Genomic DNA, 72089 nt, shown 5'->3' on the forward strand with positions numbered 1-72089 from the left:
AACAAAGCAAAAAGCAAGAAAGGAAATGAATGAAGAAATTACTCTTGTTAGAATGGCTGTTAGTGTGAGTGGTGCAATGTATCAAACAGTTAGTGGGTTAGTGAACTAAATTGTAAACAACTAAGAAGAAAAAAAAGACACAACAAACGGGCCAGGGAAAAAGGGAAGAAAATAGCTAAAACTGAAAGTAAATCACTCAGATGGAATTAAACAAAACAAAAGAAAATTGCTCAATCTAGTTATCTTCCAACTTAATCATTGTCGATACAAAATCAATCCCCGGCAACGGCGCCATAAACTTGATGCACGAAAACTTGTCTCTCAACAAATTTTCCTTCGGCAAGTATACCGAATAGTCGTCAAGTAAAAACTCACAATAGAGTGAGGTCAAATCCCACAGGGATTGATTGGTCAAGCAACTTTAATTAGAGGAATGTTCTAGTTGAGCTGAGCAGAAATTGAGTTGAGAAATTGCAGAAAATTAAATGGCGGGAAAGCGAATAACAAAAAATGTAAGTGCTGGAAATAAATGGCGGAATGTAAATTGCAGAAAGTAAATTGCAGAATCTTAAATGGGGATTTGGGGAGATAAGCATAAAAGTAAATGGCAGAAGGTAAAGAGAATGGGTAAGATCAGAAATGGGGGATTCATTGGGCTTAGGAGATGTTGCATTCTCCGGATCAAGTTCATTCTCATCTCTTCCTCAATCAATGCATTCATTGATCTCTTTGGCAATCTTAAGTGATTGGATCCCAATTCCTTGGCAACCCAATCTCTCTAAGCTTGAACAATTGCCCAGTTCCTTGATTTAATTGCTCATGGGAAGAGATGAAGTATGGTAATTAATTATACCACATGTATTTCCAAATCAAAGTGTTGGTAGGATTATATGTCACTATATCCATCCAAACCCCAATTTGGTCCAACATGAGAAAGCAATTCTAGCATGATCTCCTCATTCCTTTTCCAAGGCTCAGAGGAGATCCAATTATGGAGAGTTTCTTTTCCAAGACAACTAACCAATTGATTTAAGATCGAAAGCTTTCTAGTAAATGAAGAGAAAAGAAAGAAGAAGAAGAATGAAAACTATAATTGATCCATCAAATTACAATAGAGCTCCCTAACCCAATGAAGAAGGGTTTAGTTGTTCATAGCTCTAGAAATGGAAGATGATAGAGAAGAGTGCATTCTGAAATTAAACTAGAAGTTACAGAGAAAGCAAAATATACAAAGAAGTTCCCCAAAATTATAATCCTCTTTTTAATTCAAAACTATCCCTATATATACTACTCTTCTGATCTTCTAGTTAGCTCTTCAAGTCTTGGATATGGGCCCTTGATCTTTAGTTGAAGCAGTTACAGTCTTCAGTGGGCTCAGCTTTGCTTGCAGAAAGAATGTGAGTTAGGCATGGTAGGACGTTAGTTAGGACGTTAGTGGCGTTAACGTTAAGTGTGAACTTGGGTTCGAAAGCGTTAGTGACGATAACTTTGTCACTAACGTTCCAAACCAGTTGATCCACGTTAACTTCAACGTTAGTGGTACTAACGTGACCACTAACGTAGCCTCTTAGCCCTTCGCAAGCGTTATTGGCACTTACTTTTACCAATAACGCTGCTCCTTGTCCCTCTTTCCCACGTTAATGATCCACGTTAGTGTAACTAACATGGCCCTTAACGTGGGCATGCCAAAACTCAAGGGCATTAGTGACACTTACCTTTGTCATAATGCTTCAAATGCCCCTTTCTTCCATGTTAGTGCTTCACGTTAATAGCATTAACGTGACCACTAACGTGGGTGTTCTTGCCATCTCCAACGTTAGTGACAAATGTTAGTGTCACTAACGTTGGCATATCATCCCATGCTCCACATTACCATTCACGTTAGTGGTCTTAATGTGACCACTAACGTAGGCAATCTTGGCCTGATCCAGCGTTAGTGACAAAGGTGAGTGTCACTAACGTTGGCGATCTCTTCTTATTCCACGTTAGAGTTCACGTTAATTAGATTAACGTGACTCTTAACGTGGCTATGTGTGGCCTTTTGGAATGTTAGTGGTGTTTACTTTTACCACTAACGTTGGAACTTTTTTTCCTTCCACGTTAGTTCCCACGTTAATGTAACTAACGTAGCAACTAACGTGGGTTATGATGGCTTTCGAAGGCGTTATTGGTGGTAACTTTACCACTAACGTTGCAAGCTTGCTCCCATTCCACGTTAGTGGTCACGTTAGTGGGACTAACGTGGCTGCTAACATGGCTCTTCTTTGCTTCCTTTGTCCTGAAATCAAACAAATAAGGTTGATGACCGGATAATTTATACGCTTTTTGGCATTGTTTTTAGTATGTTTTTAGTATATTTTAGTTAGTTTTTATTATGTTTTTATTAGTTTTTAAATAAAAATCACTCTTCTAGACTTTACTATGAGTTTGTGTATTTTTCTGTGATTTCAGGTATTTTCTGGCTGAAATTGAGGGTCCTGAGCAAAAATCTGATTCAGAGGCTGAAAAAGGACTGCAGATGCTATTGGATTCTGACCTCCCTACATTCAAAGTGGATTTTCTGGAGCTACAAAAACCCAATTGGCAAGCTCTCAATTTCGTTGAAAAGTAGACATCCTGGGCTTTTCAGCAATATATAATAGTCTATACTTTGCCTGAGATTTGATGGCCCAAACAGGGGTTCCAAGTCAGCTTAAGAATTCTGGCGTCAAAACGCCAGAACTGGCACAAAAGCTGGAGTTAAACGCCCAAACTGGTACAAAAGCTGGCGTTTAACTCCAAGAAAAGTCTCTACACATGGAAGCTTCAATGCTCAGCCCAAGCACACACCAAGTGGGCCCGAAAGAAGATTTCTGCATTAATTACTTATTTCTATAAACCCTAGGCTACTAGTTCTCCATAAATAGGACCTTTTACTATTGTATTAGAGCAATCTCTGGACGTTTAGTCCTTAGATCATGGGGCTAGCCTCACCGCCATCCCTAGACCTTGTTCTTATGTATTTTCAACGGTGGAGTTTCTACTCACCATAGATTAAGGTGTGGAGCTCTGCTGTTCTTCATGAATTAATACAAGTACTATTGTTTTTCTATTCAACTCAAGTCTATTTCTTCTCCAAGATATTCATTCGCACCCAAGAACATGATGAATGTGATGATTATGTGACACTCATCACCATTCTCACCTATGAACGCGTGCCTGACAACCACTTCCGTTCTACATGCAAACAAGCTTGAATGCGTATCTCTTGGGTTTCTAATCTGAGATTGGAACCTTCGTGGTATAGGCTAGAATTATTGGCGGCCATTCCTGAGATCCAGAACACCTAAACCTTGTCTGTGGTATTCTGAGTAGGATCTGGGAAGGGATGACTGTGACGAGATTCAAACTCGCGAGTGTTGGGCGTGTGACAGACGCAAAAGGATCAATAGATCCTATTCCAACATGATCGAGAACCGACAGATGATTAGCCGTGTGGTGACAGCGTGCGTAGAACATTTTCACTGAGAGGACGGGAAATAGCCATTGTTGATGATCACAATTTCGTGCACCAAAGGTGCATCAAAGCTTTGTTTCAAGTCATGAGTTAATGCATCATCCATTTTATCATTCAATTCATGCATAATTCTCATGAAATCATGTAAAGTTCACAATGTTAGCTTGAATCAAGATGTAAGTGTATATTCACCCAAAACTTGGTTATTTACTGAGAAAATGCATGAAACTACCCTAAAATAGTAAAGAAAAAGATTAGTGAAACTGGCCAAGATGCCCTGGCATCAGCGCACGAGTGGATGACGCGTACGCGTGACCTTGGGAATCATAGAGACAACAATTCATTCACATAATTTTAGGTTTTAGATATAGTTTTCTAGAGAGAGAGGCTCTCTCCTCTCTCTAGGTTTTAGGGTTCTTAGGTTTAATTCTTCCCAATTTCATATTTCTATCTTAGTTTAATTAGTTTCTCTTCTACTTTTATTTGTCTTAGCATTCTAGTCTATTTAATTCCACTGTTGACTACTTTATGTTGCCAATTTATTTTATGAAATCTCATGTTAGATTTGATCTTCCATTTAATGCAATTTGAGGTATTTCATATTTATTGCTCCTTCTATTATTTGTTAGTCATTGATGTGTGAAATTGGTTGTTTGGAATTAATATTCCTTGCTAGTTTTCTATGTTTTTATGTTATGCCTTACAAGTGTTTGATAAAATGCTTGATTGGATTTTAGTGTAGATTTCTCTTCTTTTGGCTTTGGTTGAGTAATTGGAGACTCTTGAGTTATCAAACTCCTTTGTTGATTGATAATTGAAATTTGCTAGTTGATTTGGATCCCTCTAAAGCTAGTCTTTCCTTAGGAATTGACTAGGACTTGAGGAATCAAATTGATTTATCCACTTGACTTTCCTTCATAGTTAGAGGTTAACTAAGTGGGAGTAATGGACAATTCTCATCAAAATTGATAAGGATAACTAGGATATGACTTCTAATTTTCATACCTTGCCAAGAGTTTTCTTAGTTATTAATTTAATTTCTTGCCATTTTATTTCCTTGTTCCTTATTTCAAAAACCCAAAAAGATACTTTTCCACAACAATAATAAACTACACTTCCCTGTAATTCCTTGAGAGACGACCCGAGGTTTAAATACTTCGGTTTATTTTATTTTGGTTGCTTTAGTGACAAACAAATTTTTGTATGAAAGGATTCTTTGTTAGTTTAGACACTATACTAGCAACGAGAATTTATTGTGAATTCTTTACCATCAAAAAATTCGTTCATCAATGCACGTCGGGGGACAGTCCAATGGTTTAGCAAACTGGACTTGTCGGGTTGGCTGTATAACCGACAGATGAGCTCATTAGCCATAAGACAGGCATGCATCATGTGCATATTACTTGAATTACTTTTTTGTGCTCTAACTGGGTTTGCCTAAGTGCATTTACTATGTTAAGTGTATATTTGCTACCTGTAGTACTTGTAACCTTCTTGTGTTTGCTTTTATCTGTTTATTTGTCTGTGAAATGCTGACGGAGATGGAGGTATAGAGGAATGGCAGTATAGGACTTAGATTTAAGATTAAGTTAAGTTAGGTTTAGATACTCTTAGAAAACCACCTTTTATGGCTTCTGTTTAATACTTTAAGCTCTATAATCTGAGTGTCGGCATTCTAGGATTGCCTCTGGTATTCTCAGGACCTTATATATTATGTGTGTGGCACCTTTATCATACTGAGAACATCTAGTTCTCACCCCATACTATGTTGTTGTTTTTCAGATGCAGGTTGAGAGGCACCTCGTTAGGCGTCTTGACTCCTAAAGCGAAGTCGTTATCAGGTTATTTTGGTTGTATAGTGATGTATATATATGTACTTAGCTTTCTCTCTGCATAACTTATTCCTTTTGATCCTCTTAGAGGCTTATAGAGACGCAAGATTTTATTTATGCACACCTGGGTTTTGGATATGTATATACACTACAAAAAAAGGCCTATGGTCACGGTAAAAAACCTTGACCATAGCTAGTAAAAGGGTGACCATAGATCTATGGTCACAGTTTTGGACCTATGGTCACGGTTTTTTACCGTGGCCTATTTTCTTGTGGCCATAGGTCTATGGTCACGGTTTCAATTTTCAAAATCTGACAGTTTAGGCCACGTTTTTTTACCATGACCATAGGTTAATCTATAGTCATGCGTAAAAATCGTGACCATAGCCTCTATGGTCACCCCTCTTTAAAACTGTGACCATAGCCTTATCTATGGTTACGGTTTTCACCGTGACCATAGCCTCTATGGTCACCCCACCTCAAAACCGTGACCATAGCCTTATCTATGGTCACCCCACCTCAAAACCGTTACCATAGCATTATCTATGGTCACGGTAAAAAACCGTGACCATAGGTTATCTATGGTCACCCCTCCTTAAAACCGTGACCATAGGTTATCTATGGTCACCTTATTTTAAAAACGGTGACTATAGCCTGTTGTTGTTTATGGGATTTATTTTTTTAAAATTATAATCACATCCCAAAATGATGATAATCACAAAATAAATCTAAAAATAAGAAACACAAGAAATCTAAATCATAAAAGTTTCATTATAAGATAGATATGTTTAATTTTTACTCTTAATAACACAAATCAAAATAGATTGTACTTTATCCAATTATATGTAATACCTCAAAAAGTACAGAACACATCAAAATATTACATTTACATAACTAAGGTCATTGTAAGATTCATCCCATGTCATATATGTATGGAACATATTTTCTTCATCACATCATGTCTTCCTGCTAGCAAAATAAATAAACATGTTAGAATAGAGCAAAAATGCTTTTCATGATGCAGTACATATGCAGCAAACTAAGGCTATAAGATAAACTATGCTTATTTAGTTTCTTGCTTTTGGATCTTTGCAAGTTATACTTGCTGCAGTAACTCATTGAGTTTCTTCATTGGTCAAAATAAATAAATAATAAAAAAGAACTCATTTCCGTTATTAATATAGGGGGAAGATAAAATAAAGGAGTTTTAAACCTTTTTCTTACTTGATTTTGCGTTCAGTTAGCAAGTAAGCTGCTGAAATAAGGTTTTCATATATGACTAATTTGTGTATTGAAACTAAGTTACTAGTAGTATAAGTGAACAAATTAAGAAACATAAGCAATATGATTTTAATTGAAGAACATAGAAATTAGAAGGTGAATGAAAATTCTTGAATGAATTTTTTCAACACTTAAACATAACATCTACACTTTCCAAGAAAAAAAATGCATGACTTGTGAGATATCCACGTACGTCACAAATTGAGAGGCCAAGCAATTGTTTTCACTATGAACGGCCTAGTCTTGTCTTGTGCATATGTTTGTTTCAGTTTTGCAGCCAGTTTCCATGTATAAATATAAATTATTCACAATCCTAAAACCTTAACTTTAACTTAAATTCATGATATATCATTTACCAAAAGCATACTATTAATTTAACTACTAATTTTGAACAGTACTTACTTCCATATCCTTTAATACATGGTTCGATCCAAGTGAAGGAGGAATGCTTCGCCGCACATCATTTGGTGCACTACTCGCGTCAGGCAGAGATTGTTGGGTGGCTTCTATCATTACTTGCACTTGTTCTGCACTCATACCAGGATTGACTTGTTGCAACACCGTTTTAATCAAGTTCGTTAAACCATCCAACTTGGAAGTTAAGCTATTTTGATTTTTCTCCATAGTTGAAACCACTTCATTATGTTGTTGTTGCATTTGTCGGATTTTCTTATCCTTTTTAAGAGAGGATTTTGTGACTGATCGACCATAAAAACGAACTCTACCATGTCTCTCCTTTCCGAAAACTGTTTGAACTACTTCATCATCATTGTATCTTGATTGTTTCAAATTTTGAAGATGATCCTATTACACACAAATAGAATCAAAATAAGTGCATGCAACCAAATGCTTTAGAATAAAAAAATAGCTAACACATTTCTTGTTTGGTGTACTTTTCTAAGAAACTAGACAACTTACAATCGTCTCTTTTGTTCCCGAATTAGTCTCTCCCTTTTTGTTTGTACGAGTTACAACAAACATCTCAGATTGTGATGGATCTTCATTGTCCTCCTTCTTTGCACGCTACAAAGAAACCACCAACATGTGACTAAGTAAACACATATAACATGAAAGATGCAAAAATACTTAAATAAAAAGCACAAAAAAAATACCAATTCAGCGCGTACTAATTCAAAACTAACTGGACCATTCGATGATTCCATTTTTGCTTGGATCTGTTTTCACGATTTTTGTCAGAAATAACCTACATTTTGTTGCAATATAAAATTACATAGAGTTAGTTAAATACACGATACCATCACTAAATCCAAGAGAGTTGTGAAAATAACTTACTTTGATGATACTGTGCCTCCAAAATTGAACTAATTTTCGAAAATGCAGTTCAGGTACAGTCATTGGACGATTTTTCATCATCTCTCTGAATGAGTTGTACGGTGTATAGTGATATTTTTTATGCGTTTCTTAAATTGCTTCCATGCCTCTCCAATGGTATCTATCACCCAAGGCTCAGCATCACTAGGAATGTTATATTTACACTACGAATAAACAACAGAATTATGTTATTTTACCATACATACTAAGCCTATTTGTAAAGAATTTAAAAAGGAGAATGATCAATTCACCTTTGCATAATCCAACATTGAAGTTTTAGTCTCACTGGACACAGCTTGCCAATTAGTATATAATAACGTGACCAAATTAGAGTTTCTTGCAAGTGTACCCAAGAACCGACTAAACAATTGAACATGTGTCTTTGTTGGGCCTATGGGTTTGCCGTTGTACCATCTTAACTCTATCTGTGTCTCCATAGCATGAATATGTGAGTTGGGTGGGACCACGAACTTTTTTCTTTTTGGTACCTATTTCCAATGTCATTACTAGAGAATATTAAGAAGAATACTAATCTAATGCATAAAAGATTAATCTACTAAATACAAGAGTTAGGTTGGCATCTTTCACTATTTGCTATTGAAAAAAGGGATAAAGGCATTACCGAGTTGACTGTCACTACTATCACCAATACTTGGATTGTGATCATGATAATCATATTCATATTCTTCATCATTTTCATCTAATGATATCCTATATTTTTCAAAGAATTCATCTAAAGTCATAGCTGGGATGAGAGACTCAATATTATGTTCTTCTTCGTTGGTATCTTCTTGATTCGATTCCTTCATCGACATCTTCTTATTGGTCGGCTTCTTGCTTTGACCATCAGCATCATTGGTATTCATCTTGGCTTTATTATCTTCCACCTTTGATTTCTTCATTGGCACCTTCTTCATAGACGGCTTCTTCCCACTTTGACCCTCATGTTCATTGGCTTTCATCTTGACTAGATGATTTTCTTCGTTGGAATTCTTTGTTGGCATCTTGATTTGATCATCACCGTCTTTGATGTTTGTTATCTTCTTGGTTGCCAATTTACTTTGACCTTCATCGTCAACTCTTGTCAACTACTTTTTTAGGATCTTGCCCTTTTTCCTTGTTTCATGTTTACTATTATCCCCACATGCAGCTAAAACATGTTCCCTTTTGATTTGAAATTGTTTTAGCAATGCATAAGCACTCGTGAATTGAATTTTTTCTGAAGTTTTTACTGGACTCTTCATCTTCAAGGGACTTCTTTGTGACTCTATTTGTGATAGGGTCCTTAATATTTTTCTTTTGGAATTTCCTTCATTGTTCATCCTGTATAAAAAAAAAAAAAAAGCCAAATAAAGCATCAACATAATTCATTTGTAGCAAACATAAAAAAAAAAAAAGAAGAAAACTGTGATGCAGCAACAGCAAATCAAATTCCCGATTTATCATTGATCCAATTCCTAGTTATCATTTTTTTTAATAAAGACATGGTCATATGCAGTGATCATACGGTAGGCACATAATAAAGTAATCATACATTAAGATTTCATGATATATATATATATATATATATATATATATATATATATATATATATATATATATATATATATATATATATATATATATCAACTATTGAGATTACCATATTAATAATAAAAATATTAAAATTAATAATAAATAGAGTATTAAAAAGTACTGTCAATATAATAATAAAATCTAATATACCAATAATGAACTAAATATTAATACTCGCTTGATGATGGAGTAATATGAACTTGTATTATAATTCAGAGGCTTGAACCAAAATAAAAAGGATGAAACTTTTAAATACAGGGATTGCAATGAAAGCTTAAAAGTGTTTATGTTTCAGAGTATGAGAGGATGTGTGTAGAATTGTGGATGATCAACAACCCCCTCCCCCACCCCTTTTATAGTAGGCTAAGCCCTTTATTATTTTACATTTTAACCCTTGGTTTTGCTAATCTGTTTGCTCTTGCTGTGGGCGAATTCAGAAGTTCTGTCTCCGAGTTAATGTCTTCTTCTAGTTTTCCGTAAATCGGTAGCTGGTTTTGTTCTTTCTGCTGTGATTCTGTTGGAATCCTGCTGATGACTTTTGTTTCTTTCTGCATGAGATGCTTTTATTATTTTATGAGATCGTCTTGACACCTTCTCTGTCAACTTTGTATAGGTGTCTGTTTTCTGATTTCGGGACTCTTTTTTTTTTACTCTTCAAATGGATCTTGGGTATCTCATATGTACAGTCCTGGGCTGGACTGGACTTCTTCATCTTCGTCTGTTGGTTCTGCTTTTATTGCTTTTAAAGAATTATGGATCTCTTCTTCTGAGGTGGCCGCTGCAAGGGCCGCCATCATTTGTTTTTTATGGGCTAGAAAGCGAGTTTCTTTTTCAAATGATATTTTTTCGAATCCTGAACTGTGGCTTGCGGGTTCTCCTCTTTTTTGGGATATAGTCATCCAATTATCAATTGCTCTTTTACTAATTAGGTTCAGGTCAAATTTATTCCACCATTTCACTTTTATGTTTCTAATTAAATACTGTACAATTAGAGTATCTTCATATCCCGCGGAATCATATTCCCAGGTCATTATCCAGCATATTTCCATAGTGGGAATGAAGGAAATCAGCTTATATCCATCCAGAAATGATGTTTTATTTTTGAAATATTCATAAGACATACTAGCTTCTTTTGGAAAAATTGCTTCCATTGGTCCAAACTCTTGAAACCATATCTGGAACCATTTGGGAAACTGTAGAGAAATCCCTTTTCGGAACCATATGAACCAAGAGTGAGATTTGGAGAAAGATATAAGGTGTTCCACCAGGCATCTATATAATCATAATAGGAGTAGTACTGTGGTTCAAATTTTCTAGTAAAACTTTTACAATGAAAGGGAGGGTTTTCCCATTCTGATAATGTCATTACTTTCATAATCTTAATTTTTGAGAATATTGTATCTTTTGTGGTCTGGTCTTTATTATGAGTTAATTCAATTGATCCTATGTCTACTAGGATAAATTCATAAAAGGTTTGGGTTTTTTGGATGTTTGTTGGAGGATAGTGAAAAGTATTTGGAAAAACTGTTTTATAAAGGATTCTTCTATCCATCTTAAAACATTCTTTCTCTAAAGCCATTATTTTTAGAGGTATGGATTATTCATGATAAGGATATTCTTCAGATAATGGTTTAGTTTTAAATAAATCTGATGGCTACAATAATGTATATCTGTTAACTGTAAAGACCTCATATAAGCTTTTAGTTGATGCTGATGATTTTTCACTTTTAACAACCTATGACATCGTCAAGGGTTTGATAGATAATTGTTTAGCTTGTATTGGAGTTGCTGGTTGGTCAAGAGGTTGACCATAATCTTCACTTCTTGTTTGTTTCTTGCTCATTTTTACCTTGCAAAAATTCTCTTGTTAGAAAATCAGGTAATGCATTTGATTCTCCTTTAATATGCTCAATAGAAAAATCAAAGCATGATAATATAGCTTGCCATCTAGCAAATATTTGTTTAGAAACTAGATTTTTAACATCATTCTTTAATACACTAGGGGCTGCTTTGCAATCAGTTCTGATTAAGAAGGTTCTATTGAATAAGTCTTCTTGAAAACATGAAACACATAAGACAATGGCTAATATTTCTTTTTTAATAGTAGCATAATTTTTCTGGGCTGAATTCCATACACCCGAATGATATTTAACTATTTGTTCTTTTGAGGAGTTTGGAAGAACTTGTTTAAGTATTCCTCCATACCCTAAATCGGAGGCATCTGTTTCTACGATTAGACTTGCCTTAGGATCTGGTATACTCAAACAAGGAATTTCTTTTACTAAATATTTAATTTTTTGAACTATTTTAGACATGTCTTCTGTCCAAGGAGGGGGCTATTTTCTTAGCCTTTTATACAAAGGTTCACATAAAGTTCTTATTCCTGGTAGAAATTCAGCCACATAATTAAGACATCCTAAAAATCTTTGTAATTGTTTTTTGTCGATAATTTCATTCAGAAATTTTTCTGCAAATTCAACAGATCTCATAATCGAAGTAATTGTTCCTTAGAAAATTTCATATCCTAGAAACCTTACTTTTGTTATAAATATGTTCATTTTCTTTTCAGATAGGACAAGACCATTTTCTTTTATAATATTAATAAATTTTTCTAGGTGTTGAATATGCTGGTTTATTCCTTTAGAATATACAAGAACATCATCTAGGTAGACTATGGTAAAATCTACATATGCATAAAAAATATTATTCATAATTTCTTGAAATTCACTTGGTGCATTTTTTAATCCTTGGGGCATTACATTCCATTCATAATGTCCAAAGGGTAATAAAAAAGTTGTTTTATATCGATCTTCTTTTTTCACTGAGGTTTGGTAGTATCTGGATTTTAAATCAAATTTATAGAATATAGTAGCCTTACTTAGTCTTTTAATTAAGTCATTTTTATTTGGTAAGGGATATCTTATCCATTTTAAGGCTTTATTTAAAGGCTTATAATTAATTACTAACCTTAGAGCTCCTCTTTCAATTTCTGAAGCTTTCATTACATAGAACCTTGTGCAACTCCAAGGAGATTTTGATGGCCTGATTAGTCCTTTATCTAAGTATTCCTGGATTTCTTTTTTATAATATGTCAATAACTCTTTGTTCATTTGTATTAGTTTAGCTTTAGTGGGGATATCTTTTTCATTAAAGTCATCTTCATAGGGTAAAGATATTTCATGTAATTTTCTATGATGAAAAGCTTTTGGATTTAGGCTACATGATGGTGGCCCAAAGCGGGTTCAGAATTTTATCTCGAATTAAGAATGGCGTTGTAAGTATAGTTCCAAATCCAACAATTGACCAATATCAAATTTAAATCTAAAGATGTCATAATTCAAACCAATTAATAATCGGGAGTTTTAAATCCCGGGTCGTCTTCCCTAGGAGTTGCAATTAAATGTTATATTATTGGCTATAAGAGAGTATGGAGGTTGGGAGATTGCAATTGGCAAGAAACTAAAGTGCAAGAAGGTAACTTAGCATGCAAAGAATTAAAAGTCAAAGCAATTAAAGAAAGCAATAAAAGGGCAATTAAATGCTAAAAAGAGCTCTTGGCAAGGATTGGGTAATTTAGGATTCCTATCCTAGTTGTGGACTACAAACATGGTAATCCTGTGTGGATTAATCCCAATTAGTCAACCCTACATCGAGGATAAGTCAACTAGGCATAACTAATCTCAATCCCTAAGTCCTAAGTCAACACTAGTGGGTCACTTAGAGTCAAGGAAAACCAAATTAATTAACAACCCTCACACAATGTTGAATGGATATCCACCACTCAAGTTCACCCAAACACCCAAATTCCCTACCAAGAGTGTGAAAAACTAAGTAAAAACCCAACCAACCATTTTGTCAAACACTTGGTGGACATGTAAAGAAAGCATGGTAAAATGACAAGAAATAAAAAATACTACAACTACTAAGCAAGAAAAATAAAGATAGCAACTCAATAAAGCAATAAATGACATGAAACATAAAATTGTATTAAACGTAAATGAAAATAACAAGAGTGTACATAAAAATAAAAGACAAATAAAATGAGAAATTAACAAGATAAACAAGGAAATTAAGATAATAAAGTAAAGAAAGGTAGAATAAACTAGATCAAAACAAGAATTAAAAGTAGCAATTACAAGGAAATTAAACTAAAAACCCTAGGTTCTAAAGAGAATGGGGAGAGAAAATGAACTACATGACTAAAATCTAACCCTAATTGCTCCCCCCTTTCACATGGAAAGAGGGCCCCTTTGATATAGTGTGAATCAGCTTCAGAAAGTCCCAAAATTGGACTCTGGAGGCCCAGAAATCGCCCCCAACGATTTTCATTAAGTGAGTCACGCGCTGGGACTTGTGCGTACGCACACTCGCTGATTTTCTTCTTGTGCATACGCACAAGAGGTTGTGCGTACGCACACATGGCTGAGTAGTTCTTGTGCGTAACAGAAGGTTGTGCGTACGCACACTCCAATGTGTGCTTCTCCTTTGATTTCTTCATGTTTTCTCCCAATTCCATGCTTTCCTTCCACTCTTACCAAGCCATTTCAACCTATTACACCTGAAATCACTCATCAAAGCCATCAAGGTATCGAATGGGATAAAAGTGGGATAAAAGTGATTAAAATATGCACAATAGTTTCAGTTATTTTTTCATAGTATTTGGAAGGTATTAATCCTTCTTGGATACAATTTACATCTGCCCTGAGTCTATCATAGCTATAAACTCAAATTTCTCTATTCTGATTATTATGACTATAGAGGTATATCATTTTTGGTTAATTAATAATGATAATTTATTAATATAATTAATTGGATTTATAATTTCTTCTTCTTCTTCTTCTTCTTCTTCTTTTATTGATTCTAATTTTTCTTTTCCTTTTTGTAATCTTACTATGTTTTTGCCTTCTAATTTTAGTATTCTATAATCAAGAGATATATTTTGTTGTTTCAATTCAGAAATTTCGGATTTTTACATTTTTATCTCTTCTTGTAAATGTTTTAAAGAAGTTTCTTCTTTAGGTGTTCTAAACCTATTATATATTTCCTTAATTTCTACTGGCCTTATTTCTTCTTTAAATTTTTCTTCTTTCCTAATCAGATCATTTAATTAAAATAAGAATTCATCTTTTAAGGGAGAATCTCCTAATTTATCTATTATAGAAATTAGAGTGTTTGTTTGTTCCCTAGTTAAGGTATTGATTGACTTTTGAGTTCTCGTAATTACATTTAAGGATTTTACACAACTATCACAGTTACATATTCCTGGTCCCAGACACGAATCTTCCTCTATTTTAGAAGTCTCTAAAGAAGATGGTATATCTAATTGTTGAATAAAATTTTCCGAATCATCAGAAGAATATTATTTTTCCGTTTCGCTCTCTGATTCACTATCAATTAATATAGCTGCTAAAGCTTTTCTTACTTCTTCATTACTGATTTTGTTTATTTTTTCTTCTGTTTTGCAGTTATTGGCATAATGACCTGGTTTTTTACACTTCCAACAAACTATTTGTTTCTTATTACTTTTCTTTTGATTAGTCCACTTTTGTTTTTTCCTGTAATTTTCTCTTGGCTTATTTCCTGTTGTATAAGATTCTTTCGATTGATACCTGTACCTATTCCCAAAAGTTTTTGTATTTCTTTTCTTAATGACTCTATTTTGATTGTTAGGTTCTTTTTCAGTTGTAATGCCATATTGTTGACAAAAGTTTCCTAATTCTCGTTTATTGCTCATATTCTCTCTTCGCATTTTCTCTTGTAATCTAGTGTCAGTGCATATTTCTACTCTGGTTTGTACTACTATATTATGTATTTGGCCAAAAGTTAGGCCTTCATATGGTATTTGAGTACCAAATAAAGATTGTAGTTTTTGTAAAACCTTTTCTGAAAAGAGTTTGGGTAGGGCAACTATGAATCTTTCTTTCCAAAAAGGGGCTGCTACATCATCTCTCATCATAAATTTAGAAATAAAAACATCTTTATACCATCGATAGTTAGACATTGTCGGGCATCATAAGTTCATTAGTTGGGTTCATATTCTATCTTTAAAAATATTTGGGTCTCCTAGAAAGTTTCTTATAATTGTAAAAATTAAGGTTGTTTTGGCATCTTGTGATTGGTCTTCTGGTTTTATACTACTTAGGATTAATTCTCTTTATGGTATAGTTAAAAAGTTATCCCACCATCCTTTTAATTGTCCCATGAACCCTTGTGTGATCATGACTGCTGCTTTTCTATCAGTAGCTCGTTTTGCCTTATAAGCAGTTGCTGCCATAGTCATACTACACATTAGATCTAAAATAGCTTGTTCACTTAACCCATCTAAATTCCATTCTACTAATTCAGATCCGGTAAAACTATTTTGTACTAACTGTGTTCTTTCTTCAAGGCTTACATCAGCCAGGGTTGGTCTTGGATAATAATTTCTTAGTTTTGGATAATATTGATTCTTGTGTGTCATTTTGGATACTGATTTTGTATTTTCTTCAAGGCTTACATCATGAACACATTCACAATTGAGTTGAGTTAATCAAAAGGGTTCACAAACTTGCAAGACAAGCAATGATCAAATATGGACATATGGAAATGAGCCATTGAACCCTCATGGGATTTGTATATGCACTCTAGTCACTCAAGTGTTTGGGGTTAAACCACTCAAACCTCCTCTAATCATGCTTTCTAAAACTTTGTTCTTCATCTAACCAATCAACAATTATCAAGTGTACAAATGCAAACATCATGAGGTCTTTTCAAGGTTGTAATGGGGCTAAGGTAAGGGTGAGGATATATGTATAGTTAAGTGGGCTATAATATGAATCTTTGACTAACCAAAGCCTTCACCTAATATACACACACTCTATATATATGAAATTATTCCTAGCTACCCACAGTCTCACTTTTGTATATTTCACATACTCATGTATCAAATTTTCTTTAATTTCACCACATATGCATTGATCTTTTATTAAGCTTAACATTGGAGTAATTTTGTCCCCTATTTATTTATTTATTTATTTATTTATGCTGTGAAAAATTAATTTTTTTTCATTTTTTTTATGAACATGAAAGCAAACATAACATTTCAATGCATATGGTTTTTCTGGTTTCACATGAGTAGGCACCCAAATTCCCAATATTTAAATAAAGTGGAAATACAACACATTCCTATTAACCCAGGTTTCCCACAATTCCCCGCACTTAGTTAATGCACTATCTTAAGCTAACCAAAGATTCAAATCAGGTAACTAATTGTTTTTTCACTTAAGGCTAGTGATGTGGTAATATAAAGAACAAATGGGATTAAAAGGCTCAAAGTGGCAGACAAGGGTAATTAAAATGGTAGGCTATTTGGGGTAAGTGAGCTAATAGCAATTAATAGCCTCAATCATATGTATGCATGTAAATACACTAAACAATGGATATATAGAATGGAGAAAAGCAAATATTGTAATCATAGAGAAGAAAACACACAAGAATAAAATATTATGGTTAAATAATGTAACTATATAATTAAGCTCAAAAACTCACAGGTTGTGTGTTCTTAGCTCAAAACCATATTCCAATTATGTATATATATCGTGCAAGTTACAAAAAGTTTCAACTCAAATCAATGTGACTCTTAAATGCCTTTTCTAAGAAAAAGATACATTCCCTGAAAATTTCATCAATTGACCAACACTTATTATTATATGTATATATATACTAAATGAGATGTTGTGATTATGAAAAGCTAAAAGTTGTTAGTTTACTCCCTATTTTCAATCAAAACAAATTCTCATATGCAAAAGGGTAAACTAAGCTCAATAATCTATGTTTTTTCACATCACAACTAATAAACTAAAAGTGCAATTCAAGCTAAATATCTAAGATATATACATGCCCAAAGTGCAAAATGCAACAAAGTAAAGATAAACAGAAGTACAATAAAGCAAAAATGTGCAAGTACTAAAAGAAAAATAAAATAAAATAAAGCAAAATACAAAATAAAGCAAAATAGGATAAAAGTCTGAAATGGTTCACCAAAATATAATCTGCCAGAGACGGTGACCTCCCCACACTTAAAGCATAGCATCGTTCTCGATGCTCTCAGTCAAGCTGGGTGAGAAGGATCATTGCCTGCTGAAGGGTGTGCTGCTGGCTCTGTCGGTGGTGGCTGTATAGGTGCCGGTGGCTCTGTAGGCTGCTCAGGCTGAGTCTCCGCGTGCTGTGCTTGCTGCTGGCTCTCCTCCTGCTCATCCTTCTCCTCCTCAGAATGCTCCGAGGGTATGTCAGGCTCAGAGGGGATGTCAGTACGCCCCGACGTCACAATCAGCTTCAGATGTGAATAGCGTCGCTTGTTGCAACGCTCCAACTACTCATAATGCCGCTGATTGCGGTGCTCCATCTGATCAAGGTGCTCAAAAAGGCGGTGTACAAGATGGTAGACTGGCTGAGAGGCAGATGACGGTGCTGCAGAAGCAGGTGGTGCTGCAGGTGCTGCTGAGGATGTGGCTGCATCAGTAGAGGTAGTGATAGTAGGTGGTTTGTGGCCTAGAGGTCCAAACCGCTTGTCGTGCGGAATAATCTTCTTGCAGTCGGCAATCGGTGGTCTCTCATCCTCTGGCTCCCAAGGCACCTCAGCTCGACGAGCCATCTGGGTGATCAAATAAGGAAAAGGCAGGGTGCCTCTGACATGAACTCTAGACATGTACTTTTTGATGAACCGTGGAAGGTATAGGTCTTTTCCTTCCATGACGCACCAAATAAGGATGATCATGGTAGCTGGCACTTCTGACTCATGAGTACTAGGCATCACATAATTACTCAGTATCTGTTGCCACAGTCTAGCCTTATCATTGAGATAGATAATCTTGATACCTTGTGGAGTGATCTTTAACTTTCTCAAAGCCCATGGAACATTAGGATCAATGGCTACGGTATGCCTGACAGCATCCAAGTCAAAACTCATGAATCGAATAGACTCATCGGCCTTCTGATAACCATCTGTATCATCTATTTTAGGCTGGAAGTGGATGATATCCTCTATCGCCTCCTCAGTGACTAAAATCTGCTTTCCTCTAAGCTGCACTGCATCAAGGGTCATCCAAAAATAGTTAGAATAGAACTCACGGACCCAGGATGCATTTACTTCTGCCAGATCTCTTTCTAGAAATACCCACTTTCTCTGTTTGATCTGCTCTTCAGTGTACTTCTTTAATTCGGTTGGTATTTTGAGCGTCCTTTCCAAATAGAGGTGCCATGTGTCTCGAAAGACTAGAAACTTGAGTTCACAGTAAAGGTTGGAAAATTTGACTGGGTCATTCGCAGGCGCCAGTTGATCAGCTTTTTCTTTATTAGTAAAGTTCTTTTCGCGCCAAGATTCATCCAAGAGGATATCCGCTAGAGCAACAGATGACTGTCCTCGCTTCTTCTTACTGGAACTGGCCTTAGCCAGCCATTTCTTTTCGGATTAGACATCCTGAAAAATAGAAATCCTAGGATACAGATTAACAAATAAAGTAGAGGAAGGAAAAGCATGTAAGAAGCAAGCAGACAGGAAGCCAGAAACAAAAGGAGATTGAGACACACTCATGAGTTGACTTTAAGAAATGAACTCTTGGCATGCAAGAAAACATAATTCAGACAACAATCAGAACAAAAACCAAGAATTTCTGCAATAGTAGTGAGAAGCTTGTTTGTTAAGCAACAATAATTATCATGCCTTAAAAGGAACCTAAAAGGGTTAGTTTAAAACTAAAAGAAAAGTTAGAAAGTCAATGAAGTCAAGAGTTATAAAAATGGGTTAGAATTAGTGGCATGGTAATGTAGTTCCTAACTAAAAGAAGTTCAAAAGATGGAAGAACAAGCAAGCTCACCTTCAAGCATACAATGCAAATCCTTGATGATAAAACATGTAATGAAAGAAGCATCAAGAAGAATAAAATCATCAACAATGCATTTCAAGGTAAATAAGCAACAGCAAAGCAACAATTCAAGTCAAACTCATATGAAGTTCAATATTTGTCAAGTAGTATGAAGAACAAGAAAATTCATATGACTCAGGCACCATTAAGCAAAACAAAACAGCTGGCTATTTCCTAAAGTCAAGTAATCAATTTGGATATCCTATGAATTTATTAACAATTAAAAGCACCAAAACCATATATAAATTCACAAAGAATAAGCAATGAACAAATTAATGGCTGAACCATGGCACTAATGCAGCAAAAATTGGTCAACAAGGTTCTAATTGACACAGAATTTCGTCAATTAGTTCTTTGATTCCATCAATGACAAATGCACATGAGGGGGAGCCAAAATAAAGCCGGAGATGCTGACCGAATGAATTATGAATTGAACTCGGCCAAAATAAAGTGTACCAAGGTAAAAATAGTACCAAATTCAATGCACAATTTCGGCAGCATCCCGACAATAAATTGGGCATTTCCGAATTAAAACAAGCAGCAAAAACTCAGTTCATATGGATCCAAAGCAGTTCAGAAAAGAGCAGCACTCGTCATGTCATATGAACTCAGACAAGAACAATAATTTCAATCAGTAGTAACAGTTGCAGCTCGTGTGAAATTATAGCATTAAGTAAAACAACATCAAACAGCAATCAAACAGCATACCAGTAACATCAACAGCAAAGCTATTTTAAAATCATACAATTCAGACAACAGGAATAGAGCACTTATCAAACCTAAATCCACTAACCACATCCTAGCTACCTAACCACCTAGAATCAACTAATAACATGCATTTCGAATCTAATTAAACCAAGCAAAAATTAAACAAAGCTAACAAATGATCTAAACAGAATGATAAAGCAAGCAGGGGATGACAGGGGGGCCTGGATGGTGCAGTAACAGTGGAAGAAGTGAATTGAGGTGTGGAGCAAAGTAATGCTAGCTCGGAGGTGGCGGCCGCACGGCGGCACAGTGGTGTCTGTGGTAGTGCTTGGTGAAGGCAGGAAGGAAGAGAAGAGAAGAAGAAAGAAGAAGAAGAAAAAGAAAGGAGGGAGAGGGAGGGGGTAAACGGCGGCTCAGGGTTGCCGGAATGGAGCGGTGGTGCAACGTTGATGGTGGTGAGTGGGAAGGAAGCAATGGAGGGAAGAGGAGCAATTGGAACGTTGATGGAGAAGGGGTTGGGCAACGCGAATGGGTTAGGGTTCTCACGTCAGGGGTTAATGAAATCAAAACCACGCATACACGTGGGTCACGCCTGAGCGTGGATGAGGCAAAAATGCATCGATGCATACGCGTCATAGACGCAAACGCGTGAAGGGGGATAAATGAAGATGACGCGTACACGTGAAGCATGCGTACGCGTCAGCCAAAATTGTGCTAAACGCACAATTTCAATGTCATTTTTACGCAACCCTCTGTTTAGATTAAAGGGGGCAAGGTTTTCATGCGACGCGTGCGCGTCGCGCACGCCTACGCGTGGTATGCCAAAAAATAAAATTGACGCGTACACGTGGCTCGAGTTGTTCCTCTAGCACACTAGCCGCACGATTCCATCACAACTTTCTGTTCGTTGGATGGGAGAACCAAATTTGTATCGATGCCCACGCGTGGCCTACACGCACGCGTGGGTTACCCCTTTTTTTTATATATATGCAGAATGCAGGTGATGATGCAGAAATTATGAATGAACACTGATAGAAATAAAATAAAATAGAACAAAGAATAAAAATGAAAGATCATACCATGGTGGGTTGTCTCCCACCTAGCACTTTTAGTTAAAGTCCTTAAGTTGGACATTTGGTGAGCTCTTTGTCATGGTGGCTTGTGCTTGAACTCATCTTGAAACTTCGACCAACTCTTGGACTTCCAATAATCTTCATCATTCTCAAGTGAATTTACCAAGCCTTGGGGGAGTTCTTCACAAGCTTTGAGCTCCGAAAATTGATCCTCATATAGTCCCGGATCCCAAATCTTATTTCTACACCCGTCTTGAAGTGGATCACCATTGTCCCAAATGGGTGGCAAGCAGTCTGAATTCTCAATACAATACCAAACTCTTCTCTTAGATCCAACCAAATGTTCACTGGTATCACCCTTGCATCTAACTCTTGAAATATTAACCTTGATGGGCCTTGACTTGCAACTCCAACCGCTAAACATTCTTCTCTTACGCTTAATACCACAAAGCTTCCTAAGTTGACCATCGGTTTCAAGAATACCATACTCAAGTGGAACGGTAAAACGAATAGAGATGAGCCTTACCCACTCAAATGAAGGAGTAGATGGCCACCTAGGTAGAGAAGTCTCCAACGTTCTTGACAAAGCGTACTCAACTCCCGTCTAACCCTTGCGAAAGACTTCCACTTCCATATCATTTTCAGATTCAATCGATGAAGGATCTTCAGATTTAATGAGTTCATTTGGGGATGTGGGTTCATCACTAGGAAGACTTGGTTCATGATCATCTCCACCAAGGGAACTCGCTTCTTGATCTATTCCATCCAATTCTTCATAGGGAAGATGCCATGGAGGTTGTGCACTAGCCTCCTTGACATCAATTTCAATCTTCTTGGGGGAATACTCAACAATTCTAGATTCCCATGGAAGTTCAGCATCTCCTAAGTCTTCAACCACTTCTTCCTCTTCAACTATTATGGCTTCCTCCACTTTTTCCAATACAAAATCACGTTCCTCATTGTCCACTGGAGTTTCTAGTGTCTCTTTCATGTTACGCTCTTCTATTGATTCTCCGTATGTAGCCATAGGAGTTTCTTGAGTGCCCAAATGTTGGGAAGCTAATCGATTTACTACTTCATTCAAGGCAGCCGTGAATTCTAGTACTTCCCTTTTCATCTCTCTTTGCCCTTGAAGAAGAACACCAAGAGTGTCATGCATTGAAGATTGGGGTGGATACGAGGGCTCATTACTTGGAAGGAAAGGTTCATGATAAGAGGGTGGTTCATCATAATAAGGATACGGTGGTTCATCACTCTCCATCTTTTCCACTTGTTGCACAACACACTTCAATCCCTTATTTTCAAGTTGAGATTCCTTAGCCATGAGAGCTTTGCATGCTTTCCGGTTTTTCTCTCGCTCCATTTGATCAATAGTTGCTTGAAGTCGATCCATTACTTCTTTGAAATGATCCCGGGGCTCTTGTTCCGCTCAGATTGCATGGTTAGGATTATATGGCTCTAGGGTTGATGGATATGAACACGGTGTATATGAAGGTAGTGGTTCTTGGGAGTAACTGTGTTGGAATTGGGGTGGTTCTATATATGGTTCATATGGCTCATAAGGTGGTTGATATGGTGGATATGGGTTAGGATTATATGAGGATGTTTGGTAGTAGGGGGCTTGTGAGTGTGGTGGTTCAAAGCTATATTGAGGAGGGGGTTCATAGGCATATGGTGGTGGTTGTCGACAAGTACAGGAAGGACTACCACATCCATTAGATTGATATGGTGGAGCTTGTTGGTAACTACAAGGAGGTCCACCGTATCCATCATCTTGGTATGCACCCTGGAATGGCTCTTGACCATAGTAGTTTGGTGGAGGTTGGTTGTCACGAAATGGTCCACCATAACCATTGTCTTGGGATACATCGTAGAATGGTCGTTGCCCATGGCACATTGGAGGGGGTTGTTGCCAAGAGGGTTGATCAAATCCTTGTGCCTCCTCCCATCTTTGATTGTCCCGACCTCGATGCATGTTCTCATTATAGCTTCCATTCCCTACAACATAATTTGAACCAAACTCATAGCGAAAGGGGTGAGAATTCATGATAACAAATAAAAGCAAAAACTAATAAAAATAAGCAACTAAGTCCTGAAACTAACAAAAACTAACAAACAAGCAAAAAGCAAATATTTACAATAACCAATAATAAGGCACACGTTTGCAATTCTCCGGCAACGGCGCCATTTTGATGAATGGATTTTTGCTAGTAAAGAATTCATAATAAATTCTCGTTGCTAGTATACTTTCTAAACCAACAAAGAATCCTTTCATACAAAAATTTGTTTGTCACTAAAGCAAACCCAATAAAATTAAACCGAAGTATTTAAACCTCAGGTCATCTCTCAAGGAATTGCAGGGAGGTATGTTACTATTGGTTAAGGAAAAGTATCCTTTTAGATTTTTAAAATAAGTAACAAGAAAAGTAAATGGCAAGAAAATAAACTAATGGCTAAGAAAGGCTTTTGGCAAGGTATGAGAATTAGAAGTCCTATCCTAGTTATCCTTATCAATTGTGACATCAATTGTCCATTGCTCCCACTTAGTTAACCTCTAACTATGAAGAAAAGTCAAGTGGATAAATTAATTTGATTCCTCATGTCCTAGTCAACTCCTAAGGAAAGACTAGCTTTAGAGGGATCCAAATCAACTAGCAACTTTCAACTATCAATCAACAAAGGAGTTTGATAATTCAAGAGTCTCCAATTACTCAACCAAAGCCAAGAGGAGAAAAATCTAACTTAAAACCCTCCCAAGCATTTTATCAAATATTTGGAAGGCACAAAACAAAAGCATAGAAAAACAATAGAGAATGTAAAATCTAAAACCAACAATTGCAAAATCAATGATAACAAATAATAGAAGAAGCAATAAACATAAAATACCTCAAATTGCATAAAAAGGGAAATCAAATCTAACATGAGAATTCATAAACTAAAATAGCAACATAAAGAGATCAACAAGAGAAATAGATAAATTAAAATCCTAGAACAATTAAAAGTAGAAGAGAAACTAAATTAAAATAAGATAGAATTTAGAAATTTAAAAGGAATAAACTAAGAATCCTAAAACCTAGAGAGATGAGAGAGCCTCTCTCCCTAGAAAACTACATCTAAACCTCAATTATGTGAATGAGAAGTTGTGTCTGAATGAATGAATGATTTCTGGTGCGGAAATTCTAACCACAAACTAACCGGCAAGTGCACCGGGTCGTACCAAGTAATACCTCAGGTGAGTGAGGGTCGATCCCACGAGGATTGATGGACTAAGCAACAATGGTTAAGTGATTTACTTAGTTAGACAAACAGAAAATAGTGTTTGAGAGTTCAAAAGCATTAAACAGTAGATTCAGAAGATCAGAAGGCAGGCAAGTAAATAAGTTGAAAATAATATATGGAGAAATAGTTAAGGCTTCAGAGTTATCTATTTTCCAGATTGACTTTTCTTATTAATTTATTCTAATCATGCAAGATTTAATTCATGGCAAACTATATGTAACTAGACCCTAATTCCTTAGACCTTTCTAGTCTCCTCTAATTCTCATCAACTGCCAATTCCTTGGTCAATTAATTCCAATTAGATGGTGAAGTTTAATTCTAGTTACTATGCCAAAAAAACTCAAATTATCCAAATATAAAAGGATTATATGTCGCATATCCCGTTAAGTCCAGATAATTAGAAGTTTAGGAGAAATTGTTTTCAAGTTATACAAGAACTCAATTAGAAAGAGGGTCATACTTCCATTCCACCCAAATTCATAAGATAAATAACGAAAATAATTCTTAAATTATAAATCAATACATGAATTAAAATAAAGAAAACAATAGAATCAATCCAAACAAATAGACAGAGCTCCTAACATTAACAGTGGAGGTTTAGTTGCTCATGGTTCACAGTGGAAAACTAGGATTGTAAATTGGGCTGAGGTAGAATGAAAAGTTAACTAATTGGAATCCCCAGAAGGGAAGTTTCTTTTCCCTTTTATATCTAATCCTAATTAATTTAAAATCTATTTTCTAAAACTAAATAATATCTTTTCCGATTTTAAAATAAAAAAATTAAAGTTTAAATCAGAATTAATAGGAATCAGCGTTCTCTGCACTTCGCGCTTGTCACGCGTACGCGTCAGTCACGCGTACGTGTCAGTCACGCGTACGCGTCGATGGTCTTCTTCGCGTGTCACGCATACGCGTAAGGTACGCACACGCGTCACTGAGCAACTTTCCAAATTACGCGCACGCGTCAGGTACGCGCACACGTTGCATTGCAAATCTTCAAATCACGCGCACGTGTCAGGTACGCGCATGCGTCGCTCCTCGCTGTCATCTCCTTTAATTCTTTTGTTGCAGAAACTCCATCAAATCCAGCCGAATGCTACCTAAAATAAACAGAATTACACAAGACTCAAAGTAGCATCCATAGTGGCTAAAAGATAATTAATTCCTAATTAAACTCAACAATTTAAATGCAAATTCACTAGGAAAAGATAGAAAAGATGCTCACGCATCAATTCCCCCATTCTGCAGCCTCTATTCTGTGTTCTCGGGCTTGGAATTGGGCCAAAAAGGAGCCCAGAAATCGCTCCCAGCGCTTTTTGTAATTTCTGCACGTGGCACATGTCACGCGTATGCGTAGGTCACACGTACGCGTCGCTTGGCGAAAATCCTTGTCACGCGTACACGTACGCGTCGTCCACGCGTACGCATCGCTGCCAGCTTCTCGAAACTTCATTTTCTCGTGTTCCTTCCACTTTGTATGTTTCCTTTCCATTCTCTAAGCTATTCCTGCCCTATAAAGCCTGAAAACACTTAACACACAGATCACGGCATCGAATGGTAATAAAGGATAATTAAAATTGATAGTTTAAAGGCCTGGGAAACATGTTTTCAACTATATAACAGAATTAGGAAGGATTTGTAAAACCATACAGATTATATGAATAAGTGTGCAAAGAATTGGTAAAAACCACTCAATTTAGCACAACATAAACCATAAAATAGTGGTTTATCTGACTTCTAAAGCAAAAATTTGTAAAGGAAATGTATGCTTTTCAACCACCTTTTTCTTAGCAAAAAGAATATCTCAACAAGTTATATTAGGAAACCCCTTCACTCTACTATTATACCCTTTTACGGTAGATGTAGATGGTGTAACCACCTATTGTATACCAAATCAACCTATTCTATTCGAATTTATACAAAAACTAAAAAGGAAAGAATTAAATTTACTACAACAGATGGCTACTTCACAAATCAATATAAGAGAAAGAAAAAAGAAACAAGTTAGTTTCCTGAACCAAAAAATTGTATATAAGAAAATAGAACAACAATTAGAAAGTCAAAAAATTCAAACTCTAATAAAAGGGATAGAAGACAGGATAAAAAAGGACTTGTGTAGCCTAAATCCAAAAGCTTTTCATCATAGAAAATTACATGAAATATCTTTACCCTATGAAGATGACTTTAATGAAAAAGATATCCCCACTAAAGCCAAACCGATACAAATGAACAAAGAATTATTGACATATTGTAAAAAAGAAATCCAGGAATACTTAGATAAAGGACTAATCAGGCCATCAAAATCTCCTTGGAGTTGCACAAGGTTCTATGTAATGAAAGCTTCAGAAATCGAAAGAGGAGCTCCAAGGTTAGTAATTAACTATAAGCCTCTAAATAAAGCCTTAAAATGGATAAGATATCCCTTACCAAATAAAAATGACTTAATTAAAAGACTAAGTAAGGCTACTATATTCTCTAAATTTGATTTAAAATCCGGATACTACCAAATCTCAATGAAAGAAGAAGACCGATATAAAACAGCTTTTATATTACCCTTTGGACATTATGAATGGAATGTAATGCCCCAAGGATTAAAAAATGCACCAAGTGCATTTCAAAAAATTATGAATAATATTTTTTATGCATATGTAGATTTTACCATAGTCTACTGATGCCAAGGCATCATAGGCTAGTTTCACTAGCATTTTTCTGTTAGTTTTAGTTGTTTTATGCATTTTCTTGAGCTTAAAGTGACCAAAAATGGTAAATGTAGAACAAAGTAATGAACCATCCCAAACAATATGATTTTGATGCAAATTCCATGAGTTTTAGTTATATTACTTAAATGCTATGAATGAAAGATTTCTCATGGAATTTTGCAAGACTTTGATGCAATTGTTTGGATGATTTCAGGGAAGAAGAGGCTAAGCAAGGAAGCAACAAAATCAATAAAGGAAGCTTGAATATCACATGTGGAGTTTAAGTTCCAGTTTAAGCCTAAACTGGAGCTTAAACGCCAAAATCATGAAGGATAAGTAATGCTGGGATTGAAGTTTAACCTCCAGTTTGACCTCAAACTGGAGGTTAAACGCCAGAATGAAAAGCCTCACTTAAGGAGCACTCCACGTTTAACCTCCAGTTTGACCTCAAACTGGAGGTTAAATGCCAGAATGAGTATGCCACCCAGGGAGGAGTTCCACGTTTAACCTCCAGTTTGACCTCAAACTGGAGGTTAAACGCCAGAACCAGGAAGAGTACCAGGGGCCATTCCACGTTTAAGCTCCAGTTTGACTCAAACTGGAGCTTAAACGTGTTCGATAGTTTCTCCACTCCAGGGTTGCTCTCTCCAAGCTTCCACGTTTAAGCTCCAGTTTGACTCAAACTGGAGCTTAAACGTGTTCGACGTTTTCTTTCACTCCAGGGTTGCTCTCTCCACCTCCACGTTTAACCTCCAGTTTGACCCCAAACTGGAGGTTAAACGTGTTCGACACCTCCAGGGCCACCATTCCAAGCTTCCACGTTTAACCTCCAGTTTGACCTCAAACTGGAGGTTAAACGTGTTCGACCTCCAGTATGCCTCCACCCCTTTCCACGTTTAACCTCCAGTTTGACCTCAAACTGGAGGTTAAACGTGTTCGACCTCCAGGATGCCTCATTCCCTTTCCACGTTTAACCTCCAGTTTAACCTTAAACTGGAGGTTAAACGTGTTCGACTACATTACTCTCCAGGGCTACCTTCTTCCATTTCCACGTTTAAGCTTCAGTTTAACCTTAACTAAAGCTTAAACGTGCCTCTACAAATGGCCTCACTGGAAGTGTCTGGCGTTTAAGTTGCAGTTTAAGCTTAAACTACAACTTAAACGCCACTCTTGAAAAGGGTTTCTGGGCCAAAAATATTGTGATTTAAGTTAGTCTTTGAGCACAATTATTAACTTAAACTTACTTTGGTATGAAACCCAATTGAATATCATGGTTTATGGGATTGGGCCTGAAGGATTGATGAGTTTGAAATCTCAATTTATTGAGTCATGTGTCATTATTTGATTATCACTAAGTTGGCTCAATAAATGTTACAGGACTTGGATCAACAACCTCATCAAGATTATGGATCATAAACCCAAGGCAAAAGAAAAGCAAGGAGAGGCCTCAAAGCCCAAGAAGCACAACTGAAGCTCAATATAGAAAGTGTATAAATAGGATAGAAGTTAAGTTAGAGGGGACTTTTACTTTCACTTTTAGCTAGTTTCCTTTTCTTTGTAATTGAATTCAGAGCTATGATTCACTAAACCCCCTTTCATTGGGTTAGGGAGCTCTATTGTAATTCAATGAATCAATAATAGTTTATCTTCTTCTTCAATCTTTTCTCTTGAAATTTGTTAGAAAGCTTCTCGATCTAATTCCATTGAGTAGTTGTCTTGGGAAAGAGACTACTCATATTTGGAATCCTTCGGAGCCTTGGGAAAGGAATGGAGGATTCATGCTAGAGAAGCTTTCTCACAGTGGATTGGATTGGGGTTTGGATGGATATTGTGACATGTAATCCTACCAAATTGTGGTTCATGAAATTGTGTGGTATAATCAGTGATCAAGCATCATCTCTTCTTATGAACATTTAAACCAAGGGATTGGGAATTTGTTTGTTTTTAGAGAGCATTGGTGAGCCAAGGAATTGGGATCCAATCATATAAGATTGCCAAGCAAAATTTAATGAATACATTGGTTGAGGAAGAGATTTACATGTTTTGATTCGGAGATTTCAATATCTCCTAAACCCAATGAATTCCCCATTTCTGATTTCCACTTTCTCTTTACATTCTGCAATTTAATTCTTGCAATCATCCCCATTCCCTTTTAATTTCAGCAATTTACATTCTGCTCTTTAATTCATGCAATTTAAGATTCAGCCATTTAATTTTCTTGTCATTTACTTTTCCCGCCAATTTTACATTCCGCAATTATCATCTCAATTCTTGATTCCGCTCAACTAGAACACACTTCTAATCCGAATTGCTCACTCAACCAATCCTTGTGGGATTCGACCTCACTCTATTGTGAGTTTTTACTTGACGACGATAACCGGTGCACTTGCCGGAAGGAATTTTGCCGATCGTGCAATTTCCTAAATCGTAGCATAACTAGTTTATGTGCATCAAGTTTATGGCGCCGTTGCCGGGGATTGGTTTTCGATTGACAATTCTCAAATTGGAAGCTAACTAGATTGAGCAATTTTCTCTTGCTTTGTTAATTCTGTTCTAGATACTTGTTGAATTTTAATTTCTGCACTTTTACATGCTTTCCTTCTTTATGCCTTTAAATCCATGCAACTAACTCACTGACTCACTAACTGTTTGATTTAATTCCTCAATTGATCTAACCATACTCTTCCATTAACCAAGAGTATTTCACTTGTTTGTGTTTGAGCTGTGTTCTTGTATGACAGGTAGGAGAGGAGGGACATCAACTCCTCCATATACCGAACCGGAAAGAACCCTTCATAAACTTAGAAGGGAAGCAAGAGGGAAGAGAGTAGTGGGAGAAGAGGAATCTGAAGGAGAATCTGAGGACAACTTTGAGGAAGCTCTAGATCTCAACATGGATAGAGAAGTTCACAACCATGAGAGAGCTGATGGAAACAATGCCATTCCTGAGAGGAGGGTTCTTAGTTCATACATAAACCCAACCTCTGGGAATTGTGGTAGTAGCATCCAGAAACCACCCATTCAGGCCAACAATTTTGAGCTCAAGCCACAGCTAATATCATTGGTGGAAAATCATTGTTCCTTTGGAGGAAGTGCTAATGAAGACCCAAACCAACATCTCACAAAGTTCCTGAGAATTTGTGACACTGTGAAGTCCAATGGAGTCCAGGAAGATGCCTATAAACTGCTCTTGTTCCCATTTTCACTTAGGGACAAGGCAGCTAAGTGGCTGGAATCATTCCCAAGGGGGAGTCTAACCACATGGGATGAGGTGGAAGGCAAGTTTCTGGCACGTTTCTACCCTCCACAAAAGGTCAATAGGCTTCGATCTGAGGTCCAAACTTTTAGACAACAAGATGGTGAAACTCTCTACGAGGCATGGGAGAGATTCAAGGACTTGACAAGGAAATGCCCACCAAACATGTTCCATGATTGGGTGCAATTGCACATCTTCTATGATGGGCTCTCTTATGAATCAAGGAAGGCTGTAGACCATTCATCAGGAGGTTCATTGAACAAGAAAAAGACCGTGGAAGAAGCCATTGAAGTGATCGAGACAGTGGCTGAGAATGAGTACTACTATGCATCAGAAAGGCACAACACTAAGGGAGTCATGGAGCTGAACCATGTGGATACAATTCTAGCCCAAAACAAGGTGTTTGCCAAGCAACTAGCAGAGCTTACCAGGCAATTAGAAACAAAGCAAGTGGCTGCAATACACACACAAGATCAAGAGGAAGAAGGCATTGAAGGAGGTGATTGGGAAGAGGCCAATTATGTGGGAAACCAACAAAGGCAATCATATGATCCACACTCCAACACTTACAACCCAGGCTGGAGAAACCACCCAAACTTTGGGTGGGGAAACCAACAAACCCAACCACAAAACCACAAACCTTACAACCACAACCAACAAAACAATTCCTCATACCAAAACTCCAACCAAAGATCATACCAAGCCACACAAAACACTTACCCCCAATCATCATATCACGGCCAAAATAATCAACATACCCAACCTAATTCGAACCAACAATTTCAAGATCAATTAAACCGGATGGAAGGAATGCTTGCAACCATGAGCCAAGACATAATTGAATTGAAGGCTTTTAAGGAAGAAGTAAATTCTAACTTGCAAAACCAAGGAGCTGCCATCCAGAAGCTAGAAAATCAAATTTTGTATTTGACTAAGCAAGCCCCTGGGACAAGCAGTTCTCATGCTGCCAAGGCTATTGCAAGGGAGGAATGTAAGGCCATAACACTCAGAAGTGGAAAGAATCTAAAGGATATTTCAAGGGAAACCACAGAGGATGAAGCAAAGGAAAATGTGAAAGACAAAGAACAAGGACAATCTGTTACACCGTTTGCAACAAAAGAAAAAGAAAAAGAGGTCTTGAAGCCTTATACACCAAAAGCACCTTATCCTCAACGTTTGATGAAAAGTGAAAAGGATGGCCAATTCTCCAGGTTCTTGGAGATTTTCAAGAAGCTTCAAATCAACATTCCCTTTGCTGAGGCAATAGAGCAAATGCCACTCTATGCAAAATTCTTAAAAGAATTAATGACCAAGAAGAGAAGCTGGAGAAATGAGGAAACTGTGTTGTTAACTGAAGAATGCAGTGCCATCATTCAGCACAAATTGCCTCAGAAATTGAAGGACCCAGGCAGTTTCCAAATCCCCTGTATTATAGGAGAAGTCATGGTGGAGAAGGCCTTGTGTGATTTAGGGGCCAGCATCAATTTGATGTCGCTAACAATGATGAGAAGAATGAAGATTGAAGAAGCCAAACCAACAAGAATGGCCCTCCAATTGGCAGATCGAACTTTTAAATTCCCTCATGGGATAGTTGAGGATTTGTTGGTGAAAGTGGGAGAATTTATATTTCCTGCTGATTTTGTGGTGTTAGATATGGAGGAAGAAGCCAAAGCTTCAATAATTCTGGGAAGACCCTTCCTAGCTACTGCTGGAGCCATCATAGATGTACAAAAGGGTGAACTCACCCTTAGACTCCATGATGAGAAATTGGTGTTTAATGTATTCAAGGCAATGAGCTATCCATCAGAATCACTAAGGAAATGCATGAGGGTTGATGTAGTGGACATTGCAGTACAAGAAACTTTTGAGGAAACAATAAAGGAAGTGGCAGAGGAGGAGTTCACCAAGGATATTGAAGTTAGTGATATCAAGGATGATGACACAACTATGCTAAGCAGGCCAGAGAAAGTGAAAGAAGAAAAGGAAGCACCAAAACCTGAGCTCAAAGCATTGCCCCCTAATCTCAAGTATGCATACTTGGGTAGTGATGAGAGTCACCCTGTTATCATTAGCTCGGCCTTGAGCCAAGAACAAGAAGAAGAATTGATCAAGGTGCTGCAAACTCATCAAGATGCCATTGGATGGACCCTAGCTGATTTGAAGGGGATAAGTTCATCCATATGCATGCATAAAATCTTGTTAGAAGAAGATGCTAGACCCTCCATTCAAGCTCAAAGAAGATTGAATCCCGTCATGAAAGAAGTGGTACAAAAGGAAGTGAGGAAGTTATGGCAGGCAGGGGTAATCTACCCCATTTCTGATAGCCCATGGGTTAGTCCCATCCATGTAGTGCCCAAGAAAGGTGGCATAATTGTGGTTCCAAATGAGAAGAACGAACTCATACCCACAAGAACCGTTACTGGATGGAGGATGTGCATAGACTACAGGAAACTTAATGAAGCCACCAGAAAAGATCATTTCCCACTCCCATTCATGGATCAGATGCTTGAAAGGCTTGCCGGACATGCTTACTATTGCTTCTTGGATGGATATTCGGGCTACAACCAAATAGTAGTTGATCCTAGTGATCAAGAGAAAACATCATTTGTTTGTCCATATGGAGTTTTTGCTTATAGACGCATGCCCTTTGGGTTGTGCAATGCACCTGCCACTTTCCAAAGATGCATGCTGTCCATCTTTTCGGACATGATTGAAAAATTTATTGAGGTCTTCATGGACGATTTTTCTGTGTTTGGGGATTCTTTTCCCAGCTGCCTACACCACCTTGCCTTGGTGCTTAAGAGGTGCCAAGAGACTAACCTAGTATTAAACTGGGAAAAGTGTCATTTCATGGTCACAGAAGGAATAGTCCTTGGCCACAAAATCTCTAATAGAGGCATGGAGGTGGACAGAGCTAAGGTGGAAATCATTGAAAAACTACCTCCACCTAGTAATGTCAAGGCAGTTAGAAGCTTTTTGGGACACGCTGGTTTTTACAGAAGGTTTATTAGAGACTTTTCTAAAATAGCAAAACCTTTGAGTAACTTGCTCGTCTCTGATACACCCTTTGTATTTGATAAAAATTGCATGCTAGCCTATGATCTTTTGAAGCAAAAACTTTCCTCTGCACCTATCATTGCCCCACCTGATTGGAACTTACCTTTTGAACTGATGTGTGATGCATCAGACCTTGCTATTGGGGCCGTGTTAGGACAAAGGAAAAACAATTTGGTGCATGTGATTTATTATGCCAGTAAAGTCTTGAATGCTAACCAAAAGAATTACACAACCACTGAAAAAGAACTCTTGGCAATAGTCTTTGCATTTGACAAATTTAGATCTTATCTCATTGGATCTAAAGTCATTGTCTTCACTGATCATTCAGCTTTAAAATATTTACTTGCTAAACAAGAATCTAAACCAAGACTTATTAGATGGGTTCTTTTGTTGCAGGAATTTGACATTGAAATCAAAGACAAGAAGGGTGTAGAAAACAAGGTGGCAGATCATTTATCAAGGATACCATGTGAAGAAGGAAGCACACAAAGCACACATGTAAATGAGTGCTTTCCTGATGAACAACTCATGGTAATTCACAAAGCACCCTGGTTTGCAGACATAGCAAATTTCAAGGCCACTGGGAGTTTACCTTTGGAATTTAACAAACATCAAAGGAAGAAATTGGTAAATGATGCCAAATACTTCATCTGGGACGAACCATACTTGTTCAAAAAATGTTCCGATGGCATACTCAGAAGATGCATATCCAAGGAAGAAGGAAGGGAAGTTTTATGGGACTGCCATGGCTCCACTTATGGAGGGCACTTTGCAGGAGAAAGAACAGCAGCTAAGGTGTTGCAGTGTGGTTTTTATTGGCCCACTATCTTCAAAGATGCAAAAGAATTAGTGAAGCACTGCCATGAATGCCAGAAAGCTGGGAACTTGCCAAGAAGAAATGAAATGCCACAACAATTCATTCTGGAACTTGAATTGTTTGATGTGTGGGGGATAGATTTCATGGGACCATTTCCCTCCTCATACTCAAACAATTACATTCTTGTGGCAGTAGACTATGTCTCCAAATGGGTTGAAGCAACAGCAACTCCAACCAATGATAATAAGGTAGTCATGAACTTCCTCAGAAAACACATTTTTTGCCGTTTTAGGGTTCCAAGAGCAATCATCAGTGATGGAGGAAGCCACTTCTGCAACAAACCATTAGAGGCATTGCTTCTAAAATATGGAGTCAAACACAGGGTAGCCACACCATACCATCCACAGACAAGTGGGCAAGCCGAAATATCTAACAGAGAACTCAAAAGAATCCTGGAAAAGACTGTGGGAACTTCAAGGAAGGACTGGTCGATTAAGCTAGATGATGCTCTTTGGGCATATAGGACAGCTTTCAAAACACCAATTGGAATGTCGCCTTACCAACTAGTATATGGAAAAGCTTGTCATCTGCCACTGGAGTTGGAGCACAAGGCATACTGGGCCTTGAAACTTCTGAACTTGGATAACAAAGCCGCTGGAGAAAGAAGGATGTTGCAAATTCAAGAGTTGGAAGAATTCAGAGCGGAAGCTTATGAGAATGCCAAAATTTACAAAGAAAGAGCAAAGAAGAAGCATGACAGCAACATAGCCCCAAGGAAATTTGAAGAAGGGCAAAAAGTATTGCTCTACAATTCTAGGCTGAAGCTATTTCCAGGGAAGCTAAAATCAAGGTGGTCTGGACCATTCCTTGTCACCAAGGTCTCCAATTATGGACAAGTAGAAATCATGGAAGAAAAGTCACAACGAACCTTCATTGTTAACGGTCAAAGACTCAAACATTACTTGGGAGATGTGGAGGAGAAGGACAAAGTTAAATATCACCTCAACTGAGGAAGCTGACCGTCAAGCTAATGACGTTAAAGAAGCGCTTGTTGGGAGGCAACCCAACCTGAGGTAATACCTTGTTGCTGTTTCTTTTATTTGTTTCAATAAAAAGGGTAAAGTAGTTTCTGTGCATTGCAAAGAATTAAGTTTGGTGTTTCACACCAAACAATGAATTCATGGATCCATAAGTCAAAGGGGAATGTGTGACTCTAAGTTTGGTGTTCCACCATAAAGATCAACTGAACACAACAACCTTTGAATTATGTGAAAGGAACAACTATTCTAAGCAGTCACAGAAATGCTTAAAACCCTTAGTAGCAACATCATTCCAAGATAACTCAAGGATTCAAAGAACACAGAGAAGTAAGTGGGAGACTAAGTTTGGTGTTCACACACCAACTTAAGAATCCGATGCTTACCCACACATAGTTGAGCTAACCACTTAAGTGCTTGAGGAGCAAGCAACTTCATTACTCTTTGCAGGAAAGGATACAAGAACCTTAAAGCATGAAGCAACATTTAGGAAGAAGAAGGAGAAATCAAAGTGTTTCCTGTCAACAAAGAGAAAACAAGGAATTTCACAAGGTGGTATTATTCCTTGATAATTCTTTAAAAAGGCCAAACAAAAGCATGCGTGTTCTGGTTTAAACTGTAAATGTTGAATCTTTTTGGAATGTGTAGTTTGTTTTAGTATGTCTGTTTGTTAATTGCTTTGAATAAAGTGAATGCCTAGATGTTTGGATATAACTTCACCTTCTTAAACAAGTGCGTGCCATGCTTGTTCTGTTTCAAAAATAAAAGAAAAGTTTGAACAAAAGTAACTTGGCTAAATTAGTGACAAATCAAGTAGAATTAAGTGGTGGTATGCATGCTTGATTGTTTAGTCACATCACAAAAATTAGAGTGTAGAATTATCATTTTTTATGTAGAAGTAAAAATTGTCTATGGATCTTGATGAATAAATGTCTTTGGCCATGAAAAAGAAAGAAAAAGGAGAAGAAAAAGCCACGGAAAAAGGCAACCAAAAAGCAAAAAAAATTGAGAAAATAAGCTAGGCACCAATGGTTTGAACTTCTGAGACAAATGCCTGTGGTGTTTTTGTATTAAGGATATGCTTGGATGAATAGGTTCTGAGGAGTGTTTCAACACTTGGTAACTTGGGTTAACTAACCCGGGATTATCAACCAAAAGTCCATTATCAAGAGCAACCTAAACACAAAACATTTAGTCACACAAAGAGGTGCTGGGCACCAATGTCTCAAGAAGAAATGTGAACTAAAATGCCTAAGGTGGATATGTGTAGTGCACTGATAAGAAAAAGAAAATGCCAAAGGCTTGTGCAACACATGACACTAAGCAAACAAGGAGCAAAAGAAGCTCCAAGAAAAAGAAAAGAAAAACAAAAGAAAAGTGCCAAAGACATAAGAATAACAGGAGGCCATAGCAATTTTTGATGGATGCAATGAAAAAGTGATAATCCTACCTGATAAGTATGAAAAAGTGATGCTGCAACTTTCTGCATAGAACCCTTCTGATGAACTTCAAATGCTTGCTAATATAGCCAATGTAATTACTTTCTGTTCATACTTTCTTCTCAAATAACTCAGGACTTGCTTAGGGACAAGCAAGTATTAAGTTTGGTGTTGTGATGCCAAGGCATCATAGGCTAGTTTCACTAGCATTTTTCTGTTAGTTTTAGTTGTTTTATGCATTTTCTTGAGCTTAAAGTGACCAAAAATGGTAAATGTAGAACAAAGTAATGAACCATCCCAAACAATATGATTTTGATGCAAATTCCATGAGTTTTAGTTATATTACTTAAATGCTATGAATGAAAGATTTCTCATGGAATTTTGCAAGACTTTGATGCAATTGTTTGGATGATTTCAGGGAAGAAGAGGCTAAGCAAGGAAGCAACAAAATCAATAAAGGAAGCTTGAATATCACATGTGGAGTTTAAGTTCCAGTTTAAGCCTAAACTGGAGCTTAAACGCCAAAATCATGAAGGATAAGTAATGCTGGGATTGAAGTTTAACCTCCAGTTTGACCTCAAACTGGAGGTTAAACGCCAGAATGAAAAGCCTCACTTAAGGAGCACTCCACGTTTAACCTCCAGTTTGACCTCAAACTGGAGGTTAAACGCCAGAATGAGTATGCCACCCAGGGAGGAGTTCCACGTTTAACCTCCAGTTTGACCTCAAACTGGAGGTTAAACGCCAGAACCAGGAAGAGTACCAGGGGCCATTCCACGTTTAAGCTCCAGTTTGACTCAAACTGGAGCTTAAACGTGTTCGATAGTTTCTCCACTCCAGGGTTGCTCTCTCCAAGCTTCCACGTTTAAGCTCCAGTTTGACTCAAACTGGAGCTTAAACGTGTTCGACGTTTTCTTTCACTCCAGGGTTGCTCTCTCCACCTCCACGTTTAACCTCCAGTTTGACCCCAAACTGGAGGTTAAACGTGTTCGACACCTCCAGGGCCACCATTCCAAGCTTCCACGTTTAACCTCCAGTTTGACCTCAAACTGGAGGTTAAACGTGTTCGACCTCCAGTATGCCTCCACCCCTTTCCACGTTTAACCTCCAGTTTGACCTCAAACTGGAGGTTAAACGTGTTCGACCTCCAGGATGCCTCATTCCCTTTCCACGTTTAACCTCCAGTTTAACCTTAAACTGGAGGTTAAACGTGTTCGACTACATTACTCTCCAGGGCTACCTTCTTCCATTTCCACGTTTAAGCTTCAGTTTAACCTTAACTAAAGCTTAAACGTGCCTCTACAAATGGCCTCACTGGAAGTGTCTGGCGTTTAAGTTGCAGTTTAAGCTTAAACTACAACTTAAACGCCACTCTTGAAAAGGGTTTCTGGGCCAAAAATATTGTGATTTAAGTTAGTCTTTGAGCACAATTATTAACTTAAACTTACTTTGGTATGAAACCCAATTGAATATCATGGTTTATGGGATTGGGCCTGAAGGATTGATGAGTTTGAAATCTCAATTTATTGAGTCATGTGTCATTATTTGATTATCACTAAGTTGGCTCAATAAATGTTACAGGACTTGGATCAACAACCTCATCAAGATTATGGATCATAAACCCAAGGCAAAAGAAAAGCAAGGAGAGGCCTCAAAGCCCAAGAAGCACAACTGAAGCTCAATATAGAAAGTGTATAAATAGGATAGAAGTTAAGTTAGAGGGGACTTTTACTTTCACTTTTAGCTAGTTTCCTTTTCTTTGTAATTGAATTCAGAGCTATGATTCACTAAACCCCCTTTCATTGGGTTAGGGAGCTCTATTGTAATTCAATGAATCAATAATAGTTTATCTTCTTCTTCAATCTTTTCTCTTGAAATTTGTTAGAAAGCTTCTCGATCTAATTCCATTGAGTAGTTGTCTTGGGAAAGAGACTACTCATATTTGGAATCCTTCGGAGCCTTGGGAAAGGAATGGAGGATTCATGCTAGAGAAGCTTTCTCACAGTGGATTGGATTGGGGTTTGGATGGATATTGTGACATGTAATCCTACCAAATTGTGGTTCATGAAATTGTGTGGTATAATCAGTGATCAAGCATCATCTCTTCTTATGAACATTTAAACCAAGGGATTGGGAATTTGTTTGTTTTTAGAGAGCATTGGTGAGCCAAGGAATTGGGATCCAATCATATAAGATTGCCAAGCAAAATTTAATGAATGCATTGGTTGAGGAAGAGATTTACATGTTTTGATTCGGAGATTTCAATATCTCCTAAACCCAATGAATTCCCCATTTCTGATTTCCACTTTCTCTTTACATTCTGCAATTCAATTCTTGCAATCATCCCCATTCCCTTTTAATTTCAGCAATTTACATTCTGCTCTTTAATTCATGCAATTTAAGATTCAGCCATTTAATTTTCTTGTCATTTACTTTTCCCGCCAATTTTACATTCCGCAATTATCATCTCAATTCTTGATTCCGCTCAACTAGAACACACTTCTAATCCGAATTGCTCACTCAACCAATCCTTGTGGGATTCGACCTCACTCTATTGTGAGTTTTTACTTGACGACGATAACCGGTGCACTTGCCGGAAGGAATTTTGCCGATCGTGCAATTTCCTAAATCGTAGCATAACTAGTTTATGTGCATCATCTACCTAGATGATGTTCTTGTATATTCTAAAGGAATAAACCAGCATATTCAACACCTAGAAAATTTTATTAATATTATAAAAAAAATGGTCTTGTCCTATCTGAAAAGAAAATGAACATATTTATAACAAAAGTAAGGTTTCTAGGATATGAAATTTTCCAAGGAACAATTACTCCGATTAAGAGATCTGTTGAATTTGCAGAAAAATTTCCGAATGAAATTATCGACAAAAAACAATTACAAAGATTTTTAGGATGTCTTAATTATGTAGCTGAATTTCTACTAGGAATACGAACTTTATGTGAACCTTTGTATAAAAGGCTAAGAAAACAGCCCCCTCCTTGGACAAAAGACATGTCTAAAATAGTTCAAAAAATTAAATATTTAGTAAAAAAAATTCCTTGTTTGAGTATACCAGACCCTAAGGCAAGTCTAATCGTAGAAACAGATGCCTCCGAATTAGGGTATGGAGGAATACTTAAACAAGTTCTTCCAAACTCCTCAAAAGAACAAATAGTTAAATATCATTCGGGTGTATGGAATTCAGCCCAGAAAAATTATGCTACTATTAAAAAAGAAATATTAGCCATTGTCTTATGTGTTTCACATTTTCAAGAAGACTTATTCAATAGAACCTTCTTAATCAGAACTAATTGCAAAGCAGCCCCTAGTGTATTAAAAAATGATGTTAAAAATCTAGTTTCTAAACAAATATTTGCTAGATAGCAAGCTATATTATCATGCTTTGATTTTTCTATTGAGCATATTAAAGGAGAATCAAATGCATTACCTGATTTTCTAAAAAGAGAATTTTTGCAAGGTATAAATGAGTAAGAAACATGCAAGCAGTGAAGATTATGGACCAACTAGCAACTCCACTACAAGATAAACAATTATCTATCAAACCCTTGACTATGTCATAGGTTGTTAAAAGTGAAAAATCATCAGCATCAACTAAAAGCTTATATGAGGTCCCTACAGTTAACAGATATATATTATTGCAGCCATCAGATTTGTTTGAAACTAAACCATTATCTGAAGAACATCCTTATCATGACAAATGCATACCTCTAAAAATAATGGCTTTAGAGAAAGAATGGTTTAAGATGGATAGAAGAATCCTTTATAAAACAGTTTTTCCAAATACTTTTCACTATCCTCCAACAAACATCCAAAAAACCCGAACCTTTTATGAATTTATCCTAGTAGACACAGGATCAATTGAATTAACTCATAATAAAGACTAAACCGCAAAAGATACAATATTCTCAAAAATTAAGATTATGAAAGTAATGACATTATCAGAATGGGAAAACCCTCCCTTTCATTGTAAAAGTTTTACTAGAAAATTTGAACCACAGTACTACTCTTATTATGATTATATAGATGCCTGGTGGAACACCTTATATCTTTCTCCAAATTTTCACTCTTGGTTCATATTAAGCACCAGGCTTTTTTTGGGTAGAGGGCTATGGTAATGCATTTGAAAATAAGTTAAAAAATAAAGCATCATGGACAATTTGTGTACTACCTCAATTTCAGCATCGCTGTCAAAATCATCAGACCCTATTTCTTTGTCTTTGGGTTTGATCTTGTTCGGTGTCACATCAACAATAGTAGGTTGCACACCCTGTCTAACCAAGTCTACCTCACCAATATCACTTAAGGGTATCGGACTATTCGCCGATTCATGTGGCTCTCTTATGTTAGGGTCAAACTGTAATTGGACACCAATGTTAAACAAGTCTCTTGGAACCATTTTCATCACATAATGCTTTTGGAGAATATATGGATCTTTCACATAAAAGCACTGGTGTGCTTGGCTTGCCAACGCAAATGGTTCGTCTTGGTAACATCTTTTGTTGAAATGAACATATGTCAAACCATAATCATCTTCCTCACCCATAAACCACTCACACTTAAATAACACAACTTTAAATTGGCTATAATAGTCTAACTCAATAATATCCATGATTCTACCATAATATCTTATATTGGCCTTGATTGGTTTTTTGTCCTTAACACTCGCAAAGCTTGTAGTTTTAGCCACCACAGTGACACCACTATTTTGCGTTTTTCGCATCACTTCTCGCCGCTTAGTATAAAATCTGTACCCATTGACGACATAAGCAAAAAATGATTTTGCAACTTTATTTGGACCCTTAGCCAACTGTCGTATCCAACTGGGAACATCATCCTTCATGGCACGTCCTGTAAACCATTCTATAAAGTCTTCATTCTGATCTTTAACGACGTTCCACTTCCGCTTCCTCTTGTCTTGCTTTTGTTGCTCACCATGTTCTCTACAAGGGATGTATATTATTACGTAATACTACCAAAATTAGTCTAAAGAATAGAACTAATGTGAAGTGCAAATTTACCTCACGTAAGGCTCCACGTTAACACAATTGTTCAATATATATGCATTAGCTTGAAGGAGTGACTTCTCGTCCAAAATAATTAGTTGCCCTTTTTTTTCCACCCAATGGACTTTCCTTGTTTGTGAACAAATTTGAATCAGGATCTTTAGTTGAAGTGCCTTCATCATTATTCTGAGATACTCTATTGAATTTTGTTTTCACTCCCTCATGCAAATATCTTGAACAAAAAGTTAAACACTCTTCAGCCAAATAACCCTCCGCAATTGATCCTTCTGGACGACTTCTATTACGTACATACCCTTTTAGTGTGCACATGTATCTCTTAATCGGATACATCCATCGAAACTGGACAAGACCACCTAACCTTAATTCATTAGCTAAATGAATAGGCAAATGAACCATTATATCAAAAAAGGTAGGGAAAAATCCTCTCCAACTGACACAAAGTCTCTACAATCTCTGACTCCAAACCATTAATCTCTTCTAAAGAGATTTCCTTTTGACATAGCCGACAAAAAAGGAACAAAAGCGAACTAGAGGAACAGCAACATGATCTAGAAGAATGCTCTTGATTGGTATTTGCAACAGGTAATGCAACATGAAGTGAGCATCATGAGTCTTGTAACCGTAAAGCTTTCTCTCTTCTTGTTGTACACAACGAGAAATGTTTGAAGCACTTCCATCAGGCAATTTTGTTTTCTTCAAAACCTCACAAAAAATGGATTTCTCCCCTTTGGTCATGGAGAAGCATGCTCTAGCAAGTTTAGTTCTTTTGCCATCCTTCGTATTTATTGGGTGAAGATTCTTTCGAATGCCCATCTCCTTAAGATCATAACAAGCTTTCGCATGATCCTTTATCTTTCCAGGAATATCCAATAAGGTACCAATTATACTGCCGACTATGTTTTTTTCGATATGCATTACATCAAGGTTGTGCCTGATCATATAATGCTACCAATATGGTAACTCAAAAAAGATTAATCTTTTTTTTCCATTGGCCTTTACTTTTGCTTTGTGTCTTCCCAGAGGCATTATCTACTGACTTTAGCATATCTAGAACCTCTTCACCTGTTAACATTCGTGGTGGACCCTGAATTCTGTTTTTCCATTAAAAGATTTCTTGTTAGACCTCCATGCATGATCAACTGGCAAAAATCTCCTATGGTCCATGTAAACTGTCTTTTAGCTATTTTTGAAGTAACAAAAAGAAGTATCATGGTTACAACAAGGGCAAGCTAACTTCCCTTTCGTACTCCAACCGGACAACATCACATACGCTGGAAAATCATTGATTGTCCAAAGAAGTGCATCATGCATTTAAAAAGTTTCATTCTTAAAAGAATCATATGTATCTATCCCTGACACCCATAGCTCCTTCTGCTCTTCGATCAATGGTTGCAAAAAAATATCAATATTATTTTCTGGTGAACAAGGTCCAGGTATGAGTAAAGAGAGCATGCAATATTCTGACTTCATGGACATCCAAGGGAAAAGGTTGTACACCATTAAGACAACTGGCCATGTGCTATGTGACACGTTCATAGTTCGAAAAGGATTAAAACCGTCACTTGCCAAACCAAGCCTCAAGTTGCGAAGTTCTTTTGAAAAGTTTGGGTAGCGACTATCCAAGTTCTTCCATGCTTGGCCGTCAGCAGCGTGCCTTATGCAACCGTCTTTCAAACGCTGCTCATCATGCCACCTCAACGCCTCTGCTGTGTTTGGGCACATAAAAATCCTTTTAAGCCTTAGTATCAAAGGAAAGTATCTTAAGGTTTTCGCAGCAACCTTATGAACTTTATTCGGAAGCGCAAAGTCATCTTTGTTGCCGTCCGTAGTCGGAGTCTGATTATATCGAGACTCTCCACAGATATGGCAAACTGAGTCATTTATGTACTCATTTCGATACAGCATGCTGTCATTAGGACATGCATCAATCTTTTCATAGTCAAGACCCAAGTCTTTAACCATATTCTTAGCTTTATTAAAAGAAGTGGGAATGTTCAAATCAGGTATAGCTTCTTTCAATAACTCCAAGAGGAAGGTAAAAGATGTGTTACTCCAACCATGCAAACACTTCAAGTGATAAAGATGAATGATAAATGATAATCTCGAAAATCCAGTAGTACAATTCGGGTATAATTCTAGACCTGCTTCGTCTACTAGCTTATAAAATCTCTTCACATCTTCATTCAACCTACTGTTCCCTTCTTCAAGATTTGCTGTATTTTCGAATGCATCATGCATCAACCCGTCAATATCATCAAGGCCACCTCGATCATCCATGTCACTATCTACAACTATTGGGATTACTGATTCCCCATTATTAATCCATCGTTTATAACCTTCGACAAACCCATAGCAAATAAGATGCTCATATACGTCGTCTCGTTCATGCCAATAAGTGTTTTCACACTTTGCACACGGACATTGGATTTCTTTTCCAACTGGTTTTCCAATTACGAAGGCAAACTCTAAAAAACTATTTACACTGTCTATGTACTCGTTCTCAAATCTTGGTGAATCCATCCAATCTTTTGACAAAACATGATTAAATCTAATAATACAAATATCTAAACTTACTAAATATGATCTAATAAGTCAATTATAGTGACAATTTAGCTACCATATACACACTTACTACCTAAATAAATAGAAGATCAAATTATTTTATATGACAAGAATGATATAAACTTACTGCTTAGTTCCTTTATTTTGAGATGCCATTTGAAGTTGTTATGCACTGTGCCACAACAACTAGTAAACTCCTTTTGTCTTTACCAGTCCAAAAAAATAATCCTGTATACAAAACAAAACAAAAAAATCAAAGGAAGGTAAAGAACATTCAATAGTAGGTAAACAAAATAATCACTTAATAAATATTAATCCTGAATTAATATAAAATACAAGATAATTTCTATTTTAAACTTCTTGAAAATAATCAGTCTTAAAATGAGACATAATCAAACATGTTCTGGAAAATATATGCAATTTAACAATTGAAGATTTTACATATCAATAATTAGAAAATATCTTGGGAAACACAGACCTATTTGAAAAATAAAAAAAATAGATACAAAAATCCTTAAATAATCTGAAATTATTATGTTAACGAAATCGAAGTATATAAACAATCTTACTATAATAATTGATAGCTAATATCTTGAGATATCCTTGCTCCTTAGCTTATATTAGCTTATATATGAGCAGGATAAAAAAGGTCTATACCCCAAACATTATATATGAATATATTTCTTCTTTGAACAAATTATGTATATCATCATTATAGAATAAACCATATAATTGATTTTCATGACTAGGAAAAGTTTTCTCAATGTTAGTTCTGCAGTTTATATATACTTACTTAAGATGGAAGGTAGTAATAATGCATGAAAAGTAAAATGACAGAAGCTATCTGTTTTAAAACATATTTATATATGAAAAGACAATTTTATTAGAGTATTTAAGATCCTATAATAAGGGATATAGCTAGTTCTTTTAACCCCCATTTTTTTCATTCTCAAAAGTCAAATTTAAGACTATTGACTAAAAAAAATAAGTATCTGATGAATACTAGTTAATTAAGATACTAGATCTCTTCTCTCTGCAGCTATGTCTTCGGATGAACACAGAATAGGGCTTAGCTTTATTAAGCTTATAAAGCTTGTTATAAGTTGTTAATTAGAAATGTAACAAGGCTATCGATATATAAGATTTCGGTCATGCATAATCATCAATAATATTATTATGATAAATCATGTACTAATTATCAGCTTAATAAGACTATATATATAATAATAAGCACATACAAATCAAATATATATATATATATATATATATAAGGTTATTAATTAAGATGGAAATGAATTAGATGAAGTATGGTTGAAAGTTGAAATCTTGTGTTTGCATATTCATAAAGTTTTGCAGTGCTGGAGAATATAACAAGACCAACTTCTGCATCGCAGAAGATAGCAAGCTCCTTAGTTTTATTCTATTTTATAACTCAAAACATTCAAATAGATACTTCCTATAGATGATAAAAAATACATGATCCACAAACTGATGCAAATTATTTAACTCTCACAATGTCCAAATTCCCTCAGATTAACCAGTAACTTTTTCAATCACTCCCACCTAAAGCATCCTAAACTAGAAGACATGCCCTGATTGTAAAGGAAATTAAACTTTTCCAATATTTCTCAAAAGCTTTTTCACCAAACATCTGCAGCATAGCATTCATTTGAAGCAGTAAGAATAGGGTAGCATAGCATTCATTTGAAGCACTAAGAATAGAGTAGATGATACCAAGACACACATTTCACATGGAAAACATTAAACAATTACATGATCCTAAATAGAATAAAGTACTAAATTAGGAAATTAGAAAACTTATATACTAAAACTATAAAAAAAACAGCCGCATTTAAAAGGAGAATGTAATGAGAGACAAGCATAAATGCATCATACATAATATTCCTCTAAAATAACTAGACATATTAATAGAAGCAGCAACAGCAGTAGTGCTACAATAGATTACAAGCATATGCCCCTAGCTAATAAATGAACAAATTACAAGCCTTAAAAGTTGAAAGTTAAAAGTCAAACTTGCATTCCATTTATTATGCTTCGGTTACAGGGTATCCCTATATGTATTAGTACACTTTCAATTAGAATCATAGGATATGATATATAGCTAAAAAGCAACCCTAAAGGGACTCTCTGAATGTAGATCAATGCTCATTAGAATTGAAATTATGAGATCAATTGAAAAAACTTAGCTAATTGCAAAAACTAAACTAATTAAATTCTTGTGGTTTCTTTGCAGACATAGGGATAAAAAGCCTATCAGACAATTCTCTTATAAGTATTTATTCATATAATAATGAAAAATATATAAAAATGCATAGCTTGATTAAAAAAATGTGTTGGAAAATCATTCATGAAGAGTCTAGCAAAAATTGCGGTCAACAAACAAGACTATGGAACGTCGAAGAAGTCTGCAATATATTCCAACATGAAAGAGTAAGAAAATCATGCTTTAGTGGTTTTGTCTTCAAGATAAGTGTATGTATGTATGTATCAAAATATTGCTTTATGTATCAAAATATTTCTTACAGAGTACTAACATTGTATTGCAATGCTAATCAATTTTGCAGGATAAAATTCATAGATTTGAAAGCATGATTGTAGATATAATTCAAATTACAATAGATCCACGTATAATCATTATTGCATTAAGAAAGATGCCAAAGTTAAGGTTGCATGCTTTAAGAGAAAATATCAACACAGATCTTAAACGCAACAGAGTGTTTGTAGAAAAGAAAAGAAAGAAACTTACTTGGAATACTCAATGGAGTGAGTAGGTGCTAACACGAAGAGCTTTGAGGGCTTTGTAAACCAGGCCCATGAAGCTGGCGATTCGTAGATTTGGGGAGAGCTTTGAGGCTTCCACAACAATGACACTTGTACACCAAGCCCGTGAAGCTGGCGATTCGCAGATTTGGGGAGAGCTTTGAGGTTTCCACAACGATGACACAAATGGCGACGGGTTTGAGGCTTCGAGACAAGCTTCAGGATGACCCAACGGACGCCAATGACGGACGGTGTGCAAAGCGGAGCTGATGCCCAGCTTCACGGGTTGGAACAAGACGACAACGGACAGTGGGCTTCGAAGCTGGTGACCGGCGACTGGGTTTTGCACGACGAGAGAGGGGAGGAGGGTGCGTGGCTGGGCAGGAAAGAAGGCTTGGCCAGTTCTCATTTTTTTTTAACCCTAACTTAGGAACTTACGAGCTGAAGGATTGGGGAAATTTGGGGGGAACTTACAAGGGAATGGGGAAAGTTAGGGGGATGAGGGATTTTGGTTGGGGGGAGGGAGGGTGTTTACACGACGTCGTCTGGGTAAAAAAATGTGAATTTTTAAAAGGAAGAGAAATGACGCCGTTTTGGACAAGGTACTCTATGGTCACCCTTTTTTAAAAAACCGTGACCATAGACCTTTTTTGGTCACCGTAAAAAACCGTGACCATAGACCCTTTTAAGCTACCCCCAAAATCGTGACGATAAACCACTTTAGGCCACCTCCTAAAACCGTGACCATAGACCCTTTTAGGTCACCATTTTTTGAAAAACCGTGACCATAGACCCTTTTTGGTCACTGTAAAAAACCGTGACCATAGACACCTTTAGGTCACCCCAAAACCATGACCATAGGCCCTTTTAGGCCACCCCCCAAAATCGTGACCATAGACCACTTTAGGCCACCCTCCAAAACCGTGACCATAGACCCTTTTAGGTCACCCTTTTTTGAAAAACCGTGACCATAAACCCTTTTTGGTCACTGTAAAAAACCGTGACCATAGACCCCTTTAGGTCACCCCGCAAAACCGTGACCATAGACCCTTTTAGGCCACCCTTTTTTAAAAAAACCGTGACCATAGGTACTCTATGGTCACCCTTTTTCTAAAAACCGTGACCATAGCTTTTTTTTTTTCGGTCACGGTTTTTTACCATGACCAAAAAAACCGTAGCCATAGACCCAAAATGTTGTAGTGATATATGGGTGTAAATATTCTCCGGCCAGTCTTGACTTCGCAGGTTGAGTTAGGAGCTTGATATTCTGTATATTTGGCCCTCTATTCCTACTTTTGTTATCTTATGCTTATTAATTATAGTTTCCTTAGCACGCAAGTTAACTCGTTTCTTGAGCGTTGCGCTTTTATTTCACGATTTTTATTTCATCTATTCTTCAAGGCTCCTAGTATATTATAATCTTTCTGCTATTATATGTATACATATTATTGTAGAGGTCGTAATACCACACCACCTTTGATTTACGGCTTAAGCGTAAAGCTCAGTGTGGTAGGGTGTTACAGTTGTTCTGCTGGTTGATGGTAGAAATTGAAAGCCACCTGGTAGCCGGAAGCTACCGTATATTGTCCTTTTGAGTCACGGCTCCAGGTAACGTAGTATTCCTCAGATTCTTCTATTTGTGTTTGCATGATTGCTAAGGCTATGTCTGCTCTAAAATTGCTTCTAATGAGTTCTGCATTCCATTACCTATTGTTGTTGAGTAATTGATTTACCCATCTTAAATCTGATTGAGAGTTGATTTGTTGATGGATTGAGATTGGGTTGAATAGTTCGAGCCATGAGTTCTCATAAATGTTGATTAATATCCCTCTGCCCACTTTCCACCTTACTCATTTCTCAAGTACTTTTCTACCTTCCAATAGGCTTCTCCAGGCCCATGATAGGTTCTGTCCCGGTTCTGCTTTTAGAAAAGATGAAAATCTATAGTACTTGCTTTTGTATATCTTGCTCACTAGAGAATTAGGCTTTGTTAACAATCTCCAACCTTCACTACATAATTTTTGTTTATTTGTGGAGGTTTTTTTTCCTACTTGTGGAGGTTTCAAACCCCCACAAAAAGAATTGTGGCAGTTTCAAAAATCTCCAAAATTTGAGGTGCCACGAGCTCCTTTGTGGCGGTTTTTCACAACCCCCACAATGTCATTTAGTGACGGTTTTCTATCCCTTTTGTGGGGGTTCTGTGCTAGCATTTTGTGGCAGTTCTTGGTTAATGTTTGTGGCGGTTCAAAACCCCCCACAAAAAAAATTTATATTTTAAAAAAAAAAACAGCTATTCTATGGGGTTTCAAACCTCCACAAACATGTCAATATTATTTTTAAAATATTAATCTAGATGTTAGAATTACATTATTATACTACTCATCATTTACTATTTAAAAGAAATACTTAAACAAGACATTAAAAATGTAGAAGAAAATTAAAATATTATATATTTAAACAAAAGAAATACTTTAAAACAAAATCAATATAGTACATTACCATCATTTTTCAATCACAAAAGGCTAAAAATAATTAACATTAAAATTGAAAAGGGTACAAGTACAAACCTTAGAGAGTAGAAGGGAGTAGAAGAGCATCATCCCATATACTCAGAAAATACCCATGGATTAAACCTTCTTCATCTACTGCTACTACTTCTTCCTCGACTTCTTTTTCTTCATCTTTGATAATTTCGTCATCATCTTGCTCCCACGCCATGTTCATCTTAGTCATCTTCGTTCTGCTGCTACGACTCTGGATTTTGTTCGTCTTCTTTCTGTTGCTGTCGCTAATATTTTCTTCCATGTTATTATCAAAATCTCCTCTTCTTTTCTTTAGCGGAATTGCCTTCTCTACCTCGCGCCATCTCAAATCTAATATAGACATACAGTGCGTGATAATGCTTCATGATTTAATTTGAAATAACAAAGTATTAAACTCTAAACCTTTCGATCCGATAAATCCTAGATAAATTAAAAGAAAAAAAAAAGAAAGAAAAGAGAATTACTATGCTGCATAATGCAAATTCAGCATGCATTGCAACAATAATATTATTACTCCAGTTGTGTACTGCAGTAAATTTTAAAACAAATGAACATATACATAGATGAAGTGTTCAACGTAGTGACCACAAATTTCATGCATTCAAAAGTTACTTCGATGAAAATAAATTATTATTATTATTATTACCTTGTTTACAAGTGGTGCTTGAGGGTGAGAGGGCATCAGGTGGTGTTTCGGAACCCATATTGCATGCTTTCCTACGAACAAAAGAAGACCGAGAATGGCCCACAACTACTTATAATATATACACACAACACAAAACATGAATGAGTGTAGTATCTTGCTTTTGCTGCTTCTATTGTCATCTAACTTCATTCATGCATTGGTTATCACCTCTTTATGCCTTCTTTATTGTTGGTTAATAAAAAAGAACATAAAGTAAATCTAAAAACAGATGTGGAATTGAAAATTCCTAAAAGCCAAAATAATAATAATAATAATAATAATAGTAATCAGAATTATAAATTTGTTAGTTATATATTCAGTTCCATGAAAGTTCAAGAGCTTGGAATATAATCTGGACAAAACAATTCGTGAAGTCTCAGGCAGAGCAAGTTGGATGATCAAATAATCATATATGAGAAGTAAAGAACCAAAAAAAATTTGATGCTGTGATGAAATGGTTTAAGGCAATTACTTATATACTATAAGATGTACCGATGTATGAGTCAAAATAGACAATGATTATTGAAGATTGGAGAAGAGCAACAACAACAGTCTTATCGAGTGAATTATTCCTTACTACAACATCCACCAGCCCATGTTTCATTGCAGAGAAAAACCTGAACTCAAAAGTCAAAACGATATAAGAAATCAAGCAATGGTGGCAGATTACCTGCAAGTGAGGTAATTTTCTGATGGCAAGTATGGATGGTAGTTGGATGCAGTCCATTCCCCAGCTTCTTTTCCAATCTTGAATCTGCCAACTGGTTTTCCTGCTTGCAGAGCACCTTGAGTAACTGCATTCATTAATCCTGGTCCAGCCCCTGACCATGAAGTGCAATCCAAAAGATTTGCTATCTGTGCAGCACATGTATAAAACAGTAAATAATTTAAAAAGAAGATTTTATCAGAAAGAGATACAGAAGAGGATGAGACATCCTCATATAAAAACAAAAAGATATGATTAACACCTAAAGTGATAAGCCATGTAACAATGCTAGATTATCCCTTTGCATAAGTTAGGAAAAAACCAAAAAAAAACCCTTAAGCAGGGCAGGAGCTTTTCGTCATAGGGAAGCCAAAATGGTAATCCTATCCCAAATAAAATCAATATTTGAAAGGAATCATTAAAAGTCCTAGGGCTCATTTCCACTCATTAAAACCCTTTGCCAATATAACATATTCACAATTGTCTATGCCAGAAAGTAATGATGTTTTTCGGAATGCCAACTTACAGTATTCACAAAAAGCAAGCAAGAAGCAGGCAGGAAGTTACAGTATGAATTCACTTGCCTCTTTAGACAGCTCCTGTGCTTGCACATAATGGGAATGGCCAGGCCCCATCCTTGAAGATCCCAAATACACAACTCCTCTACCCAATCTGTTTATGAGTTCGTAACATCGATTGATCTCTTCTCTAACCTGTAATATAACCGAGCCAAAATTAAAGAGTCAGTTTATTGGCCACGGAGAAATTCCAAACATGTTTCTTGAGATATACACATATGAGAGGGGGGGACCATGCACATTGCCATTAACTTCTTTTCAAGGGAACCTATATATGTAGAATAGAGAACCTGTTATTACACATTTACACAAAGAGGTTGATCTATTATTTTGTTATTGTTTCTTACTTCATAGAGCTGCATCAAGCACCAAAGGATTGCGCTAGGATCTTTATGTTCCTGCTCCGAGAAAATAACCAAGAGGTGACGAGTGTATAATCAAAATGTGATGGAAATGTATGACTGTGTTGCTGCTAAATACTTGCAATCATGAACATATATAAAGACAAAAGAATATGCTATGAACATAATTCCACTTGAATGATTGGTGGAGAAAGCATATGAGATGGTAGCCATGGACTTATTAGGAGACAAGGTCATAAAAGAGATCACATGGTGTTGTTTTAGAAACCTAATTCACTAAAAACCTCACCACACAACTAAATTAGAAAACTTTCTAAACAACTGAACATAAACAAACCTCATAATCGAAAATACAAAAGAACAAATCATACCTTAATTTCGAGTCTGAGAGGCTGCGAATGCGAGCAGAACAACAAACAAGCAAAAAAACAAGTCAATTGACAATTCAATATTAGATTCAATTCGAAGCCAAAATCGCAGGAACTAATGGTGAAAAAACAAAGCAAAACCAAGAGCGTCACCTTTTTTAGGTTTACATATACATACATCGATAGATAACAGAAACGATTGATAATCTCAAAATCAGAGAGGCGTAATAGGAATAAGGAAATCAAAATGAAAGTGAATGTTGATTCCATATCTAAGAAGCGTTTGTGCAAAGAAACAGATCGAAGAGGAAGAAGACGCTAACCATTTTGGTTTTGGAGATTGAAGGAAGAAGGTGGAATCGAGTTAGAACACTCTCCGGATATCAGAATCGAAGTTCTTGAAGAGGTAGAACCAGCGGCAGAACCCGCCGCGGAAGACGAAGCAGTAGCGACGCCGCGCGGATTTGATGCACTCTAGTGACAGGGACCTGGCCTTACGCTTCCAGCACGGTGGTGCGTGGATGTAGGCTCAGATGCGGTTGAGTCAGCGGTGGCGAAACGAGTAGCTGGAGGTGCAGCATCGCGGCGTTTCTCTTCCATTAAAATCGAGAAATTCTGTTTATGGTTTGATTTGGGGGTTTCCCTATTCTATTTGTTTAGGTGTGTTTGCGGGAATGGAAATTTTAATCCTGTAAAAATAGTGAGAGTTCTATGTAGGGGAGTTTAATAAATTGTCAAAATGAACTATTATGGAGGTTGTCAGAAACCTCCTCTAAAAAACTCCCACAAATAAGTAAAATTGTTGTAGTGCTTGCTTAGCCAGCATAGCTAAGTTGAAGGCTTTTAAATTCTTAAAGCCTATTCCTCCTATCTTCTTGTCCCGACAAACTATGTCCCATTTTATCCACTTCTGTTTTCTTCCTTCACCATGCTGCCCCCACCAAAAATTTATGATTTTTTTCTGCAGCTCTTCAACCATTATGTCAGGGAGTTTGAAACAGCTTAATGTGTAAATTGAGATAGCTGTGGCCATTGCCTTTATTAACACCTCCCTTTTGCTTACTGACAGTAAATATTTTTTTTAACATTGCAGCCTCTTCTATACTTTATCCTTAATGTATACAAACGTCTATTTTTTGGACCTATATACCGCTGTTGATAGTCTTAAATACCTGTTTTGATTGCCCACATAAAAAATTTATAAAGTATGTGCTAGTGAATCTCGAGTCTAAACTGGAGTGTTTGAACTAAAGAACACAGAAAATTTATTTAAATTCACATAGTATTAATATTTTATTAATTAGTATGATTCTCTTCTATAAATTTTTATATAAATACAACCAAACAATATATCATGGGACATATATATTCATCAATATATTCAATTAATTTGTACTGTTATTTTTACTTGTCGATATATATTCATCAATATTTATATTAGGTATTGATGGGACGTGATAATATCCCATGGGCATTTTTGCCAATAAATTTATGAATTAATAAACAACATTTGAAAACATCAACGGCTAGGGAAGAGAGACACAAAGAAAAGGGAGGCGGAAGAAAAATTTAAGAAAAGGTAAAATATATTTTTTGTTTTTGAAATTTATTAAAAATTTTACAAAATTTATTTTATTTTGATTTTATTTTAAAATGTTTTAATTTGTATCAAATTTTAAAAATTATTATGATTAATTTAAGAATAATTTTACAAAAATAATTTTTAATATAAATAAATAAAATATATTTATCATATATTATTGTTGGATTAGTCTAAATTTTTTTTAAAATTTAGTTGTTAGAAATATATTTGATGTAAATAAAAAATTTTAAGAATAAAATTAAAATAAAATAAAATTTAAGAATATTTTTAAAATTTTTAATAATTTTAAAGATAAAAAATATATTTTACTCTTTTGATAAAAAAATATCGCTTTTTATTACATGCTTTAATGATGTTCATTTCTATACCTTTTAACTTTTATTGATTCCTTTTTTCTTTTGGTTAAATGCTTTTTCATTTGATGCTCTGAAAGTTTAATATATCCTTAAATTTTACATTTATTATTATACTAGTACTATTGCATTTTAAGAACAAATTATTTAATTCACTGTGTTGATCGTGGTCTTTAATACGATTATAGTATCATAAATTATTGAATTTACTTCCTGCCTAAGCTCGATCACGTGCTAGGGTTAGGTATTTCGAAATGTATCTGTTTCTTGAGTTCATTCGAGTTTTACAAGTAGCACAAGATTCCTGAATTACTTTGTCCTTTACAATTTGACTACACTGGCCTTAATTAATTTAAAACACAGAAGAAATACTTAAAATTAGGTCCCCACGCCACAGCATACAGGCGCCGAACTTTGTCATGCATTCCTATATACCTTCAAGATTCTTTTACAGGTCAAGATTCTACTACTCTCGGTGACAGGATCGAAAAAATTTTTTATAGTAAAATATATATATATATATATATAAAATAATAATTTGGATAAAGTATTAAATTGATTTTTTATGATTGGATCTAATCTGTTTTTAGATTTTATGTTTTAAAGTGCTTTATTTAAATTTAAAAAAATTCATTTAAATTATTTAATCTGATTAAAATAATAAAATAATAATAAATAATTTAATATTTTTTTAAATTTTAAATTTTAAAAAATTAAATAATTTTTTTATTATCGATACAATCAAATATTTCTGTTTAAAATTTAATTTAATTTAATAAACAAACTAAAAACGAATATAAATGATATTCCTTTCTGATGTGTACCCTTAAGAACTCGGCAACTATCCTATCATCCTAACCGACCAAATATTTCGGAACTCATATCAAAACCTAAAACGGAACTCAAACACAAATTACACACGTGACTAATATCATCTTCAGCCCGTTATTAACAACGGCACTCACCATAGATATCGGAACAGACACAAGGGAGAACTACCCCTCCACTCATCTATAAAACACAAGCCAAGCAACCCCTAAAGCACAGGTTACAGAGTTCCCTCTAATTCATTATTTTCATCTCTTATAATTCACACACTTACTTGAGCGTCGGAGTGCTTTTTGCAGGTGCTCCCGCCGCCGTGTTTCACCGCGCCGAGGTTATTCTTGGAGACAGCCTCCCAAACGACGTATAACTCCACCTAGAGCTGAGCAGCCTCGTCGGGAGAAACATACCTCGGCTGGACTCGAACGGAACATTTGGCGCCCACCGTGGGGCCGAAGCAGTTGATCTAACCCCACTATTCCTTATATATTGCCCTTTATTTTTTTCTCTTTTACACAGGTTTCTCCAACCTCTTAACATGGCCGACAACGGAGTCTACCAGCTCACTCAGGCCGAACTACAAGCAGAAGTCAAACGGCTCGCTGAGTTGTCCACCCAGAACAGCGTCAACAAGCATGATGGAAAGGGCCCAACCAAATGCAGTACAGACCTACTAAGTGTCAACCCACCAAAAGAGAAGCTTACCATAGACAACCCTTTCTCGGAGGAAATCACCAACTACCAGATGCCAAAGAATTTCACGCTACCTTCTTTGCTTGAGCCATATAAGGGGATTGGTGACCCCCGGGCTCATATTAAAAAATTTCAATCTATGATGTTTTTCAATGGCCCTAACAGTGAACCTGTTCTTTGTAGAGCTTTCCCTACCTTCCTCGACGACGCTGCGTTACTGTGGTTTTCAAAACTACCTGCAGGGTCGATCTCTTCCTTTGAAGAACTGGCGAAGTCCTTCATAGACTACTTCGCCGCAGCATGGATATACGTACATGGATCAGATTACCTCGGCACCATCCGCCAAGGTCCCAGGAAAGCCTGAAAGACTATCTGACCAGATTTGCAGAAGCAACAATAGAAATACCTGATCTAGACCCCGCTGTCCACCTACATGCCCTCAAGGCCGGCCTCCTACCCGGAAAGTTCAGAGAGACGATCGCAATCACCAAGCCGAAGACATTAGAGGAGTTCCGGGAGAGAGCAGCTGGACAAATGGAGATTGAAGAACTCCGTGAGGCCAACAGAACGGAAAGAAAACCTAGAAGGGAGGAAGACAGAATGCCAAGGTCGGCGAACAACAAAGAGCTCGGCAAACCGTTCAAGCTCACCCCAAAATTCGACAACTACACCAGATTCAAGACAAGGAGGGAAAAGATAATCAAATAAATACTCAACGCTAAAATCATAAAACCACCAGCAAGAGCTGGGAGCTATCAAGACCAGAGATTTGTGGACAAAAGCAAGCATTGTGCCTTCCACCAGAAGTACAGACACACAACCGATGAGTGTGTAATAGCCAAAGACCTATTGAAAAGATTAGCTCAGCAAGGCCTCCTAGATAAGTACATCGAAGGAAGGAAACATAAAGAGGGCGACAGGGACAAAGAAGAGTGCCAACAAACCTCGGGAAACAAGGAAGCCAACAAATGGTCAAACAACACCCCACATAAAGGGGTTATAAACCGCATATCCGGAGGATTCGCCGGGGGAGGCGAAACAACTTCGGCGAGAAAACGTAGCTACCGCGCAATGCTGAAAATCGAAGGAACAACACCACATAACAACAAAAATGTACCGGACCTAGAAATCACTTTCAATCAGGAGGACATATGCTCGGCCGCACCACACTCAGACGACCCCGTGGTAATTTCTATCTAAACAGGCAAACTCATGGTAAGAAAAGTCCTTCTGGACCCAGGTAGTAGTGCCGATGTTCTTTTTTATACTACTTTTCTAAAAATGAAAATATCTGAAAGACTCATACAACCTTCATCCGGAGAATTAGTCAGATTCTCTAGAGAAAGAGTACCAATTAAGGGTTACATATGGTTAAAAACGATGATGGGAAACCACTCATTGTCACGGATCATTGACATACAATATTTTATAGTTGATTGCCCTAGTCCTTATAATATTATCCTCGGAAGACATGCCCTGAACATGTTCAGGGCAGTAGTTTCAACTTTTCATCTATGTGTCAAATTTCAGGCACAGGACGGAAAGATAGCAACACTCCATTCAGATCGCCAGTGGTGCACGAATTGTGAATCACACTTTTCACAACTCGTACCACTAACGAGCAAGTGCACTGGATCGTCCAAGTAATACCTTACGTGAGTAAGGGTCGAATCCCACGGAGATTGTTGGCTTGAAGCAATCTGTGGTTACCTTGTAGCTCTTAGTCAGGAAAACAATTCACTTATCAAATTGAATTGCGAGGAATAAAAGAGCATGAAATAAATACTTGTTATACAGTAATAGAGAATATGTTGGAGTTTTGGAGATGCTTTGTCTTTTGAATCTCTGCTTTCTCCCTGTCTTCTTCTTCACGCACGCACGTCCCTCCTATGGCAAGCTGTGTGTTGGTGGATCACCGTTGTCAATGGCTACCATCCTTCCTCTCAGTGAAAATGGTCCAGGTGCGCTATCACCGCACGGCTAATCATCTGTAGGTTCTCGGTCATACTGGAATAGGATTTACTATCCTTTTGCGTCTGTCACTACGCCCAGCACTCACGAGTTTGAAGCTCGTCACAGTCATCCAATCCCAGAATCCTACTCGGAATACCACAAACAAGGTTTAGACTTTTCGGATTCTCAAGGATGCCGCCAATAGATTCTAGCTTGTACCACGGAGATTCTGATTGAGGAATCTAAGAGATACTCATTCAATCTAATGTAGAATGGAAGTGGTTGTCAGGCACACGTTCATAGGTTGAGAATGGTGATGAGTGTCATGGATCATCACCTTCTCTATAATTAAGCGCAAATGAATATCTTAGATAGGAACACGCATGTTTGAATGGAAAACAGAAATAGTTGCATTAATTCATCGAAACACAGCAGAGCTCCTTACCCCTAACAATGGAGTTTAGAGACTCATGCCATCAGAGATTACAAAGTTCAGATCTAAAATTTCATAAGATACAAAATAAATCTCTAAAAGTTGTTTAAATACTAAACTAGTAACCTAGGTTTACAGAAAATGAGTAAACTATGATAGATAGTGCAGAAATCCACTTCTGGGGCCTATTTGGTGTGTGCTGGGGCTGAGACTAAAGCTTCTCACGTGTCTGGGCTGTTTTGGGCGTTCAACGCCAGGTTGTAACCTGTTTCTGGCGTTGAACTCCAACTTGTAACCTGTTTCTGGCGCTGGACGCCAGACAGCAACATGGAACTGTCGTTGAATGCCAGTATGGACTATTATATATTGCTGGAAAGCCCTGGATGTCTACTTTCCAACGCAATTGGAAGCGCACCAATTGGACTTCTGTAGCTCCAGAAAATTCATTCCGAGTGCAGAGAGGTCAGAATCCAACAGCATCAGCAATCCTTTTTCAGCCCGAATCAGATTTTTGCTCAGCTCCCTCAATTTCAGCCAGGAAATACCTGAAATTATAGAAAAGTAGACAAACTCATAGTAAAGTCCAGAAATATGAATTTTTCCTAGAAACTAATGAAAATATACTAAAAACTTAACTAAAACATCCTAAAAACTATATGAAATTAACCCCAAAAAGCGTATAAAATATCCGCTCATCACAACACCAAACTTAAACTGTTGCTTGTCCCCAAGCAACTAGACAAATAAAATAGAATACAAATAAGTCACGAAGCAATAATATCTCAGAGTTTTTTGAGTGAAGCTCAGATTCTAATTAAATGAGCGGGACTAGTAGCTTTTTGCTTCCGAACAGTTTTGGCATCTCGCTTTATCCATTGAAGCTCAGAATGATTGGCATCTATAGGAACTTAGAATTCAGATAGTGTTATTGATTCTCTTAGTTCAGTATGTTGATTCTTGAACACAGCTACTTTTATGAGTCTTGGCCGTGGCCCTAAGCACTTTGTTTTCCAGTATTACCACCGGATACATAAATGCCACAGACACATAATTGGGTGAACCTTTTCAGATTGTGACTCAGCTTTGCTAAAGTCCCCAATTAGAGGTGTCCAGGTTTCTTAAGCACACTCTTCTTTTTGCTTTGGACCTTGACTTTAACCGCTCAGTCTCAAATTTTCACTTGACACCTTCACGCCACAAGCACATGGTTAGGGACAGCTTGGTTTAGCCGCTTAGACCAGGATTTGATTCCCTTAGGCCCTCCTATCCACTGATGCTCAAAGCCTTGGATCCTTTTTACTACCCTTGCCTTTTGGTTCTAAGGGCTATTGGCTTTTTCTGCTTGCTTTTTTTTTTTTGCAAGCTTTGTATTCACTGCTTTTTCTTGCTTCAAGAATAATTTTTATGATTTTTCAGATTATCAATAACATGTCTCATGTTCGTTATTCTTTCAAGAGCCAACATATTTAACATTCAAGAACATCAAATTCCAAAGACATATGCTCTGTTCAGGCATTCATTCAGAAGGCAGAAAGCATTGCCACCACATGTAAACAATTAGAATTTGTTTTATTAAAAATTCGAAAAATATTGCCTCCTTATTCGAAAGAAAATCTTCTATTTTATTCATGTTTAATGATGATGAGAAAAATAAATTATAGCTTAATTGGAGATAAAATAACTACTAATTACTACTATAACTTCTAAGGTAAAACTCAAATAAGAACAATTATCACAGAGTTAAGGTTAAGATTAGAGCTCAACAACCTTGAGTTTGGGATGTGGATGTTCCTCTAGTCTGTGGAGTGCTTGGTCCTTCAAGAGATAACTTTTGACGCTTCAGTTCCTTTAAGTCACGCCCTTGCTCTTCTTGTTCCCTGAGCAGTTTGCAAAGCATACTGTTTTGATTTTGCTGTTCTTCCTTTATTTGGTCCATAGATTCTTGCAACTTGGTGACAGATGCTTCAAGCTGTTCCCAATATTCAAATTGAGGGACTTCCGGGAGGAATTCTTGCGCCCTCCTCTTGATGGGGTCATCCTGCATTTGTTGTTTTCCCATTGTGGTTTTAGTGACTGGTTGCTCCACTGAGATGTACTCCGTTATTCCCATCCTTACTCCAGCATCTTTGCAGAGCATAGAGATTAGGCTTGGATAAGCCAACCTGGCATCTTTGGAGTTCTTGTTTGCAAGTATGTAAAATTCAGATGAAATCAGTTGATGAACTTCCACTTCTTTTCCCAACATAATGCAATGGATCATCACTGCTCTTTTGACGGTGACTTCAGAACGGTTGCTAGTGGGTAATATAGAACGCCTAATGAAGTCCAGCCATCCTCTGGCGACTGGTTTGAGATCTTCTCTCTTGAGTTGATTTAGGACACCCTAGCTGCTGGTGGTCCACCTGGCTCCAGGGATGCATATATCCTCTAGAATCTTATCCAGGCCCTTGTTTGTTCTCATCATTCTTCTATTGAAGGAGTCTGGGTCATCTTTCAGCTGAGGTAGCTTAAAGATCTCCCTGATTTTGTCAGGGTGAATGTGAACAATCTTTCCCCTGACCATAGTTCGATAGTCATAGAGGGCAGTTCCAGATATTCTCTGCCTGTCTGTTTGCCACAGATTAGCGTAGAACTCCTGAACCATATTTCTTCCCACTTTTGTTTCAGGATTAGCTAGGACTTCCCAGTTCCTGTTTCGAATCTGCTCTTGGATCTCCGGATATTCATCTTCCTTCAGATCGAACTTGACTTTCGGGATCACTGATCTTAGACCCATTATTTTGTAGTAATGGTCTGAATGTTCTTTGGTTAAGAACTTCCCTTGATTCCAAAGTGGTTTTGGAATACTCTCTTTCTTGCCTCTTGGAGTGGTTTATTTTCCTTTAGGAGCCATGATCTTAGTGGGTGTAATTTAGTGATCACGGATAAACACACCAAACTTAGAGGTTTGCTTGTCCTCAAGCAAAAGAAAAGAAAGGAGATGGATAGAAGGAGAGCTAGTGTCGAATGGTGGATGAGAGGAGGGAGGCCGAATGTGGATTTAAAAGGGAGGTGGTGGGTTTTTGAAAATTTAAAAAAAGATAAGATAGAAGATATGATTTATTAAAAAAAATAAGTATGATATGAAAAGATGTGATTTAAAATTGAAAAGATATGAAAGATATTTGAAAAAGATAAATTTGGATTTTGAAAAAGATAATGTGGAGATTTGAAAAAGATATTGATGAGTTGAAAGGATTTTAGAAGGAAAAGAGATAGATTTGTTTTGGAAATTATGAAAAAGAGTTGGATTGGATTGAAAAAGAATTTGTGTTTATGGATTAAGATACATTTGATATTTTTAAAGTAGGGTTTTTAGAAATTAGGGATTTTAGAAATCAGGGTTTGTAACATGTTTATGCAAGAAATCATGAATTGAAACATGAAAATTAAAATTAAAATGAAAAATATGAAGTAAAAACGAATTTACCTCCTCCCCACCATCCTGGCGTTAAACGCCTAAACGCTGCATGTTTTGGGCGTTTAACGCCCAATTGCTACTTCTCCTGGGCGTTCAATGCCCAGCTGTTGCTTCTTTCTGGCGTTGAACGCCAGGAACTCCTTTGTCACTGGGCGTTTTTTCTGAATGCCCAGGACGCTATAAATCTGGCGTTAAACGCTCAGAAGGAGCTTCTTTCTGGCGTTCAACGCCCAGAAGATGCTTCTATCTGGCGTTTAACGCCCAGATAGCTATCCTTACTGGCGTTCAACGCCCAGTGGATGCTTCTTTTGGGCGTTGAACGCCCAAAACAGACTTTTACTGGCGTTTTCTTGCCAGTGAGCTCTCTTTCTCTGTTTTGTGTGCTGAATCCTTCTGTAACCTTGTGAACTTATACAATTGACTCTTTACCTTAGTAGCAATGAACTTTATATAAACAAATAAAATCAAAAATAGGGCAAAATAACAGAAAAAGTCTTCCCAATGGCTGGGTTGCCTCCCAGCAAGCGCTTCTTTATTGTCTTTAGCTGGACCTTGCTGAGCTTTTAATCTAGCTTCAACCTTGAGCACTCTTGCTCAACATTGCCTTCAAGATAGTGCTTGATTCTCTGTCCATTAACAATGAACTTCTTATCAGAATCAATGTCTTGAAGCTCCACATAACCATATGGTGATACACTAGTAATCATATATGGTCCCCCTCCACCGGGATTTCAGTTTCCCTAGGAATAGCCTGAGCCTAGAGTTAAACAACAGAACCTTTTGTCCTGGTTCAAAGATTCTAGATGACAGCTTTCTGTCATGCCACCTTTTAGATTTCTCATTATAAAGCTTGGCATTTTCGAAAGCAGTGAATCTAAATTCCTCTAGCTCATTCAGCTGGAGAAATCTTTTTTCTCCAGCTAATTTGGCATCAAAGTTTAGGAATCTGGTTGCCCAGTAGGCCTTATGTTCCAGTTCCATGGGCAGGTGACAAGCCTTACCATACACAAGTTGGTACGGAGTGGTCCCTATAAGAGTCTTGAATGCTGTTCTGTAAGCCCACAGAGCATCATCCAAGCTTCGTGCCCAATCCTTCTACGGGTACTTACAGTCCGTTCCAGGATTCTTTTCAGTTCTCTGTTAGAAACTTCAGCTTGCCCATTTGTCTGTGGATGATATGGAGTTGTCACCTTGTGGCGAATCCCATACCGAACCATGGCAGAGTAAAGTTGTTTGTTGCAGAAGTGAGTGCCCCCATCACTGATTAGTACCCTAGGGACACCAAACCTGCTGAATATATGTTTCTGGAGGAACTTCATCACTGTTTTAGTATCATTGGTGGGTGTGGTAATAGCCTCTACCTATTTTGATATATAGTCAACTGCCACCAGAATATAAGTGTTTGAGTATGATGGTGGGAAAGGCCCCATGAAATCAATTCTCCATACATCAAATAACTCAATCTCCAAGATTACTTGTTGAGGTATGGCGTAACTATGAGGCAAATTACCAACTCTCTGGCAACTGTCACAGTTACGTACAAACTCTCGGGAGTCTCTATAGAGTGTAGGCCAGTAGAAACCACATTGGAGGACCTTGGTGGCTGTTCGCTCACCTCCGAAATGACCTCTATATTGTGACCCATGGCAATGCCATAAGATGCTCTGTGCTTCTTCTCTAGGCACACACCTACAGATTATTCCGTCTGCACATCTCTTAAAGAGATAGGATTCATCCCACAAGTAGTACTTTGCATCAAAAATTAATTTTTTCTTTTGTTGCCTGCTGTACGCCTTGGGTATGAACCTTGCAGCTTTATAGTTTGCAATGTCTGCAAACCATGGTGTTTCCTGAATGGCGAACAAATGCTCATCCAGAAAGGTTTCAGAGATCTCAATAGAGGGAGAGGGCGCCCCTTCTACTGGCTCTATTCGGGACAGATGATCAGCCACTTGGTTTTCTGTCCCTTTTCTGTCTCTTATTTCTATATCAAACTCTTGCAGAAGCAATACCCATCTTATAAGCCTGGGTTTTGAATCCTGCTTTGTAAGTAGATATTTAAGAGCAGCATGGTCAGTGTACACAATCACTTTTGATCCTACTAAGTATGATCTAAACTTGTCCATGGCCTAGACCACTGCAAGCAATTCCTTTTCTGTGGTTGTGTAATTTTTCTGGGCATCATTTAAAACACGGCTAGCATAATAAATGACATGCAAAAGTTTGTCATGCCTCTACCCCAGTACTGCACCAATGGCGTGATCACTGGCATCACACATTAATTTGAATGGTAATGTCCAGTCTGGTGCAGAGATAACTGGTGCTGTGACCAGCTTAGCTTTCAGAGTTTCAAACGCCTGCAGGCACTCTGTGTCAAACAAAAATGGCGTGTCAGCAGCTAGCAGGTTGCTTAGAGGTTTTGTAATTTTTGAAAAATCCTTTATAAACCTCCTATAGAATCCTTCATGCCCCAGAAAGCTTCTGATTGCCTTAACATTGGCAGGTGGTGGTAATTTTTCAATTACCTCTATTTTAGCTTGATCCACCTCTATTCCCTTGTTTGAAATTTTATGCCCAAGGACAATCCCTTCAGTCACCATAAAGTGACATTTTTTCCAGTTTAAAACCAGGTTGGTCTCTTGGCATCTTTTCAAAACCAGTGTCAGGTGATCAAGACAGGAGCTGAATGAGTCTCCATATACTGAGAAGTCATCCATGAAGACTTCCAGAAATTTTTCCACCATATCAGAGAAAATAGAGAGCATGCATCTCTGAAAGGTTGCAGGTGCATTACACAGCCCAAATGGCATCCTTCTGTAAGCAAATACTCCAGATGGACATGTGAATGCTGTTTTCTCTTGATCCTGGGGATCTACTGTAATTTGGTTGTAGCCTGAATAGCCGTCCAAAAAGTAGTAATAATCATGACCTGCTAGTCTCACTAGCATCTGGTCTATGAATGGTAAAGGAAAATGATCCTTCCTGGTGGCTGTATTGAGCCTTCTGTAGTCAATACACATGTGCCACCCTGTAATCCCAGCCTCCAGGAATTTGGTGACCTCTTTTTGCACCACTTCCTTCATTGCAGGATTTAGCCGCCTCTGTGGTTGAACCATTGGCTTAACATTGTCCTCCAATAAGATCTTGTGCATGCATCTAGCTGGGCTTATGCCCTTAAGGTCACTTATGGACCACCCAAGAGCTGTCTTGTGTGTCCTTAGCACTTGAATTAGTGCTTTCTCTTCCTGTGGATTTAAAGCAGAGCTTATGATCACTGGAAAAGTATCACCTTCTCCCAGAAATGCATATTTCAGGGATGGTGGTAATGGTTTGAGCTCGGATTTAGGAGGTTTTTCTTCTTCCTGAGGAAATTTCAGAGACTCTTTCAATTCCTCTGAATCCTCTAGATCAGGAGGAACATCTTTAAAGATGTTTTCCAGCTCTGATTCGAGACTCTCAGCCATGTTGATCTCCTCCACCAAAGAGTCAATAAGATCAACTTTCATACAGTCTTTTGGTGTGTCTGGATGCTGCATGGCATTGACAGCATTCAACTTAAACTCATCCTCATTGACTCTCAGGGTGACTTCCCCCTTTTGAACATCAATGAGAGTTCGTCCAGTTGCTAGGAAAGGTCTTCCTAGAATAAGAGTATCACTTTTGTGCTCCTCCATCTCCAGCACTACGAAGTCAGTGGAAAAGGCGAATGGCCCAACCCTGACAATCATGTCCTCAATCATGCCTGATGGGTATTTAATGGAGCCATCAGCAAGTTGGAGACATATCCGGGTTGGTTTAACTTCTTCAGTCAAACCAAGCTTTCTAATAGTGGATGCAGGTATTAGGTTGATGCTTGCCCCAAGATCACATCAGGCTGTCTTGGTGCAATTACCCTCTAATATGCATGGTATCAGAAAGCTTCCGGGATCTTTAAGCTTTTCAGGGAAGCTTTTCAGAATGACTGCACTGCATTCTTCAGTGAGGAGAACTTTTTCAGTTTCTCTCCAATCCTTCTTATGACTTAAGATCTCTTTCATGAACTTGGCATAAGAAGGTATTTGCTCAAGTGCTTCTGCAAACGGAATCTTTATTTCAAGAGTCTTGAGATAATCTACAAAGCGAGCAAATTGCTTATCCTGCTCCTCTTGGCGGAGTTTTTGAGGATAAGGTATCTTGGCTTTATATTCCTCAACTATGGTTGCTGTAGGTTTATTTCCTACAGAAGTGGTTGAAGAAGCCCTTTTACAGGGGTTGTCATCAGCACTTGTGTGTGTTTGATCCCTAACTGGAAATTGAGTGCCAGGGTTGGAAGCTGGAGTGACATTAGATGCCAACTCCTCAGCTGTTCCTAGCATCTGAACGCCAGAACTGTGCTTCCTTTGGGCGTTCAACGCCAGTTCCTTGCTTGTTTCTGGCGTTGAACGCCAGTCCTGAGCATGGTTTGGGCGTTCAGCGCCAGCCTTCCACCCAATTTCTGGCGTTTTAGCGCCAGAATTATTTTTCTCCGGGCTCTTACTGTCCTCAGATGGAATTTGGGTAGTTTGCTCATTTCTTGGCTTCCTGCTGCCTTGAGGTGGGGTATTTAATGTTTTCCCACTTCTTAATTGAACTGCTTGGCATTCTTCTGTTATTTATTTTGATAGCTGCTGCTTTGTTTGCTTTAATTGTTCTTCCATATTTATATTAGCCATCCTTGTCTCTTGTAGTCTCTCCTTGAATTCGGCTAACTGTTTTGTTAGAAAATCCAATTGCTGATTGAATTCAGTAGCTTGTTCAGCAGGACTGAGTTCAGTAGTCACTATTTTAGCCTCTTCTTTCATGGAAGGTTCACTGCTTAGGTACAGATGCTGATTTCTGGCAAATGTATCAATAAGCTCTTGAGCTTCTTCAATTGTCTTTTTCATGTGGATAGATCCACCAGCTGAGTAGTCTAGAGACATCTGAGCTCTTTCTGTAAGCCCATAATAGAAGATGTCTAGCTGAACCCACTCTGAAAATATTTCAGAGGGGCATTTTCTTAGCATCTCTCTGTATCTCTCCCAGGTATCATAAAGAGATTCATTATCTCCTTGTTTAAAGCCTTGGATGTCCAGCCTTAGCTGTGTCATCCGTTTTGGAGGAAAGTATTGATTCAGGAATTTTTCTGACAGCTGTTTCCATGTCCTTATGCTAGCCTTAGGTTGGTTATTTAACCACCTCTTAGCTTGATCTTTTACAGCAAATGAAAACAGTAATAATCTGTAGACATCTTGATCTACTTCCCTATCATGTACTATGTCAGCAATTTGTAAAAACTGTGCCAGAAACTCTGTAGGTTCTTCCTGTGGAAGACCGGAATACTGGCAACTTTACTGCACCATGATAATGAGCTGAAGATTCAACTCAAAGCTACTAACTCCGATGGAGGGTATACAGATACTACTCCCATATGAAGCAATAGTGGGGTTAGCATATGACCCCAGAGTCCTTCTGGACTGTTCATTTCCACTTAGATCCATGATGGAGAAAGGGAGATGCTGTGGCTTTATTTTAGTTATTTTATTATATTAAAAAAATTCGAAATAATAAAACTATAATAAAAAAATTGAAAATATTTTAAGAGGATTTTCAAAAAAAATGAAGAGAGAGAATAAGTGGTTAGGAGGTTTTGAAAAAGATATGATTTTTTTTAAAAAAACTTGACAACTAAGATATGATAAGATAAAATTTTTAAAATTGAAATCTGAATTTTTATGAAGAATTTCGAAATATTAGCTTAAAAATAGTTAGAAAAGATATTTTTTTGAATTTAATAAGGAAAGAGAAAAACAATAAAATAGCACAAGATTTAAAATTTTTAGATCTAATGCTCCTTGTTTTTGAAATTTTTAGAGGAAAAATACCAAGGAACACCAAAATTAAAAATTTTAAGATCAAGACACAAGGAAAACTCAAGAACACTTTGAAGAATCACAAGAACCACAAGAACATGAAGGTAGAACACCAAACTTAAAATTTTTAGCAAACCAAACTAAAATTTTTGAAAATTATAGAAAGATTAACAAGAAAACACCAAACTTAAAGTTTGGCACAAGATTTAATCAAAGAAAAATTATTTTTGAAAAAAAAGATTTTAACAAGAAGATACCCAATTACCAAGAACATAGACCAACGCTCTAGCCAATTGGGCAGTAAATGTAAGACTTGTTTTGAAGAAGTATTTTTAAAAACTAAGAAAAAAAATTTTTTAAAAAGAAAATAAAAACATGCAATTGACATCAAACTTAAAATATGAAACTAAACTCAAACAGAAAAAACTCAATTATCAGTTTATAAAATTTTTGAAAAATTTAAAAAAAGAAAATAAGGATTTTAAAAAGAAAATTTCAACCAAAAACAATAATAGAAGACTCTAAACCAAAAAGAAAAATTTTTCCTAATCTAAGCAACAAAATAAACCGTCAGTTGTCCAAACTCGAACAATCCCCGGCAACGACGCCAAAAACTTGGTGCACAAATTGTGAATCACACTTTTCACAACTCGTACCACTAACCAGCAAGTGCACTAGGTCGTCCAAGTAATACCTTACGTGAGTAAGGGTCGAATCCCACGGAGATTGTTGGCTTGAAGCAATCTGTGGTTACCTTGTAGCTCTTAGTCAGGAAAACAATTCACTTATCAAATTGAATTACGAGGAATAAAAGAGCATGAAATAAATACTTGTTATGCAGTAATAGAGAATATGTTGGAGTTTTGGAGATGCTTTGCCTTTTGAATCTCTGCTTTCTCCCTGTCTTCTTCTTCACGTACGCACGTCCCTCCTATAGCAAGTTGTGTGTTGGTGGATCACCGTTGTCAATGGCTACCATCCTTCCTCTTAGTGAAAATGGTCCAGGTGCGCTGTTACCGCACGGCTAATCATCTGTAGGTTCTCGGTCATACCGGAATAGGATTTACTATCCTTTTGCGTTTGTCACTACGCCCAGCACTCGCGAGTTTGAAGCTCGCCACAGTCATCCAATCCCAGAATCCTACTCGGAATACCACAAACAAGGTTTAGACTTTCCGGATTCTCAAGGATGCCGCCAATAGATTCTAGCTTATACCACGGAGATTCTGATTGAGGAATCTAAGAGATACTCATTCAATCTAATGTAGAACGGAAGTGGTTTTCAGGCACACGTTCATAGGTTGAGAATGGTGATGAGTGTCACGGATCATCACCTTCTCTATAATTAAGCGCGAATGAATATCTTAGATAGGATCACGCATGTTTGAATGGAAAACAGAAATAGTTGCATTAATTCATCGAAACACAGCAGAGCTCCTCACCCCCAACAATGGAGTTTAGAGACTCATGCCGTCAGAGATTACAAAGTTCAGATCTAAAATGTCATGAGATACAAAATAAATCTCTAAAAGTTGTTTAAATACTAAACAAGTAACCTAGGTTTACAGAAAATGAGTAAACTATGATAGATAGTGCAGAAATCCACTTCTGGGGCCCACTTGGTGTGTGCTGGGCTGAGACTAAAGCTTCTCACGTGTCTGGGCTGTTTTGGGCGTTCAACGCCAGGTTGTAACCTGTTTCTGGCGTTGAACTCCAACTTGTAACCTGTTTCTGGCGCTGGATGCCAGACTACAACATGGAACTGGCGTTGAACGCCAGATCGTCTATCCTTGAGCAAAGTATGGACTATTATATATTTCTGGAAAGCCCTGGATGTCTACTTCCCAAGGCAATTAAAAGCGCACCAATTGGACTTCTGTAGCTCCAGAAAATCCATTCTGAGTGCAGAGAGGTCAGAATCTAACAGCATCAGCAATCCTTTTTCAGCCCGAATAAGATTTTTGCTCAGCTCCCTCAATTTCAGCCAGAAAATACCTGAAATTACAGAAAAGCACACAAACTCATAGTAAAGTCTAGAAATATGAATTTTTCTTAGAAACTAATGAAAATATACTAAAAACTTAACTAAAACATCCTAAAAACTACATGAAATTAACCCCAAAAAGCGTATAAAATATCCGCTCATCAGCCAGCAAGCTCGGCAATGCTACAATGCAATCCTAAAGAAGTCGGCTCCTGGAAAAGGATTCCAAAAAGAGGTCAACGCAATTCACAACACAAACAAGGTACTGTCCCTAGGAGAGCTCGACCCTCGAGGGGACACCCAAGAAAGGCCTCAACCAGGAGACGAGCTCCAGGAAGTCCCACTGATGTCAAAACCAGAACAAGTCACATACATCGGTCAGGCACTACAAGAAAAAGAAAGATCAGAGCTCATAAAAGTACTACAAGACAACGCCGACTTCTTTGCATGGACCCCAGCAGACATGCCAGCTATAGACCCAAACATTATCTGCCATAAGCTCGTCACCGATAGAACAAGCCGACCTATAGCTCCAAAGAAGAGAAATCTCGGGGCAGAAAAATCAAAGGCAGCCCTAGAAGAAACCAGAAAGCTTCTTCAAGCTAACTTCATCAAAGAAATCAAATTCACCACATGGCTCTCAAACGTGGTAATAGTAAGGAAAAATTCAGGTAAATGGCGCATGTGTGTCGACTTTACAGATTTAAATAAGGCATGTCCTAAAGATGCTTACCCTTTACCCTGCATTGATAAACTCGTAGGCAATGCATCAGGTTTCAAAAGCTTGAGCTTCATGGATGCATACTCTGGCTACAACCAGATCCTCATGCATCCAGAAGACCAAAGCAAGACAATATTTATAACGGAGCATGGAAATTTTTGTTATAGAGTAATGCCATTTGGTCTAAAGAATGCAGGTGCAACCTACCAACGACTGATGGACAAAGTGTTCCGTCATCAAATAGGTCGGAACATAGAAATCTATGTGGATGATATGGTCACCAAGACCACACAGGAAAAATCACACTACGACGACCTCAGGGAGATATTCAAACAGATTCGAGCATACTGTATGAGACTCAACCCAGAAAAATGTGCCTTTGGGGTACAAGGAGGCAAATTCCTTGGATTCATGCTGACCTCACGATGAATTGAAGCAAACCCTGAAAAATGTGAGGCAATACTTAACATGGCGAGCCCTAAAACAGTAAAAGAAGTACAAAAGTTGGCAGAAAAAGTAACGGCACTATCTCGGTTCTTGCCAGCAGCGTCAAGCCGATCATACCATTTCTTCCAAACAATATCGAAGAATAGGAAGTTTCAATGCACAGAAGAGTGCGAGAAAGCGTTCGCCGAGCTCAAAACCATTCTATCATCACCACCCGTGCTACAAAGACCTGAAGTCGGTAAACCTTAATACTTATATTTATCTGTTTCTAATTATTCTATAAGCTCGGCTCTAGTCATTGAAACAGGAAAAATACAACTACCAGTATACTTCGTCAGTAGAGTCATGCAATCAACGAAACAAAGGTATCCGAAGATAGAACAGCTAGCTTTAGCACTTGTAATAACAGCAAGAAGACTCAGGCACTACTTCCAAAGCCACACAATAATAGTGAGGACAAACCAACCATTAAGACAAATACTGACAAAACCAGAACTGGCCGAACGTCTGACCAAATGGTCTATCGAGCTCTCGGAATTCGATATCCAATTTCAACCAAGGTCGGCATTCAAAGCATAGATCCTAGCAGACTTCATCTCAAAACTAACACCGGACGAACACAACAAATCCTGGGAATTACACGTGGATGGGGCGTCTAGCCGAGGAGGAAGCGGGGTTGGGATAATCCTGAAAGAAGGAGACAAAGTAGTGGCCGAGAAATCCCTCCAGTTCCACTTCCTGGCAAGCAACAATCAGGCCAAATATGAGGCCCTCATAGCAGGACTCAAGCTCGCCCTGAACCTCCAAGTACAAAGCCTGACAGCACATTGTGATTCCCTCTTGGTGGTTCAACAAGTCCAAGGAGAATTTCAGGTAAAGCGATATTGGCTCATAGCAAAGGATCTCATTTCAAAGTTCAATTCGTTCATCGTTCTACATGTGCATAGAGAAAAGAATGTTAGAGCTGACATATTATCCAAACTTGCCGCCACTAGGGCGGACACACAAACATCGGCATTATCACAACTCACACTTGAAAAACCAAGTATTGAACTATTATCTATAACAAGCATTAACCACCTCCGCGACTGGAGAACACCTTTTTCTTGAGTACATCAATGCAGGTATCATACCCAGATACGAGCTCAACCCACAACACTTCAGACGAAAAGCAAGTCTCTACACAAACATAGCAGGAGAATTGTACAGGCGCGGTTTCTCACAACCATTACTAAAATGCCTAAATAAAGATGAGGCAAAAGAGGTGATGGATGAAATTCATGAGGGCGTATGTGGGAACCACATCGGAGGACGAGCTCTCACCGTAAAGATCA

The 72089-nt window shown here is 37.3% G+C and overlaps 5 protein-coding genes, 1 non-coding gene and 2 pseudogenes across 6 annotated transcripts; 1 reads left to right on the forward strand and 7 right to left on the reverse strand.

Moving 5' to 3' along the window:
• Positions 1-6279: 6279 nt before the first annotated feature.
• LOC148553180 (uncharacterized) lies at positions 6280-44546 on the reverse strand. Its single transcript, XM_088492639.1, has 5 exons — positions 44518-44546; positions 44310-44376; positions 7528-7617; positions 7012-7413; positions 6280-6297 (listed from the first exon to the last, which is right to left on the reverse strand). Exons 1-5 carry the CDS (start codon positions 44544-44546, stop codon positions 6280-6282), a joined length of 606 nt encoding a protein of 201 aa, XP_088348765.1.
• Positions 7980-10310, reverse strand: LOC148553181 (uncharacterized; annotated as a pseudogene).
• LOC148553182 (uncharacterized) lies at positions 17606-18247 on the reverse strand (annotated as a pseudogene).
• Positions 21804-22592, reverse strand: LOC148553183 (uncharacterized). The gene has a single exon (XM_088493220.1). The coding sequence runs from the start codon at positions 22590-22592 to the stop codon at positions 21804-21806; it is 789 nt and encodes a 262-aa protein (XP_088349346.1).
• Positions 30497-30600, reverse strand: LOC148553184 (small nucleolar RNA R71). Its single transcript, XR_015892584.1, has one exon. It is a non-coding gene; the product is annotated as a small nucleolar RNA R71 (small nucleolar RNA).
• LOC148553185 (uncharacterized) lies at positions 40396-44105 on the reverse strand. Its single transcript, XM_088493361.1, has 5 exons — positions 43395-44105; positions 42347-42773; positions 42121-42199; positions 40973-41744; positions 40396-40416 (listed from the first exon to the last, which is right to left on the reverse strand). Exons 1-5 carry the CDS (start codon positions 44103-44105, stop codon positions 40396-40398), a joined length of 2010 nt encoding a protein of 669 aa, XP_088349487.1.
• A 5193-nt stretch (positions 44547-49739) lies between the features above and the next one.
• Positions 49740-53013, reverse strand: LOC148553186 (uncharacterized). Its single transcript, XM_088494781.1, has 7 exons — positions 52912-53013; positions 52417-52437; positions 52031-52081; positions 51690-51818; positions 51070-51254; positions 50361-50431; positions 49740-50044 (listed from the first exon to the last, which is right to left on the reverse strand). Exons 1-7 carry the CDS (start codon positions 53011-53013, stop codon positions 49740-49742), a joined length of 864 nt encoding a protein of 287 aa, XP_088350907.1.
• A 2719-nt stretch (positions 53014-55732) lies between these two features.
• On the forward strand, positions 55733-57087 carry LOC148553187 (uncharacterized). The gene is made up of 3 exons (XM_088494782.1): positions 55733-56234; positions 56276-56518; positions 56627-57087. Exons 1-3 carry the CDS (start codon positions 55733-55735, stop codon positions 57085-57087), a joined length of 1206 nt encoding a protein of 401 aa, XP_088350908.1.
• Positions 57088-72089: the final 15002 nt, after the last annotated feature.

This window comes from Arachis ipaensis, chromosome B7 (assembly GCF_059453495.1).
Source record: "Arachis ipaensis isolate K30076 ecotype BB chromosome B7, ASM5945349v1, whole genome shotgun sequence".
Classification (NCBI taxonomy): Eukaryota; Viridiplantae; Streptophyta; class Magnoliopsida; order Fabales; family Fabaceae; genus Arachis; species Arachis ipaensis.

Excerpts from the sequence above, each read along its gene's own strand:
- LOC148553183 (XM_088493220.1), bottom strand. The coding sequence starts at position 22,592 with ATGGATCGACTTCAAGCAACTATTGATCAAATGGAGCGAGAGAAAAAC.
- LOC148553185 (XM_088493361.1), bottom strand. The coding sequence starts at position 44,105 with ATGGATGATCGAGGTGGCCTTGATGATATTGACGGGTTGATGCATGAT. Across the intron at positions 42,774-43,394 it reads GCAACTTGAGGCTTGGTTTG|CATTATATGATCAGGCACAA; the intron begins GCAAGTGACGGT and ends CCATATTGGTAG. Across the intron at positions 42,200-42,346 it reads TGTTCCTCTAGTTCGCTTTT|CTAATGAATTAAGGTTAGGT; the intron begins GTTCCTTTTTTG and ends CTATTCATTTAG.
- LOC148553180 (XM_088492639.1), bottom strand. The coding sequence starts at position 44,546 with ATGGCATCTCAAAATAAAGGAACTAAGCA. Across the intron at positions 44,377-44,517 it reads CAAAATAAAGGAACTAAGCA|ATTTAATCATGTTTTGTCAA; the intron begins GTAAGTTTATAT and ends TTGTATTATTAG. Across the intron at positions 7,414-7,527 it reads CGGGAACAAAAGAGACGATT|GATCATCTTCAAAATTTGAA; the intron begins GTAAGTTGTCTA and ends TGTGTGTAATAG.
- LOC148553186 (XM_088494781.1), bottom strand. The coding sequence starts at position 53,013 with ATGGAAGAGAAACGCCGCGATGCTGCACCTCCAGCTACTCGTTTCGCC. Across the intron at positions 52,438-52,911 it reads CGCACCACCGTGCTGGAAGC|CCTCTCAGACTCGAAATTAA; the intron begins GTAAGGCCAGGT and ends TCGCATTCGCAG. Across the intron at positions 50,432-51,069 it reads GAAAATTACCTCACTTGCAG|GAAAGCATGCAATATGGGTT; the intron begins GTAATCTGCCAC and ends TTTTGTTCGTAG.
- LOC148553187 (XM_088494782.1), top strand. The coding sequence starts at position 55,733 with ATGGCCGACAACGGAGTCTACCAGCTCACTCAGGCCGAACTACAAGCA. Across the intron at positions 56,235-56,275 it reads CCTCGGCACCATCCGCCAAG|AAGCAACAATAGAAATACCT; the intron begins GTCCCAGGAAAG and ends CCAGATTTGCAG. Across the intron at positions 56,519-56,626 it reads GGCGAACAACAAAGAGCTCG|CAAGAGCTGGGAGCTATCAA; the intron begins GCAAACCGTTCA and ends TAAAACCACCAG.